General features: G+C 41.4%; 3 protein-coding genes across 7 annotated transcripts; 1 reads left to right on the top strand and 2 right to left on the bottom strand.

Annotated features, from left to right (window-relative positions):
• Positions 1-10558: 10558 nt before the first annotated feature.
• LOC119021864 (small vasohibin binding protein) lies at positions 10559-13100 on the top strand. 3 transcript variants are annotated; one of them, XM_037102412.1, is made up of 4 exons: positions 10897-10973; positions 11007-11067; positions 11441-11575; positions 11734-13100. In XM_037102412.1, the coding sequence occupies exons 3-4, from the start codon at positions 11462-11464 to the stop codon at positions 11818-11820; spliced, it is 201 nt and encodes a 66-aa protein (XP_036958307.1). In that variant the 5' UTR covers positions 10897-10973; positions 11007-11067; positions 11441-11461; the 3' UTR covers positions 11821-13100. The 3 variants fall into 3 exon arrangements, with proteins under 3 accessions (XP_036958306.1, XP_036958309.1, XP_036958307.1); XM_037102411.1 differs by lacking the exons at positions 10897-10973; positions 11007-11067 and adding an exon at positions 10559-10738; XM_037102414.1 differs by lacking the exons at positions 10897-10973; positions 11007-11067 and adding an exon at positions 10797-10845.
• A 1498-nt stretch (positions 13101-14598) lies between these two features.
• On the bottom strand, positions 14599-19810 carry fbxo2 (F-box protein 2). 3 transcript variants are annotated; one of them, XR_005075513.1, is made up of 7 exons: positions 19660-19810; positions 18340-18404; positions 17291-17417; positions 16756-16848; positions 16529-16667; positions 14975-15164; positions 14599-14943 (listed from the first exon to the last, which is right to left on the bottom strand). XR_005075513.1 is itself a non-coding variant. In XM_037101524.1 (6 exons), exons 2-6 carry the CDS (start codon positions 18374-18376, stop codon positions 15030-15032), a joined length of 531 nt encoding a protein of 176 aa, XP_036957419.1. In that variant the 5' UTR covers positions 18377-18404; positions 19660-19810; the 3' UTR covers positions 14599-15029. The 3 variants fall into 3 exon arrangements, 2 of the variants coding, with proteins under 2 accessions (XP_036957419.1, XP_036957420.1); XM_037101524.1 differs by having other exon boundaries at positions 14599-15164; XM_037101525.1 differs by having other exon boundaries at positions 14599-15164; positions 17291-17412; positions 19660-19739.
• Positions 19811-21462: 1652 nt separating this feature from the next.
• On the bottom strand, positions 21463-63488 carry LOC119021715 (integrin alpha-5-like). Its single transcript, XM_037102182.1, has 30 exons — positions 63143-63488; positions 54992-55116; positions 52622-52722; positions 52075-52198; positions 51537-51598; positions 51321-51366; positions 51007-51132; positions 49409-49453; positions 49077-49120; positions 48857-48913; positions 45583-45635; positions 44682-44890; positions 44131-44322; positions 43994-44039; positions 43793-43906; positions 42172-42227; positions 41491-41648; positions 40058-40195; positions 35276-35343; positions 30606-30756; positions 29603-29695; positions 29080-29159; positions 28783-28863; positions 28585-28690; positions 28129-28287; positions 27818-27919; positions 24681-24794; positions 23681-23782; positions 23421-23543; positions 21463-22364 (listed from the first exon to the last, which is right to left on the bottom strand). The coding sequence occupies exons 1-30, from the start codon at positions 63340-63342 to the stop codon at positions 22281-22283; spliced, it is 3159 nt and encodes a 1052-aa protein (XP_036958077.1). The 5' UTR covers positions 63343-63488; the 3' UTR covers positions 21463-22280.
• Positions 63489-72089: the final 8601 nt, after the last annotated feature.

The following is a 72089-nucleotide window of genomic DNA, read 5'->3' as shown; positions in this document are numbered from 1 at the left end:
AAAACTGCTAATACAGGGTTGATCATCACTATGTAGGCATAACAGAATCCTTGTTGGGATTCTCTTGTTGCCATAATGGGTTTATGTTAAAGTAAAATAAAAATGTAAGTGTGCATCTTTAAAGGATATATTTCAACCCAGTATGTTTCCCATGAATGTGGCCATTGTGACCGACTGACTCTATAGTTCAACAGTCTTACAGTGCTTCCAGGAAGCAGTGTGATGTATTAAAAATATACAAAGGAAAGAATGAACTACCGTATATGATTTTTTTCCCTTGATATGAGACTTTCAGGACGTAGATCTTGGTCTGCAGCAGGTGTACGTGGGAGGTACACTGTCACATTAAATTCAGAATGTTTGTCTTCAGTAACCACATACTATGTAAAACCCCTGCGCCATGCACAAAATATAACTTAATTTTTAAGTATATACATCTAATTCATCTAAAATGCCTGCTTGATGCTTTCGTTTGTCATTAAAAACAACATGTCACTAAGGTTAGGCTGATGATCTAATTTACTGACAGCTGACAGTTTGATATCTCACTGACTGGCGGTGACATATCAAAGACCCTGGCAAAGCAACACAGAACATGAAATAAGCGCAGCAGAAACGACAGGTAGTCCAGCCGCTTTGTTTAACTATATATATATATATATATATATATATATATATATATATATATATATATATATATATATATATATATATATATATATATATATCTTTCAACGTGACAGATATGGCTGAAAATGACAACAGAAATAAACAAGTTTGCCAATTTCACACATCTCTGTCATGCAAATCAACCACCAGCTGTCTTCCTGTAGGTAACTATAATGTCTCTCTGCACCTATTGTATATATGTAAAACAAAAGGTGCATAATGGACTTAAGAACATAAATTTGTCAAATCAACTTTAAGAACACAGTGACAGTACGACAAGAGGTCCGCACCTGCTTTGCGAGGTAACAAAGTACACATCCCTCAGTACATTCTACATTTGTCTAAAGGAGAGAGTAGTTTATACACATTACCAAATACATCACAGAGTGCATCTGTTTGCTATGCAAGAGACTGATGGAGGAGACAGGAGATTAAGGTCTAAAGTCCCTCAGACTCCAGGAGGATCCTGATGCTGGGGGGGTCACAGACTGCCGCTGAATACAAATGATTGGGGATTCAGAGGACCTGAGGACTCCTCGTCAGTGTATGCCAGGAGTTGTTATTGTCTCTAAGATGAAGATGGATCACTCACTGTACCACAACACAGAGGCCCACTTCTACTTCATATAAAGTACTAACATATCGACAACAACTACATTATCAGCATCTAATCTAGAGCCAGAATTCAACATTAGTCATCAGTTCTCTCTTTTTTACACATTATTGAAGAGATGAGCAGAGGAAGGTGAAGCTGATTGTACAGCAAAGTCTAAACAGAAACAAAATGGAAGTTGTTCAACATTGTTGATATGAGACTTGACTTAGACTTGAAGTCAAGCTGTGGACTCAAACAATGGATTCGAGACTTGACTTTAAGGACTTGAGACGTGACTTGGGATATACTCTGACAGACTTAAGGCTTGCTTTGGACCTTAAGGAGGTTACTTGGGGCTCACTTAAAACTTGCTCTGAAACAGTTGTGGCTTGACTTGGACTTAGTCTCAGTTGCTTTAAATCTGATCTGACAGATTCGAGACTTGACTTATATGACCTCAAGGATTCTACTTGGACGTGACCTCAAGGACTTGAGACTACACACTACACTGACACACCTCTGCATGTCGCTGTCCATCATATAACTGTTAGGATGCATCATCGCAGCCACGTTTTTAACTTCCTCTTACTTTAACTATCCAGATGCCCAATGAAATCATGAAGAAGAACAGTGCTTTCTTCCATCTCCTCAGCACACATCTCAGCAGATACTGGCGAGGTGCCAGCGAGCAAGGCACTCAGCTCTCTGGATCTTCCGCTGTGCCAAGCAGCGACCTGTAACTGTATAAATGTGAGGCAGAGTGGTGTTAAGAAGGCATAAAATCTGAAAAACATTCCTGGCTTCAAAAGAGTGACCTCAAATATAAGCCGACAGGGTTCAGAGTGTGTGCGTCTGTGATGATGTTTGTGTGTCCGTGTGTGCGAGTGCTGTATCGCTCACACTGACCCCTGCTTGTCAGGTCACATCCTGTCCATATCTCTCTGTTGCCGCTCGCTGTTTGCTTTGGCGGCGACGGGTCTATTGGGGTTCAGGTGTGAAGGGAGCAACAGAGTGCGTTCGCATGTTCGTGTCAGGGCGTGTGTACATTCGTGGCGACTTTCGTGTGTGCGTGTACAGTGAGCGCGTGTTTGTGCGTGTTTGCGTGTCCAGTTATTTTAGGCACAGCCACCATGGCCGTTTATTTTTAGTCCTGAAAGACTCGGTGTGTATGCATGTGTACATGTCTACGGGGATTTGTACACACTGTGCTGACGCGTGTGTGTGTGTGCGTGCGTGCGTGCGTGTGTGTGTGTGTTTTGGCAGTGGACTGGCGAGCAGGGTTAGGAGGTTGTGGTGAGTTTGTGTGTTCAGGGCCGCTGGTGTGAAAGAGCAGTCAGAGCTGCGCTTCCCCCTGGAGAGAGAGTTTAATTTAGAAGAACAAGGCTCCTAACACACACTTGCGCCGCTGCCGTCTCCTCGGCCCGTCGCTCCACACCTCATCCCTCCCCTTCCTCCAGACCTCTCTGCCACTCTATAAAACTTTAACCATCTCTCCATCTACTCTTCCCTTACTTCTTAACCTTTTCATCTCGTTCCCTCTTCCATCCGTCACTCTGTCCCTGTGCTCAGCGGTAGACGCCGATCCTCGAAAACAGCGGAGACTACAAGAATTTCACCGAGGGGCTAAGAGGTGGCCAGTTTCTCTCATTGATGCAGAGGAAAGAGTTCTTCGTCCACATGATAAAGCCCTAAGACAATATTCAACATTCACATGAAAGTCCGGAAGATCAAAGTACATCTTTGTTAATTAAAAAAAATAAAAATAATCTTCCCGAGGGACTAAGTTCAACAGTTCAAAACACAACATTTTGACAGGCATTCTTAAACCATTCTGGTAAATCCATCCACTCTCAGACAAGGCAAAATTTAGAATCAGGATCTTAAAAATGTGCCAGGCTGACACTTACTGCACAGAAAGACGTATGGACTCAATGCTGACTGCTAGAATAAGATAGGAGAAGCAAAATAAACACAGGAGAGTCAGGCGCCGTGAGAATTCCTCCTCTCAGAATGCAAAGACATTAGTGTCCAGTCGGTGTGAGTGGAAGCAACAGTGTCACCTGCCAATGTTGAAACTCCTCCCAAGCTAACTCAGCAGCATCTGCAGCACATCATCATCTTCTCAGCAGGTTAATTAAGGTGCCATGTGGCCACTCCTTGCACCTGCGCCGCCTTTTTGCTGTGATTGCTCTCTGAGTTCGGTTCAGTCGCTGCTGCGGGTGTTTTTTTTTGTTTTTTTTTTTGCTTTGCCCTTCCCAGAACTCGCCTGTCAGTCAAACAGCGTGGTCAGCGCTGTGACGTCTTTCGCCCTGGATTTTCTCTGAGTGGCATACTTTTCTGACAGCCATGATGACTTCCTGACGGCCGAGGACTTTTTTTCGTCTTCGCCCCTATTTTGAACTCTCTGTGTTTATGACAGCAAACGTAAATGTGATTTTATGAACTTGCTGAAGGCTAAATAACTAGTTTGCAATACTAACTCCTGACAGAGAGCAGCACAGCAGACGAGAAGATGTCTGATTATTACTTAAATTCCTGGAAAATTAAACATTTCGATGCAGAGTTTCCAATGAAAACCAACCAGGGACCACATTTAGCCCCAGCTGCCGACTGCCCCGCTTTATATAAGCGTGTTTTTTTTTCCCCCTTTATGCTGCTGTGCATATGGAGCAGCAGGTCTGGCTGTTGTCTGCAGCATTCGGCAGAAGTTGTTCTTGGCAGGATATTATTTCGAGGGAGAGCGCTCTCCTGTAGTTGGAAGGATAAATCCAGGTAAACCGTTGGTATGCCGCGCGATAAATCTCTGTGGCGTAGCACTGCCAGGGGGCACACATGCTCACATCCAGACTCAAGTTCACGACAACACCGGAGACTACCAGTGTTGTCAGGTAGTTTGGTTTGAGGGGACGATTCGCCTCGTTTCGTTGGTGAGAGCGTTTGATGATTCCGTCGCTTCGTGATGATTGTTTTTTGTTTCTGAGGTGATAAATGTGTTTCGGGACCACCCCTCAGCTGCTGTCAGGCTCACTCCTCACCCAGCTGATTTACGCACCAAAGAGGTGCCCTTAGGGGGAGTCTGTAGAGTATACGTGTGTCTGTGTGTTTGAGTGTATGGTCTGAGTAGCGTTGATCATTTAACGGTTCTAAATAAAAAAAAAAAATGTAAAAGGAGGGGAAACATTTTGATCATGTCCTACCTGACAAACAGGGGCAGGGACATCAGGCGGAACAGGACCAGTTCACTGGGAATCTCCCGTCAAACTTCTGCATGTATCATCTCAGTCAGATACACACACCAGGTCAATGTTGAGTGATGCCTCAAATACCTGTGTTGACTCACACTCCCATGAGTTTAACTGGACTATTAGACAAGAGCGCCACCGTGTGGTCAGACCTAGCTGGGGAGCAGAATTGATGGGGAAACTTCACTCTTTCCTGCCGCTGCTTTAGTTGGTAAACCTCTGCGAGTCGCCCTCCAGCGTAAACAAAGAACATTTTGCCTGTCAAGATTGAGTTGGTGTTGCATCATGAAACAAAACAAAAAAAAAGAAAGAAATATTGAGTGCATTGCTTATTATGTCCATGGACCTGACACAGAGCTGGCTACATGTCTGACAAAGGTTTGGCTCACACAACTCACAAAACACACTCTATCAATTGTGCACCCTGTATTCATATTAAGGCTAAGTTCATGCTTTGTGGTTTGAATTGATAAAGTCTTGAGTTATCCACCTCTGTGATTTTTGCCCTCTCTTAAATATGTGAGTAATGATCAGTTCACTCTTGATTTCCTGAGTTTCAAGAATGCAGTTTGACATCTTATTTTTGCTGCTCTAAATCTCCACTGTGATGTTGTTCAATCCCCCATTAAGCATCCTAAAACCAAATACATTCATATAACAAATGTTTAAAGAGAATTGTGATATGGCCCAATGAGCTTTATATACTCTGCTCAAACCTGAGGTTTAATTTATTCCACTTAGACCAGCTTTTATTTAGAATTTCAAATGTACTTTATTTGTTATGGAGGTATGGAGTAATATAGATCATACTCAAATATGAATTTAATGTAGATAATGCTCAGATATTATATATATAATATATTATATGTATATCAGTCAATGTCAGGTACGTGGGGCCTGCACATCATTCTGATTTCTGCCTTTTCACTTGGATTTGGAGCTGACTTGTTGCAAATCCAAACTCTTGAAAGACAACTCTGTTGGAGAACTGACAGATTTTTTTCTACTGCAAAGCGGATCTTTTTGAAAAAAAAAAAAAAAGGTAGGCGGAAATGGGCGCCGCCTATATGACAAGACTCAACACAATTCAGTGAAGGTGTGGATATCAGGTTTTTGAATGTGCTATAAACTATATTGAAGTTACAAACCAAAACACACTTTCCTTGATCATAGCGCCACCTAGTGGTGGAAATGTATGACAAGAATAGTTTTTTGGCAGGTGTGATGTATATTCCAAGTTTGGTGAGTTTGGGGGCATGTTCAGGCAGTGAAAAATGCGATCATTTGGGACAAAAAATCGTGATTCAAAAAGCTATAGGGCCCTCACAGGTCGAGACCTGCTCGGGCCCTAATAAATGAGTGAAATGTGACATGAACAAATAAAACTGTAAGAACAATATAAACAAGATAAAAAATAATCAATATGTAGCATTGCACATAGGAATATTGAAATTGCACAGTTGAATGATCTTCCACGAATCAACACAAAACACAAAAGTGATTTTTTTTTTTTTTTTTTTTTTTTTTGCCCGTATGCAACTCATACCATGCCACCATAAATCACAACTTCGTAGAGGCTCGCCATATCATTCAAAAAGTACTGCACAGGGAATCATTTATTGTGCTTACTTTTCTTGTTTATTTGTCCTAAACAGCCAACAACGCGTATCACTGCTTACTTAACTGTTATAATAGTAAATCATAATTTTAAGGGTCATGGACATGTAATGTCTACTCATGTTGTTATCTTTGGCCTCCCTCCAACCCTCCCAGATCCCCAATTCTTCTCACCATCTTCCTTTTCTCCCAGAGTATGAGACTGCTTTATGCATGATTAACTGATATGGATGAATATCAAAATATGAAGTCCTAACCAAGTTGTGTAAACTATCTGATCATGTTTTTACAATGCCAGTTATGCTGGTAAACAGTTCTAAAAAAGGATAAATAATTTTACAACTGACAATTAATTCATATCCATTCATTTATATAGGCAAATTTTATAGTAAAAAAAGGCCTTATAACAAAATGTACATATGTTGCCCTTTTTTATCATCAATCTGACCAGTAGACTCAACAAAATCATGAAAAATATTTCAGTTCAATTCAAATGTATTTTAAACCGATCAGATGAAACAAATACCAACCAACACCAAACAGAAAAACCACCTTGGTTTGAAATTTCATCATCATCATCATCATCATTGGTCAGAACAACTCTACAACATCCTGAATTCATATCCATTCATTATACAATCATGTGAGTACTGACCACTGAGTATGTGAGTCTGATCACTACACTTACAAACCATCATAACTAGGCAAATGAGCCAAAGGTGTGTTTTGTGAGTTTCACGACCAGCAATAAATTGCTGACAGAGATTTGGTCTATCCAGCTCATCAACCTTATCTCTGTGCACATGACACCCGACAACACTGTTCAGTCGTTCCTGAGACATGGTGGCTCTGAGCCAGGCACTACCAATAAAAGTCTGACAAGAGCCTCCACTTGTTCGAACAGTCCCCACACCTCTACAGGCAGTTCCCTGAGTACCTCTGCTGCTTCCTCACTGCAGCTGAACTCATATTTACTCTTAAATAAAGGCAACTCAACAGCAAGAGCACCTCTTTTCAGCTCAGGGTACTGGTCTACCACATCATCTAGCTGCCCAGTGAGGAGCATATTCTCTAGTTTCTGCAGATCCTTAAAACTCTCCTGATCAAAACGTTCAGCAAATTGAGCATCCAAGATTATCTAAGACCTTGAAGAACTCCACATGGTAGTAGTCAACTGCTTCACCAGGAAAGCGTCTGGCATTTGCCACCTCAGTGGGATGTATCTGTGCAGACTCAACCACTGCAGCATTTGCCTTTTAAAAAAGGGTCACACAGTGTTGGTCATATTGTTTCTCCTGGAAAGAGGAGCAGACACAGTCGACCGCTGCCAGCATGCCAGAGACAGTCTGGGTTCTCCTCTGCAGGGATTTGTTGAGGCATTCAAGCTCTCCTACCACAGCAGAAGCGAGTGTAAAACACAAGACTGTTTTGCCCTTTCTAAAATGTTCTGCTGAGCCGCTGGCACCGGCTGCAGATTTGGATGCACTACCAGCCATTTTATCCAAGCTGCAGAGAACTCTGGTTGTCTGGCTGGTTGTCTGTTGTTGCGATGTCTGCAAACATGGCCTTGAATTTCCCTGACTGACCAAAGCGCACACCGAGCTGGTGGACCCAAAAAAGTGAGCCCCGGGTCAGTGGGGAGGCAGAGCAAGCAGTCTGTGTAATAACATTGGAACAGTGCGCCCCACAGTGGACATACAGCGCTAGTGGCTGCTGTCTTCTCAGAATAGCCTCAGCACCAGAGTACTTGCCTGCCATATTGGCTGCCCCATCATAGCCTTGCCCCTGCAAACCAGCCATCGGTAGGTTGAGCCTCACCAAAACATCAGTGGCCATGTCAGCAATGGCCTGACCAGTCGTCTCAGACACCACAGAGAGTCCAACAAACTCTTCATGTGGCACTAGGTCATGGTCGACATAGTGGAGGCAGATAGACTCCTGCTTTGCACCAGATTTATCTCATGTACCATCTACAATTATAGAAAAACTGCAGAGTGGGAAGAGACCTAATGGTGTTTGCTGTGTCACGAATGACAGTGTTTGCTTTTACATTCAGTATCTCATTCTGTGCATGACAGCTGGTGTAATTAGTGGTGCGGTCAGCCACTTTTTCAGCACAGGATCGTCCTCTGACCTCAGCCCCAACAGTTGGTCAAGATTCCCACTGCCAGATTTACCTCTCAAGGCTTGACCCTGTCTTGCCAGGTACTGAACAGAGCTGATGATTCTCAGGAGGCTATGCCTGGCCCCCTCCTGTTGTTTAGCCAACGAGTTGGATAGCTGGACACTGACAGGGTTAGAGTCATGTGCACTCACTGTTACTGCGTGACAATGAGAGTAGGTTTTTGGATGAGCTACATATTTTCTAAAGCCTTCTTCAAGTTGCAGAAGCCTTCAGTTACAAAAGCAGCGTCCACTTTTTTGCCAAAAGAGGACCTGTTGTCAATAAACACTGGTGTCACAATAAAAGCACAAGACCCCTGTGACCTGCGGATTGTAATGTAGCCAGGTGTACTCTTGAAACCATTTTTCTTAAAAAGATAAAACCCCCTTTGACAACTTTTGTGTTTCTATGTGTTTTGGGTGTGGCTGATAAGGTTTCATGCTACCTTCTACCGCTGTACTGCATCTGGGCTCTGGCCCGGTTGTTCCCTGGTACTGGTCGCTCCCTGAGTCTGCAGCCTGAACCTGAACTCTGAGCCAGACACTCCACCACACCTCCGTCTGGTAACGTTATTTAAGCTGCTCACCACTTCTTCAGCTGCCTTCCTAAATTTCCTTGGCCAAAGAAAGAAATCTCTTATGACCCCTCTCCTTCTTTCTGCCATGCTTTGGGAAACAGTGACCTAGACCACACGAACAAACAGGACAGACACTGGTTAATTATGGAATGATTCAAATACTTCAACATCAACAAATTACTCACAGAAAGGCATCTGCTTCTGCAGCAAATTACCACCGTGCCAGGCTGCATCCACTTTCAAGAGAAAGATTGAGGAGGTCATTTTATTAAAGCCTGCTGATGTCATCAGCGTCTGTTTCAGAAACCACCTATTCATTTGCATTGTAGTGGAGGAGGCCAGAGATGGAATGCGGAGTCAGAAATATATTTGTCAAACATAATTTGTTCCACCATTTCAATCATTTCTTTTTAGATGTGAATGTAAAATGTGAAGAATGTGATCTGAAAGTAATTTTGTTCAATTGTGAATAATTTAGGGTATTTTTATTGGGGACCTGCACCCATGGATTTATTACAAAGAGAAGTAAAAATGTAATGACACATGCACATCTTAATATTAAAACCAGTCATTTAAAGATTGTTTATGTTACTCACTCAGTTGCATATCAATCTTTATGGGCTCTGCATCAGTTTCCCCATGAGGAGAAGATACATGGAGGACAGAGGCTTCCCAGCAGGGATTCCCATGATGACAGAGAAGATCTGGACCAGATGAGAAAGCTGGATGACTGCAGGACCAGCTGCTGGAGGTCAGCTTTATTCAGTCAGCTAAGTAACTGGTCCTCATTATACTGCAGTATGTGCATTATACTGGGTGCGACAGGAACTTTCTTGGGTGTTATTCTATTGTTTAAATCATCTATACAAATTCAAAGAAATAGCTACCAGCAATGCAAAGGTTGAAAGGGTGCAAAATGTGGCCGTGACTTTTTTTTATCTGTTTCACAGGGAGGGGTGCCTCTGTGTCTGTAGTTTTGCCAGAGCACCTGAGAGTGGATGTCAATGAACCAAACAACCCAGAAGACTCAGCAGACCACAGAACCACTCTCGGCTCACTGCTCACTTCCATGCACCTAAACACCGTCTGAAAACCCAGTGAATACAGTACAACCCTCCTTCCCCTCCACCCCAACCACCAACACCACCTTCTTAACCCACCAGCTGAGAGGATGAGGAGCGGCCCAGCACCACCAGCACAGAGGACGCTGTTTTTAGCATCTGCTCCTCCTGTGCTGAATGGTTTGTGATGCTCCTCACACACATACACACAGGAAGCTGTTTGCCTCTTTGGATACTGTATATACAGTGTGTATGCTGTTGATCATCTGAATACTACAATTCAATAAATATGACATTCAAGCTGTTAAAATGTCTGAGAGCAGTTACAAATACTAAAGCATTAAACTGCTGCATCCATATCACTATAAAAGAAAATCTTGTGAGAAAATAAATCGATTGATGCTAAAGGCTAAAATAACAGATACTGTGGTATTGTTTTACGTATGATTTTTAATAAAGCAACTTTTTTACCTTTAACAGCTTCAAAACTGTTAATAACTGGTGAAATTATAAAAACAGAACTGAAGATTTTTTTTTTTTTTTTCATTTATTGTTTCGCATTTCTTGTCCTCACTCCACAACACTGGGTGGCGATAATGTGCAGTTAAGTTCACAGTTAACCGCCATAAAAGACAGAAGAAGTCAAAGCGGAACCCAAACGCTTTGACTTGCGAAACTCGGATTTGTTTATTGGTGACACCGTGGGAACAGCTGTTTTGATCGGCTAGTTCCTAGCTACAGCAGGATTGCTGGCTTTTTACGTTGATCAAACAATATCACGTTTTCAATTTCATTTCTTTTTATACATCACTGGTAAGTGCGCCGTTATCTGCAAAAAAAATGGTTTATTGTTGTTTGGATTGTTGCTGTTTTAAAAGTCAACGACAGTTGGCAAGCTTACATTAGCCAACTGGGTAAATGTGAGTCTCCTTACAAGCTAACCTTCAATTTACTAAGGACTAAATCTAGACGTAGACAACTGACTTACATGGGTTGACTAGAACTGTGTCTTTTTTTAGCCGGTCAGCGTTGCTGACTTGAAATATACGTTATATAAATATATATAATATATATAAATATATGTTTTCAAACGACATTGCTAGCGCAAATTTTGTGCCAATAACGTAACTTCGGACTGTTCGGTAAGAATGAAATGTTAGCTTAACTGTCGAAAAAGTAGCCTGAAGTTATCCGAAAAAAATAACATTTGTCGGCTGCATGAGGCCACTAGCAAAACACGAGTTAAGACCTTTAAGGAGCTGTCAGTATCCGCTCTCCTATACAACACATATCACCACTCATCACTGACTTTAACTGAGTTTCACGACGTCGTTAAAAATACGTCATGTTGCGGCTGTTTGCTAGCAGTAACTTTATTCAAGTAACGTTAAACAAGCTGAAGGGATTGGTCGATAACTATTATGTATGCTGGACTGCATTTAAAAAAAACAACATGTCAAAGTTGTTTTGGGCTTGTTGACAGTAGTAAAGTGTCAGAATGTCTCACCCTCCTAGGCTGACCGGGAGCCTGTCACCATGGAGCCTGCCTGCCGTAAAGACAAGTCAAAGCTGAACTCTACCCCGACCAGAGGAGACAGAGCCAGACAGAAGTCTGCACAGCAAGAGCTCAAACAGCGACAGAGAGCAGAGGTGACCAGCATCACTGTTTTAAACTTTGAAGCCATGCTGCGCTCCATCCTGTTCTCCAAGAAACTTAATTCTGGTCGTACGCCAACTGTATTGTATGTAACATTACCCCTCAGTCTTGTTTTATTAATTGTGTCTCCTGTCCTTCTGTTTTTTTACAGATTTATGCGTTGAACAAGGTAATGACAGAGTTGGAGCAGCAGCAGTTTGAGACCTTCTGTAAACAGATGCAGTCACAAGGAGAATGATGTCTTTCTGCCTTCCCCTTTCACCTGGACCAGGATCCTTCCCCCCCCACAAACACCATGTGCGCACACTATTAAGGACACACAACCAAACACTCATACTTAAGGCTTTTACACACACCAGGAACGCGGCGAATGAACGAGAAGAATATGCAAAAATACTTGCCTGCTAATGTGTCACTTCAAAACTGTTGATAGGATGACGATAGCAGGATCCAATATGCGAATTGCGACTGGTAGAAGAACAGTGCGTTCTTGCAGAGCTCCGGGATCTTTGGAGTTGTACAGATATATTACAGCTTCAGTTCCCAGTCGGTAAATCCAACACACACAGCAGTCCATCGGTGCAGGGAGCGATCAATGTCACCCATCACCAGTCACCTTTGTCCTTTGTCATATTGTCTACATAATTTTGTTGTCCTTCTTCATATAATACAGTGATTGATTGATTGATTGATTGATTGATTGATGCCCTCATTTGCAGTGCAAAAGTTCAGAAAAATCAATCTCATTCAGAATTTTTTTTTTGCTTTTCACAGTGTAGTATTCGCCGTCTGTGTGCCAATACTGACAAAAACATTAGTTTGGAAAAAAGACATTGTTGACGTCCGATGTGTAAAGGCCTTGAGACCTACATTCAGCAAGACAATCTTTGTTCAGCTGACTCTGAAAAGCTGTACTGTTGAGGTCCTGCGCTTAAATCTCAACCTTTGTTACATTCATGTAAATTAATATGAGCCTCTATGCTCTTATTTTACAGTACTGTCAAAAAAGTTTTTTTTGAGAGCTGATTTAAATTGATTTGGCCGAACACAGATTATAAGCTGTATTCTGATCCTTCCTGTGCTAAGGAGGGACAGATGTTATCAGTGTTGTCAGCTTGTCGGAGACCTATAACTTAAGGCACAGCTGTATAACCACTGGGAAGTGTGTAGATATAAATTAAGCTGCATTTAGTTACTTTTGATCATTACGGACCCCATACAAAGAAACTTTTAGTATGCAATGAAGTTTAAACAATCAAGCTGAACACTACCCACCCATGTGTATTTGTTACTAACAGGCGGATGAAGCCCTCTGAAGCTTTGGCGCTTCCTTTTGGATTGTGCCAAAACATTATCCGTAGTTTTTGGGCCTTAGACTCAGTGAGCAGTTGCAGCAGCCCTTCAAGACCGGAGCCAAAGCACTGCAACACCTCACTGTATTTACAGTTTCAATCTCATGGGTGCAAGAAGTAAAATACAAGAAGTTAATGTGTTATTTATTAAACCGCAGGACGCTTGTTTAGAAGTGCTGCAGTAAATGCACATATTGTTGTGCGGTGCTTCAGTAAAATAATGAATTAATGTTTGATCCAAAAAGCCTAATCATAAAATATTTTTGTCGAGACAAATTATGAATGTACCTCATTGGTGTGGTTTAGACCCAGTGTCCACTGAAAGCCCCTGTATCGTTTAAATGAGACACAGTGTATTGATCTGACATCTGATATTGATTGAAATATCGCTCTTACTGTCTTATTATTTGGACCAGGTGGTTATGTTCCCATACTTACATCTTCATAGTTTACATCTCAGTTATTTTCCTTTCTTATTATCTCACCAAGTTGTGTATCACTTCAGCATGTCGTTCATTATCGTATATCGTTCAGCATTAAAACTAAATGAAATGTTTGTTTTTTTACCTTTGTCACTGAGGCTGCCATTTGGGATTGCATTGCTAACAGTTCCATGGTTGGATCACATCGTCGTTGACTCCTTCAATACGGGCCACGATAAAGACAAATATTAGACTTAACTGACAGTGTCAGCTACTGTTGAATGACCACAGCTCTCGGCCACAGACGTTGATGCTGAGATAGAAAGGGCAGAACAAGAGGTTGCTTTAAAGTGATCCATAGCCTTAGATTAATGTAGCTTCAAAACAGGCAGTTCTCTCAATAAACCAGTGTTAATGGTGCTCACTTTGAACACTCTCGTCAGTGACACTGTATGCCATGCTAACTGGCTTCGACGTGAACAGTACTGCATTTTATTGTCACATTCACGTGTTTTGCCATCCAATGGCAACTTCTGTTTCTGTTCACTTATGCAATTTTAATTTAATGAAAATAAAACTTTTTTTTTCTTAAAGGAGTGTCTGCTTGCATTTAATGGTATCATTTTAGGTAATGTTGTGGCTATGTTATCTGAAACTTTTTTGTCTTCTTTCTCAATGCATTAATATTATACAAACCTTAAGATGTATCTGGTGACCCCCTCAGAGAGGCCCTAGCTGGAAGCTCCACTAGCGGCACGTTGTTAGCACACTGATGCATTAGTATTAGTCTAAACATAGCTTAAATAATAATAACACTCAATAATAATACTGATAATACTAATATACTATTTTGATTGCAGGACTTTTACATTAAATACAGTATTTAGATATTAATATTACTTTTACTGGCAAATAATCTGAGTGCTTTTCCACCGCTGTTTATTGGGAAAATCAAACTATTTATCACTTGTAATGATATAGAAAAGTAGAAAACTAGCAGTACGGTACATGAATAAATGTTCTTACTAGTTGTTACTTTCCAAACTGTTGAAAAAAAAAAGCCATCTTGACCATTTTCTCTTCGAACACCTACTGTCAGTTTCTTGTAGTAGAGGACAAAGCACAAACACACACACACACACACACACACACACACTGAATGCTGTGTCTACAGTCACACTTCACTCTTGGGATGAAGGATTATCACATTCAGTTGATTAGCTATTTAAATAAAACAGGCAATGGTGTAATTATGAATTTATTTCATCCTATCATTTCCAATTTGAAAGACAAACCAGTCGACTGCTTACAACATCCCTCTCCACCAAAAACATGACGTTTAATTCCAGGGTAAGTCAGTGTGCAGAGGTCGTAGTTATTAGATCATCATTAATGACTGGGTCGCAAGCAGTAATTTTAATGGGATTAGTAAATCTGCCAGGCCACCATGATGGTGTGTCTTTGCACCTGTAGGCTTTACAGCAGCAGCTTGTTTCTACAGCATGAACAGCACTGTGTATGATATACAGAGGTGTAAGCTAAGTGCATAAGGCAAAGCTGGTCCTCTTGAAACCTTGAAACTGACACTCCACTCTGTGGAGCCTTGCTATTACTCCACCTCACTCCTTCAGTATTCCTAACTCCATGGTTTCATTCTCCTGTAATTCTTTCATTTACACGTCGACAACAACAGAGCTCCCAGTGACACGGACTCCAAACCAACCGTCCCAGAACTTGCTGTCTTGTCCCCCGTGTTCGAAGGAGATATGGCGCAATCCAGGGCCGTACTCAGTAAACTTATGGCTGACCTGGAGTTGGAACAGAGAGAGAAAACAACTGTGATGTGAACAGTTAGGTGTGGGTCCCAAAACGACTTGTGTATAAATGACGGCTCACTCGAGAGGTCATAGTAATTGGCAAAGGTGCCAAAGTCTACATGGGGAGTGGGGAGAAGCTCGAGTGGTTTCCAACCATGACCACCCGAGCTCCATGAACTCAACCTGTTGGTTTCTATTGTAACCCTGATGCGAAGGTCCCCTAACCAAAACATAATTTTAACCCAAATGTTTCTAACCTTAACCAAGGCCGCATCAGTCCAACTTTAGCCATGTGTGAAGAAAACACGGCCCTCTCATTCATTTGAATGGAACATTTGAGGGCTCTGCAAAAACAATCCTGATTCATCCAGCTAAAATGTTCACCGGTATCCTTTTGTGCCGCGAGGTGCTGTGTTTGCCAATCACATACACTCTATGTTCCTGGATGATTACTTTGTTGTGGCATCTGCTCAGGCTTTTATCACATTGTGACGGTCCAAATATCCACCTCATACTTGTGTAAACCCAAACCATGATTTTTACCAAAATCTAACTGAATCTCAACCATAGTGTTGTCACATCATGAAATGGTTTTATTGAACAAAAGTGAAGTCATGGAATTTAAATTAATAGAATGGACATATCCATAGAAAATGTGCTTTCCTATCAAACACAAGAGGAAGTAATGAATGGGGAACTCTAAACCAGCTCCATCCTTTTACCAATTATGACCTCTACCCCTCGCTTTCGATTGTCCCCTTGTCCCTAAGAACAGTTTCAATGCGTAGTTGTTGAAATCTATGAAAACTGATGTGTAGAGACCCTAACAACACATCAGTTGTCATCAACAGTGTATATGTTAACATGCACGACTGGACATATTGAATATGCTGTCTGGTGGTGCTAGAAAAGCATGGACGCTCCAAATTCATTCGCAACTCACAATTTTCACAATGATATCAATTAAGTCTCAAACTAGTACTTCTTCATTTTCTCATTTCTAGAGGTGATTTATAGGCCAACATTAGCTACCTGTGCTCCTACCCTGAAAGTCTGCACCAATATTATAGGAAAGGTAGCAGGTGCAGCAACTTGGCAGCCAGAATTTAGTGTTGAAATACATCAAAATATGAATCTATCATGCTCAAATTACCAATAACAATGTAAGGTTGGCTAGCTAGCTAGTTAGCTACCTCAGTTTGGAGGGCCATGTAGCTCTTACAATTCGCCCTACCCCTCTATCCCAAAAAGGTTTGGGACACCTTACCCTAAACGGAGAGGCCACATGGTAGGATATGGGCAGGAGGTGCACTGGGATGGCATCTAGTGTACAGTTTATTGCCCTCTCCATGTACCTGTTTCCACGAGCAGTCATCAGTGTCAGGATCCAGAGTCACTTGTTCAGGTTTGAACTCCTGTATGACCTCATGATTCTCATCCAGCAGACACACAGCCATTTGGTAGGTGCAACCGCAATCTGTCCTCCCGCAGTACCTGCAGGAGGAGTCGCTTGTTAGAGTGACAGTGGCAGTCGTCATTAGCAGAAGGCGCTTACATGCACATCAGGCCACGTCTGTCTTACCAGTCTTCCACTGCGACGACAGGCTGAGCATCCAGCTGTTCAGGGGTGTAGCCCTCCTCCACTAGGTTGATCACCTGCCTCTTCAGACACAGCCTACGATACACAGTTTGTCACTGCATGTGATTCACTTTGACATCATATGAAAGTATGACATATTTGAGAAATAATGACACACAAATATAGTGAACTGTATTTATATCTTCGATGGACAGTGCAGCCACTTCAGAAGGTGCTGCTGAGGAGCTAGAGTGAAGATTTTTTTTTTTTTATTAAAAAAAGGGGTGGGGGGGGGTCATCTTTGGATCTGGGGGATTCAGATGCCTGGATTGCACTGGATGAGCTGTATGGAGCCATTTCTTTATGTTTTTGAATTTCTTTCAGGTTATTTAGTCCCCGTCTTCAGTTGAATGCTGCAACCCTGATGTGGTGTGGAGCCCCACAAATGTTTTGTGGACTGCGATACTTCACATGAGCATCCATTGGTCTTGAGAAATGGATTAAATCAAAGACTGCACATACAGTTGTAAGCACTCACTCAAACGAGGTTACAAAGTATTTGGACACTCCGTCGATGCAGAAGTCATGGCCACAGTCTCCTGGCATGTCCTCCACCTTCCACTGACTCCCTCCGTTCTCCGTCAGGTCCCAGAATTCCAGCTGCTCTGGGGAAGAAATGCAGAGTCTCAAGCTGTCAATAGCAACATAATGCATCAATCTCAACAGGGCGGACATTTTTAGAAATGTGCAGCAGTTTCATGCTGAGACTTTCTTGCAGGTATCTCTGTTTGCTAGAGGGTACTAACAGGAGATAATGCGCTCTACAGGTGCTGGTGTAGGCAGAAAATGTTTGGACAGTCTAGTGGTTTTCTTTTGATAAATCATAAATTTCACCTTTACTTCACAATACCTTTAAATGTGGAATGAGCACACTGTTGCTCTTTGTGTCCAGCTGATCTAAAAACACCCACTATAACTGTGGACTACAACTGTCACCCTTGGACTTGATTATGCTAAAGGACCAGCCAGAAAAATGGGTCAGTATATCTAGTGTAGCTCTGAACTAGTATTATTCCTATTTATCTCACTGAAAATGTTGTATACACTAATAACATAGTATCTATGCTCTTCAAAATTGTGGAATGCCCCTGGGATCAATTCTTGGACCCATTTATTTTCATTATATATGCTTCCCTTACTCCATCTGTCATTTTGGTCATGTGGTATCACTATTAGTATCACTATTATACTGAAGATACTAAACTATGCTTATCTGTTTGGCCCAGTGTTTCCTCTGGACCAGGTCTCCACAAACATCATCCAACACCTTGGCTCATTTGCCACCTCACAAATTCATTTTCAGTCTTCTTTTTTACAAAACACTGCAGCATTTTCATATCAATTAAGATCGAGACAACAATCTTTTATCTCTAGTTGCCACTCGGGCTATAAACAGTGAGCCGCAGATGAAAGATGAAGTCTAGGCCCCAGTATCTGTTATTAGGAAATCTGCTCCGAACCATTGCTGTTGCCCCCAATTACCACTATTTACATAGTGGCCAGTCCATGAAGAAAATTACATCTTACCTTCACCATTGGGATTCTTCAGCAGGTTTCTGGTCATGATTGCAGTTTTACAGTGAAGACGCAGTCTGCACAAGAGAAACAGGAAACAACAGCATAAATCAATGAAAGTCAGCAGTTTCTATCAGACTTTCCAGTTCCCATCCACCATCACCACTTGATTCATTCCAAACTCATAAACCACACACACACACACACACACACACACACACACACACACACACACACGCATATAGGGATCATTTTACAGTTAAGACATAGGACAGATTTAGACCAACTGAACTGTTTGATACAATATAAGACTGCTACTGACAGACACAAGGTTGAATCCAGTGGAGATGAAGAGGTTAAAACTGGTCCAAACTCAAACACTAATACCCTGTCTGCTGATTCACAGCACAACAGATGAGGCAAAAGTCCCCCCTCTGTACAGAGGATCAACCTGCCATCAAACAGACATCAGTCAGCAGGAAATCAAGCTGGGATAACATGTTGTCATAGAAACCATTGATTTAGGGGCTGTTTGGGACTGTTGTGCTGAGTTAAATACCAAAATGCAACTTTGCTATCTAAACAGTGGATAAGGGTTTACAATCACGTTCTGCCTCATACAACTGTCCCAACTGTTTACATTTTGCACATGCAAATCTGAAGTATGCACAGCCTCAGATTTACACTGTTTTTATTGCTATTATTATTGTTGCTTTTTTCTTTATTTATCACATGCTGACTTGTAAATTTGCTTTATTTTGCATATTCTTGTTGTATATAATTTGTTGGCATTCTGTTGACAGCAAAGGAAGAATTTCATTGTACAGGGAAACATGTTTCCTTACTGTGCATGTGACATTAAACACGTTGAATTTAAACTTGAATTTCAAACTTGAATTTACTATAAATATTGCATACTGTAGGAAATACTGTAGATTTTTTTTAACTTAGCTAACCACTATTACCGCATGTATTGATACCAAATCAAACCCCCAAAAATATTACTCAAGTTCATGTGGTTTTTCATCAGTTTTCAGGTTTTGTAACAATAAAAAAAACAAGACAACACTAACAATAATCACTGTTTTACAAAGGAGGATTGTAGGAGGTCTGTAATATCTAAAGATTGTTGTGCATCAACGCGACTTAGTTGCATATTTGTCCTGCATTTCACAGCTCACTGAGGCTCCAAACTCAAACAGCTGAGTCATCTGAACCTGCAGTCTCAAAGTCGTAAGCACAGAAGATGCAGCACATGCACATTAATGTCATGCTCTGCTGTGAATGACTCACTCTTATCTAAATATGTAAGACAGCAAATGTGTTACTCACAGTCAGGGGGAGGCAATGGCAGCCTAGTGTTTTGTTTGTCTTCCTCTCTGACTTTCACTTGAGCTCCTCTGCAGGACAGCGCCCTCGTGACTGCGTGGCTTTTATAGCCAGGGCAACGCCGCACAAACAGTGAGAGACTGAGAGGGGAAAGGAGGGGGGGAGGGAGAGGAGGAGGAGAGACACAAAACACCTAATCTGCAGCATGAGAGGAAGCATCCATCCACATAACTCAGCAGAACCACACATGCACACACTCAGCACAAATGTCAGCTCGAGCCAGGAACACGGCAACGCCAACAGAAGACATTCAAGTGCTCTGCTCTGAAGTTGCATAATTGATTTGCTCGAATGAAAAGGCTGAACATAAATACAAAAGAGGCATGTTGGAGTTCAGCCAATCTGTGCATTTCACCAGCTCACTGGTGCACAGAAACTGTTTTCAACTGCACTCAGTGTGATCGAAATGCTCACAGTGTATAGCTCATCTGTTGGAAAGGTGAGAAGCCCTGTAACAGGAGCAGGATGAAGAAGACTAAACACAGTATACAGTAAAGACGGATCGACATTTGAGCTGGCCACTACTGCTCCATTAAAAAAAGGCCCTGATATAGAGTCATACGATTGGCTTCGGACATCTCTGTTTATTTATTTATTCATTTTTTATGAATTGTTATTTATTGTGTGTGAATTTGTATTTGGATATTGTAACTTTTGTCCAATTGCTCTATGTGATGTAACAGTAACACTTAAATTACAACAAGAAGTTTGTTTTTCTTCTAATTTGTTGTCATTCTTTACCTTTATGGGTTTTGGGTGTATGCGTTTGCACCCCTTTGACCTTGTGGAAAAAAAAAAAGTGAAATCTGATGTTATCCATCAACTTATTTATCCACAACTGATTGAGCAGAAGCCAGGTCATGGCTCCATGGTTCCCGTCTCCTTCATTCCAATTGTACTGTCTGAAAAATTAAAGGAAGAGTTTGTCATCTAAGCTGATGTCTCATGTCTGTTTGCTAAATTTAGGGCAACAACCAGCAACTGCTTAAAGAAACATTATGTAGAAATTGGCATTTTGTGTAATTTGGTGCAACACCACTACCATAAATTCAAATCCCATAATAGCAATTTGTCAGATGTAATGTGGGTGCCAACTGCAAATAAAACTCGTGAAGTCATGTCAGTGTTATGTGCTGAAAACTTGTGTCAATGACAGGGGGGCTGGCTGGCTGAGACAGAGACACTGCTCACACTATTAAAAGTCACTGTGACATCAAAACGATTCTGAAGCTGTTGTTTGAAGGTAGAATAGTTACATAATGTTGCTTTAATTTGGCTTGGCACAAAGACTGGAAAAAGGGGTCAACAGGAAGTCACTGCTTCCAGTCAAGAGACACTCCAGCACATAAAACCCTTAAATGTCGATTTGCTGCTCTTACGCTGTCTGTGCAACACTTCTGAGCTGATCTGTTCTGATCAAGCTAACTGACAACTCAGCAGGCTCCAAGGGCTCGCAAAGCAATACACGTGCACTGACTACACCATTAACCATAAATGTGCAGCAAATATTGACTTTCTAAAGTCTAAAGTGGGCCGTATTCATTTTACTGTTGGTTGTATGGTTGTAGTTGTAGTCACAAATATTACCTGCAGAGGGTGGTAATGAACCACTTACACATTTGACTGAGTTGCGCAATACATATTTTGGTTGCTGTTGTCAAATAGTGAACAAAATATCGATTTAGAAAGAGAAAAAAAAAGCTAAATTTACATGACGTGGCACCTTTAATTCCAACATACAGTGTGTCATGTCCAAAGCAATGGGCTCCATTTTATTTTGTTTACTTATGACGCGCACATGAATAAAGTTTTGGGTGGGTATACAAAATAAGGCTTTATTCTGGGCCACAACACCAAAGGGTCATAACACAATGAATACATTTCATACATTACAACGTACACAAAATACCTCCCAATATGGGAGAGGAATGATTCAAGTTCACCATTGCAGTTCGATCAGGATTGTCCTGCAGACAGTACAGTACAACTTTCAACAACCAATACGACAACATTGTGCCATAAATAAAAAGTGGTGTATAAATCATACAAAAGCAGGAATTTCAAGAAATATCAAACACTAGGATTGCAAACATGGCTTAAAACACATCTTTTAGGAATGCAGAAATACTGTAGCTTTAGTGCCTTTTGTTGGAAGTGCATATTTCCCTGTATTGATCTGGGTTGTAAAGTTTGGATCTTTTCCTGGTCGACACATTAAGTACGAGGAGTCTTTTTCCAACAAAACATTCCTCCACAGGGATAAGCTTCTGTGGAGCAAATCCTTGTTGCTGCTCTGTCAGAAGAAGCTTCATAAATCTTGCTCTGATTGTACGACTTCATGTCCAAAACAACAGTGCATATTCAACTGCGTGACCCTTATACTTTCCTGCTTTGGCATTTTAGTGCAGCACCAGATATCGTGTATTCCAGTGATACAGCACCCATAAGTGTCCCTTCGTAAATGGGTTGCCTGCTTATCGTGAGCAAGTTTCCTTATTTGTTTGGGAATGTGATAGTAATTCCAGTTCTTTGGAACAGCTGCAGTTGAGGCTCCTTTCTTGGATCTAAGCTTCAGAGGACGCCTGGGGTTTCAGCTGGGCCTTCTCCATGGTCGTACCGTATGGATCTGACCTTTTGAAGAAGCCCATCTGGAGGGGGAACATGGAGAGAGGAAGGTCACATACAGATCAATCTGACTCAGAGTCTGGACTGTAAGGTGTGAAATCTCTAGAAGTGACTGTTCCCTTTCTCTTTCATGGTTATTCTCACTAATGTTTCTGGTTAACAGAAGCCTCATAAACTCTTCCTATGTGAGCACAAAACACCCAGGCCGAAACAAAAAACCCTACAGATAACAAGGCTGTATCTATTCTATTCATTTTGCATATTTTTCTTCATGGACATTTTGCATCTTTTTTGGATGTTCTATGTTTCACTGTGGACATTTATTGTCTCTTTGTGATTTTCTCTGTGGTCCTTTTGCATTTGTGTTTTTTTGTGGCCATTTTGTGTCTCTGTAGTCATTTTGAGCCTCTTAATAGTAGTTCTGTATCTCTTTTTGGTTGTTTAGCATCACTTTCTGGTCATCATGTGTCTCTTTGTAATGTGATCTTATTTTCCATCTTTTTGTAGTTGTTTTGAGTGTCTTTTTAGTCTTTTTTGTGTCTTTGAATTCATTTCTCTACATTTATGTATCACTTCTTTTGTCCTGTTTGTTATGTTGTGTCTCTATGTGTTCGTACTGGATCCCCTTGTAGTCATTGGTATCTCATTGAAGTTGTTCTGTGTCTTTTTGTAGCAATGTCGCATCTCTTTATTTTTTCTTTGTAGTTATTAAGATTTTCTTTGTAGTTGTTTTACATCTCTTAGTAATCGTATTGTATCCCTTTGCGTCTCTTGTTGTCATTTCGTATTTTATATCCTTTCTTCATCTCTATTTTTGTATTGCGTCTTTTTGTAATGGTTTTGCAGACTTTTTTTAGTCAGGTTGCATCTGTTTGCAGTTGTACTACAGAGTCATTTTTCTCAACATACGTGTATGCAAGTGGAGATAACGATTAATGAGACCACATCGCTGTCACAAAGTTTGTCTTTTGGTCCTTGTTGTAACATTAACTAACCCCTATTTCAACTGTACCTTACCTGTCAGAAACAGGTATTTTATCTGGTAATTGTATAGGCAGAGTTATTCATCAGATTGTTACCTTGTATAGTAGATATATGAGCAGGGAGAGTAGGAGTAAGCCGGCTAGAATAGCCAGGATGATGATCCACACTGGAACATAGAAGAGACTGTCTGGCTTGTTCCACAACACAGCTGTCACCACCTGAACAGGAAATCAGATGAGCCTCAGTCGATATATACCACCCATCACTGACACTCACATGTAAATACTCTGAAGTTTACAAGCTCGTTACATTTATAAGAAACCAAAAAAAAAGAAAAAATGTCTGATGAAGGTACCTTTTTGGATCCAGATGGCTTTGATTTTGGAGGGATAGAATAAGGCATCCTGTTCACCTTGTACTGAACGGAGCACTCCAGCACATACTGCTTATAAGCCCTCTGTGGACAAGGAATAGGTCATAGGAAAAACAAACATTTTAATAAGGGCTCGACTGATAATTTGATCCTAAAATGTTCAGTGTGTAGGATTTAGGAGCAGAGACATGACATAACATTCATAATTAAGTTTTCTAGAGTGTATAATCACCTCAAACTAAGAATCAGTGTTTTCTGTACCCTAGAATGAGCATTTCATGTCTGAAGAGGGAAACATTCAAGGCAAACCAACCCTTCAAGATTCTCCCAAATCTTGAATCACATGAAGAGATAATTCAGACTTTACAACACTGCAACACTGTGCTGAAACCCAGCAAAACCAGAATGCTATGTTGTAATTATTAATCCTATGACTGCCAATGTGCTCAAATGGAATCTGATCCAATTCAGACTGACACATAAACCAGCACACAGGTAGAGTAGAATTTATCAGTTCTACAAAATATAAGCAAAGAAGCAAACATCCTGATGTTCAGTCATCCTGTCTAAGGCCCTGAGCTGTTGATTACATACTAATGATGCCAGTATGCAGTGTGGTCATACTGATAACATTACAATCAAAGGGTGTCTGTATGTATTAAACATGTAAAATGATGCTGAGGAGACGTGTCGTCTGATTCAATGATGAACTGAATGCAGAGTAATTTCTTGTATTATAACTGCAAATATATACTGGGAAAATAAGTAGGTCTATGTGATGTAGTAAATACTGTATAGTGTAAACACGTAGTATGGAGTTGTAATGTTGCTTAGTGACGTGCCCAGCAGAGGGCAGTGTGAGAACACAGATGATCTGACTTCACCTTGTTTCTCATCTGCTCTGTGTTTACCTCTTGCCTTGAGCTTCCTGTACTAAACCGATGCAAGCAACACAGCAGAGCGGTGTGTCCTGCAGTCTCACCTCGATGAAGGTTTCAGCCCAGATTCTGGAGCGTACGGTCAGGATAACGCTGGTTCCTCTCTCCAGCAGCCCGACATTACACTGCAGCTGCCAGCACTCCACTGCAGAGCACGTCTACAGAGGGACAGAGCCACAGTCAGACACACCGCACACAGATAATGGAGCATTCAGCACCATTTCTTTTCATTTATGATTGTGCTGTACTCTCACAGCCAAAACGATTTGGTGGACTTCTTCCATTATCCACATTCACTTTGAAAAGTAGTAGAAGATTCATTGCCTGCATGATATCTTTTTTCCATTTAAAAAGATAAATCCGTGCTGCACTGAAAGAGAGTACCCTGTGTAGTATTAATTCAAAAAAATGTAGATACAGGTAGACAGTAGATATATAGTAGATGTGACTGATACATTGGTCTTTGTTCGAGTACTTACTGCACTTATATTGGTAATGGTGTAAATGTCAGCCAGTAAGTGAAAAGCATATCAATACATAAATGGAAACTATGTCTAAAGTGATTTAGAAAGGGTCATCATGACCTCATATGTCCACCACAGCTGTGGTGCAGTGGTGTCTTGGCAGACGGGTCCACTCTGGCTCACTGGAACCACAGCAGGCAAGTCATTTGTTCCTTGGGTTTGTCCCTAAGACACAGCACCTCCCCGCACTTGGTGCAGTTCTACAGGGCCGCTTATGTTACCTTAGAGGAGGCACTACCTTAAAGACTGAAGTCAGGGAAAAGTATCCTGTGCACAGCAAACACATTACTCTGCATGAAACATCAGCAGATTCTCCAAACTCCTAAATATTGACATGTCAGTGCAAAAAAGCACCATAAGTCGGGCTGTGATAGAAACTGTCCTCCATTCGGAAAGTCGTTACCACAGTCAGTGCAGTCACAGCAGTAAACAGAGCAACATATACTCTATGACCGGTATCAGCAGCCTTTTTCACCTAATAAAAGCTTTGGCACACAGGAAGTGATTTTACATTTTTGTTGGTGTACACGGAGTACACACATTACATTTGCAGGAGCTGAGGCTATCTTTGGTACATTAGTAAGCACTAATTCATTTGGTGCTCTGTGCACCACACCCTCCAGTCATTTAGGGCGGCACTTTGATCTGCGGTCTATTCATAGGATTCCGTTGAACTTTCGAAGGTAGTTCCAAAAGACATAAGGGGCAGCACATCACCAGAGTAACCTTCAGTTCTGTTATTTCTGCCTGGACTGGGTCCTCGGATCACTGGGGTTCAGCTCAACTAGGCTTTATTACCATCATTAGTCTTGGTTTGGTAAAAGAGAAGGACTTCAATTCAGATGGGGTACGGTTGAAGTTTGGTAAGTTAAATATATGTGAGAGTGTCTCCTTTCTGTACACTTTGTGAGTTTTTTGCTCTTTACACGCTAAAAGCTCACTTTTTAGTCAGACTATTGCTTCTTGAAGTCGGCTACATGGCATACACAGCATGCTAACTTCAGTCGAAACAGCACGTACAGTGGACGTCTCTGACATATCATAACTGTTGTTTTTTTTAATGTTTTAAACCAAAATTGTAAACATTTCTGACATATTGCTCCTTTAATCCCGTTGGAGTTTCTGTTGGTGGAGCTCACTGGGTTGTTTCTTCAGCTATAGTGGATATCACTAACATGGTTTCTTACATGTCTTTTCAGTTCATTCATTTCATTAAAACACTGAATGCATGTCTTGAATATCACTCCTTTAACATCTGGAACAGTTTTAGTGAAATAAATCTGATAACATGTTTTAAATGTTTATTTTGCATAATAGGCTCTGGGTTCCAGGACACTGTCAGAAGTAAGTCACTTCAGATTGGTTGTAATTCTAAAGTAATTTCAATGTGTCAACATTCAACTTTCAAAACAGTGAAGCTCGGAGGTTTGGAAGCAACTTCAACATGTGGTTAGATTCTCTTGTTTAAAGATGATTCATTTAAATACCATGAAAGAGATTAGCTGGCAAACATTACAGTAAGTGACGTAGGCTGCACAAAAGCAACCCACTAAATCAACAAACTAATTAACTTCATCTCACAAATAATTACAGCCGGCAGCAGGAGAGGTTGACCAGGGCTCATTACTGCAGATCTATTTCCTCTGTTGAAAGAAATAATCTCATTATCATTTTAATCTTTTTCAAGTTCAGAGGCCAGAGCGTCCTCTCCCGCAATCTGACTGGACTTTTTTGGGTTTAGGTTTAATACATGCGTGTTGAATGCCCACTCAGAGGACTGAAACACAGGACACTTCCACACACTAATAAAAACACCCTCCTGTAAGAAATCCAGTGGGACTGAACACCCAACACAAGAGCCACTGACTATATTTAAGAGCCTCTGTTGTGGTGCTTTTGGAAGAGTGAACCACTCTACAGACTCACGTCACCTCCACATGCTGAGTCAAACAGGAAAGAGAAGGAGTAGAACAAACACCCCCTGTGGTCTTTATGGGACACATGAGTGAACTGTTCTCTCCTGATGAGGAACAAATGTTCTCAACAAGTTTAAAAGAAAAAAAAAAAGAGAAAAGAAAAGGTAAATCCATCAAAAATGGACTGCAGCTTTCAAATAGCTGGAAAGCAGATTTTTGCCTTTGCCAGGTAAGATCATACCTCAGTGAGTCTTTGTGCTAAGGGCTAAAAACAGTGGTTGCTAGACAATCGAAATCCGATCATTTAGTGCAGACTAAAGTTTAGGCATGTAGTTCAGGGTGTGGTTAGGCTCAGGGTTTATGGTCTTAATGGAAACCTTACAGATTTTTGCATCAAAGTCTGTTTACTACTTTAGCATATGTGGGGAAAAAAGTCATTTAAACCCTTTTGTGGTTCCAGAGTGAACTCTGCACAGTCTGACAAATATCCTCAAGTGATGTCACTTGAGTCAGTGGCAGCCGGGGCTGAGGACTACTACATTAGCTGCTACTAGCAAAGCAAACACAAATCTACGAATGAACTGTCTGCAGTCAAGTCGAATTGTGAGTAATGTAGGTTTTGACAAGGAAGAAGAATGCATGGATTAAAATGAAATCTGCTGCATCAATTTTAGACTATGTTTACTTTCCTACAAAACACATTCTCTTTTATTCATGACAACTATAGTGTCTCTGTCTCACCAGGTTTCCTTGATCAGCCAAAAGGTCTCTGTACAGCTCCCTCCTCTGTATGCGATGCTCAGTGTTGGATTTCAGTGATGAGGGACCCTCTGGTGCGGGAGGCTGGAGCCGCAGACATAAAGACATTAACAGAGTCATTAACAAACGCAATCAAATGTTCAAGGACAGGAATAGACTCAGGGTAATGACCTCACTATGGCAACCAAGCTGTGTGTGTGTGTGTGTGTGTGTGTGTGTGTGTGTGTGTGTGTGTGTGTGTGTGTGTGTGTGTGTGTGTGTGTGTGTGTGTGTGTGTGTGTGTGTGTCCTCACCTTGAGTTTCAGTGCATTGAAGGTGTGTTTTGAGGAGCAGCTGAGCGGGCCCTCGGTGAGCACCTCTACAGGGTAGAGCAGCGGGTGGCCGTAAGCCCTCAGAGGACACTTCACCTCTAATGTCGACTGGCTGACCACGCTGGGACCATTATTCACCAACTGGAACAGAGACAGAGTTAGAACTTAGATGATGATTCTGAAAACAGCTATTTCGGAATCAGAAAGGGCTTTTTGGAGTGAAATAAATCTTCATTACATTAGTTAAGTTAAGTTAGTAGGCCCACACACTTAACTGGGAGGCTTCAGCTTACATTTACTGTGTGGGGCACCTGACTCAATCACTTTCCATTCGGGCTTGGTTACCACTCTCTCGGACTCGGTCAGGTTTGGACAGAAAAATTATGTTCTGCATTCTACAAACTATGTCGGGAGGGTTTCTAAGAAATCTCGGTGTACCTCATAGACCTGCTGAAGCTCCGGGCCGATGTCCTGCTCCTCTCTCAGACTCTGACTAACGCTCCAGTTGGGAGGGGGGAAGATGACTTTGTCTGGGAGAGACACACTGCAACAGAAACACACAGAGGGACCACTACGATAAGCACGATTATATGATGGTTATGTGATGTGCCGGAAGACTCGGCGATGAAGCCTCACCCCTGCAGGATGACGTCAGCCATCGCAGCCACCTGCAGCTCGTACAGCACCACCTCGCTCTCTGAGTTATTTGCATTTTTGCTAGAACAGAAAGACAGAAGCAACATTTATTAACGACCTGATGAAAGTGTAGAAAGATATAATTTAGTAACTGCTAAATTGGATGGCTTCAAAACTAAATTAAACATTATAACTGCCTAACATTGTGGGAACATCGAGACACATTCCAACAAGCACTTGCAGACACCTCTCATGAACCTCACATTACAGCACTGGACCCACTAATAGGTGACCTACCTTCGTATTTGGAGCTCGAACTCGACAGTTTTGTAAGTGTCCTTCAGTCTGGGCACAGTGAAGCGGAGGCCGGCCCACAACTAGGGAATGACCCAGAGAAAATGTTTACAATTTATCCACAGAATATGACACAGTAATCACAAGAAAATGACAAAGATGTCCCACATTTGTCTTGCATTTATTTTTTCTTCCTTACCCTGAACTCAATCACATTTTTACATTCCCTCCACAGCTTTCAGGAGATCTAAAAACAGCTTCTTCCTCTCATTTACATAATAATTCCAACAGATTCTATCTGTGGTAATGAAAGCTGATTTATTCTGGTCTTAAATAATCCCCCTGTCTTTGGAAACAGCGGATGTTCTTTCTACATGAAACTTTGGTTTTGTTTTGTGTGTTTTACCAGGTCAGTGTGAAAACGTTTAAAGTTTGTGTATGAATTACGCCATACGAGAACAATTTGACTTGAGACACAAAAACTGAGGAAGGCCAAAGACAACATGTGGGCGTTGTTGGCTCTTACACTGGTAGCAGACTTCATGGGGTTTCCCAGATCGCACACGAGATAGCGGGTCTGGTTCTCTGTCTCATAGCTGCACGTCAGCTGAGTCAAGCTCTGGAGAAACACAAACACCAAATACTGTTAACTCTGATGTTAAGATTACCACATAGCTACACACATAAACTACAGTATTTCGCAACATTGCCTCATCATTTTATCATAAGACATACCAATACTTTTACAGCTTTTGTGACTATGTGTCCATGATGTGTTTTCTGCCACAAGGAGTGTTTTTTTTATGCTGATCCCATATTTGTGGGAAAGCATTGCAGCACTTTCTAAACAACTGAAGTGGATGGGGATTGCGAAGGTAGATCCAAGTCTCCAGAATTCCTGGATCCAAAAATTCTCAAAAGATGTTCTTTTTGCAATCTTTTTAAAGCCTAAATCTTCACTGTAGCTACTAGGCTAAAAGCCTGTGAACCACTTTCAGACAGGGCGGCTGTGGATCAGGCTCAGTGGCAGAGCCAGTGTCTTGTTATTAGAAGGTCACTGGTTCAATTCCCCTGTTCTGCATGCCGAAATGTCCTTAGGCAAGATACTGAGCCCCAAATTGCTCCTGATGTGCTGATCAGCACCTTGCATGACAGCCACTGTCATCAGTGTATGAATTTATGTATCAATTACTGTTACTATCTGCTAAATGCCCTAAACGTAATGTCTGAAGAGCAACTGGAGACCTGGATTACGCAGGACGAGCTGTAGAGATCCTTTTTATGTTATTTCATTTGTGTTTTTACATTTCAAAAAAGTCCCAGTCTCCATCAGTTGTTGATGCTGTTTCGCTATTTCACTGTGAAGCTCTTTTATGTACTACAAAAAGTAACCCAACTTTCCAACAGCATGGGGCTGAGCAGCTAATGACTGAATTTTCAATTAAGGCCAAAGCTTTCACAAGAAAATAAATAATAATATCTATGAAATATAATAATAGCTAAAGCTATAGTTAGAATGTCGGCCTCACCGCGTTGTTGCGGGCGATCCCGCTGTAGTCGGCCTCTGGGGGTAGCACCACATAGAGCTCGGCCTCGTACGCCCCTCCCTCTCCCTCGTTCCTGGCGTTGAAGGTCAGGCTCATGGAGTTTTCATCGCCCAGGTAAACCTCTGTTCTGTCACTGGAGGAGGAGAACCAAAACATCATCATTCAACATCTTCTGAGTGTTTAATAGTCATGAGTGAACCACTCTTGTAAGGTTGCTGACAGCCATTTAAAGGGCCTTTAAGACAGACAGACTGTTTTCTGATCACATATTCTGTAGTAAAAAAAAAAAAATGCATACAGAACTCATAAAGGAGTTGGATATAAAAAAACAAATATGAATATCCACTTGAACAAAATTTCTAATTCAGATTGTACCACTTTAGTATAAAAATGAAATTGTATTTCAGAGATCAGTGCTCCCTTCTCCTGGGGCTCCTGTATCGTTTCCCTGCTCCAAGCCCACTGGATCCAAACAAATGGGTCTTTATCAGGCTTCAGCAGAGCTCGATGATGATCTGATCATATGACTCAGATGTGATGGAGTGTGTTAAACCTGCACTCAGATTCGTTGGCCACTTACAAGGTGCAAACATAACTCCTGATTTTACCTTCACCTTAAAGTTGTGTTAGCAAACTGCTGCACATTTACAACTCCAGCATGGATCAACATTAGCATTCACTTGGATTCCTGTTTGTGAATACCAGACAATTGTGAGTTCCATATTGACTGTGTTCTCAGCCAGTGTTTGTCTGTACTAATCCTGAGGGGATTATCTGACTCCTCAGCTAATAAATGCTTCACATATGTTTTGTGTATATGTCTCCATGAAGTATGTATACTGAGTTCATATTTGACCCGTTATGGCACATATCAAACAAACTCAGAATATGCATCAGAAATGTTTTTTGCTCTGGAGAATCATGATCTAGTCATAATATTTCCATTTTATGGCCCTTTTCACACAGCTCAAAGTCTGAACATGTTTACATCCTACTCAGAAGGCAGAACTCAGTAACCAACCAAATATGTTCAAAACTGTAGACTTTTGCATCATCCTCACTTTGGCTCTATTGCTAATTGGCAACTGTTTGTATACTAACAGGCTAAAGAAAAGAAAAATATATACCTGCTAAATATCAGTAAGTTAGCATTGCATATTAGCAAGCATATTAGCATTCTGATGTTAGTGTTTAGCTTGTAGCCACACATGAGCAGCCTCACAGGTCACTTAACCTGGGTTAGTTTTTTAAATGCTGTATTTCCCATGAGTATCTATTAATCATAGTAACTTTGTGTTGGTCTTGAAAAGCCTATCAACTGCAGTCAGAATGACTGAAAACAGCAGCTTCCATTTTCAGCCTCTTGTCTGCAATACTGGCGCAGTTTTGTGCGACGTCTGCTGCTGCGTTCATTTGAAGTGACTCGGTGCAGGGCATGACCAAAATGCCCGAGAAGCAATTGTAAAAACGTAATGAAAAGCAGGGACGTGAAGTCTTTCCAGACAATGCATCTCTGTTTTCGTCAGTCCCCAAAGGCCATTTTCTCCTGCATATCTGTCTGTGACCGACCTGGGAAATGACCCAAATCTGATCACTGTGATTTGTCTCAGGAAACCGCCCCCCCCTCCTCATTCCGCGTGTTCACAGTGACGCCCCTGTGTGCAAACACGCTTTCTCTGGTGCAGTGATAAATCCTCTCAACACCCTCCAGCTCCAGCCCTCCCCCAGCAGCTACACTCTGTTAGTAAATTCATGTTTCTATTGAGCAGAAAGGGGAGAAAGGCGCCCAGTTAAGGGGTCAGAATCCGGGTTCTTCTTTCATTCCCTTCCGTCCCCCCCTCCCCCCTGTCTTCGGAGGGTCTGGACGCAGTGACCCCTTGCTAGGTAAGACAACCACCAGATGAATTTAATTAGGCCCAGGCAAGTTTAGCGAATGAAGAGGAAGCAACACTGATACCCTAACACCAACACTGAACAGACGCTGAGAACGGACACAAGTCTGCAGTGTACAATGGAGAGGTTTACCAAGTTTCATTTGCTGGGAAAATATAAAAGCTCATAAATGTATAATTGAAGCCTGAAGATACAACTCAAACATCAGTGACAGACTTCTCGATTGTGGAAGTCAGACACACCACTGTTTGCAAATTCTTGGCTGGAGAGACAAAAACGCTGTCTTATAGTAAATCAGTGAAGGGATATTCTGTTTAGTGAAAGTGCTGAATCATTCCAATTTGGTCCCATGGCAGCTACAAATGCAGATCTCTGAGTTTTCATGGGAGACTTTTTCGCACTGATTGTATTTCTGCAGCTAAGAGAAATCACATGGCCTTGTAATGAAAAACACTCCTCAAAACAGAGCTGACTGGGAGGAGAGAGTCTGAGCATGGGTTTGCTTTGTGAATGGACTGAGACTGTGCCAGATATCTGGCTGGCGTCCATTCACAAACAAGGATATATGATTAATTAACACTAATAGTCTAGTGTTCCAGGAGTCGGGGATCTTTCTTCCAGCGTAGGCCTGTTATGAGCTGTAAACAGACTCTTATCATTTGCGTCCTCAATGATCCGACCTCACGGAACCATGTTTATTCCTTTCAATATCATTCCTAAGCTTCCTCTCCCTGCAGATAAAGTCAATTCTGCGGATAACCGTGGCAACTATATTTATTTTTTTGTAAGCAACCACTGCAATGTTTACATGCAATGTTAAGATATTATGTATATCCTCGTGTTCTAAAAAAATATGCATGTTTGAATACATTTACTTCAACCTAAACCATTTGGAAAGCTGACTTTTTGCCTGCAGATATTTATCCTACAAGCCTTAATGATCAGTGAAATAGCATGAAACCATCAACCGAAATGTTTACTGATTGCTCATGAGCTAATTCGCATGCATGCACTTCCTGATGTTTATCCACATAACACATCAAACAGGGAACCGTTAATAAAATTGCTCCATAGCACTTCTATTGGCGAAAAATTTCACAGAGTACCTAACTAATTGCAAAATCTTTGAAGGTTTACATGCATCTTTCATTTATCCATGGCCATGGTATATGAGCAATATAACACAAGGTAGGTACAACATAGACACAGACACAACAGACTCCAAGAAGGAAATGCCATCACTTTTTTTTTTTTATCCTGCATCTTCTGTGATACCATTTACTAATGAGGCCTTTAAAACCTTTTTTATGGATCCCACTGCTTTTCTTGCAAGCCCTCTGATTGGTGGCCTTCATCAGCTGTGTTGGTTGGACATGGCTACAGTTAAAAGTTTGAGTCAAGTATTCTCCCTAGCCTGGAGACACAGCTGCGACCGAAGAGGTTGGTATGTTTACAGGGGAAACTAGAGCTCATAATCTGCTGTATCAGCGACACCCAGGCTGTTTCTTTTACCCACCAACCGGAGGAAAGACACAACCAAAGAATACAGATTCTGTGCTAGACTCAAACTGGTAACTCATAGTCCCTCTGAATAAACATTAAACAGTAATGTTATATTCATTGTGGTTTCATCTGCGCTGAGTTAGCAGCCAAATATCAGGGTAAGCCAATCAGATTTAAAGTAAGGCAGGACCTTTCAAAAAAAGCAGTGGGATCCATAATATTTGAAATCAAAATCATGGCTAACTGGTATGACCTGATAGCCCAGTGGTTCTTACCATACAGTATGTCCACAATACCCACAGTCTGATACTGGTCCTATGCAGTGGTACGTCTTATCCTTTACTCTTCCTGTTTCCCCTCTCTCAACACTGTCTTGAAAAGTGTTAAAGTTGTGCTTTATATAATAGCCATGGATTAAATGACTACATGTAATGTTTAACTGCAGTGATTACCCCACAAAGAATCATTGCACGACTCTGCAGCTCCCCTCAGCTCTACAGACGTTTTGGGCACCTTTCAGCATATTGTTTTGGTTTGACTGCCTGAAACTTCACGGTTTCGTTTTAGTCTCAAGGCTCTCATTAACACTATCACATGCCATGGGGCTGTTTTAAACCTGCTCAGAACAGCATATGGCCAAGGTTAGCAACTGAAAGTCCAGGTAAACAAAGTGAAAAATTTAGCAGCTAAAAAGCAAGATATTTTCCTCAGGGACTGGTAGAGACCAAAACAGAGCAAAAAGAGAGTCAGTATTGAACAAGACTTGTTGGAAGGCTAGAGACACAACTCTAATTCAATGCTAATGCTGCTCCGTGTCTGCTGATGTGTTGGCAACTGTCTACTAACAGCCATATTAACTGTATGTTAATGTATGTTCACAGCTTGTTCCATTTCCCTCAAGTGGGCAGAAGATTAGACTAACTGTTTTAAACTGTCCTGTGGCAATATCTGTGTGTGTGGTTCCTGTAAGTGGTCTCGTTTACTTTTTTTCTCTTTCACCCAAGACTGAAACAACTGCTTGTGCTAACTATGCAGTTCTCCTTTTGTTCATTCCACACTAACCAGAAACATAAAATGCATCACTTCAAGTTCCGCAGAGGAAAAAGCCACCACACACATACACTGGCTGTCTCACATGGCAAATGTAGTACGGTCAAAGGTGGACAAAACAGTGACAGATTAGCACTGTGTGAACGGAGGGTTGAAGTTTTGTTTGTTGAATCAGGTAAAGTAATAGAAATGTGACTTCCTCTCACCCATTAACAGCCAGCTTGAGGTCAGGGACACAGATGTTGTCCTCTCCGCAATCCAGTTGAATCTGGGCCTGAGAGAGGAAAAAACGATAAAGATAAATGGAGGAAGAGAGAGGAGCGAGGGATGGTTATGATGGGTGAAAGAGGGAGAGGTGTCCAGGGAACAGAGTCCAAAAGGTATGGAGAGAGAAAAGCTCTCGAGGATATGGATGTTTACAGAAGCCAGCACACTAGACTCGTGATTTAATGAAAGGATAAGAGAGGATAGAGACTATACATATCCTGCATAAATGCACAAAACTGTAACAATATTTGCAGCAACCAGATGCCAAGACGTTGTGTGAAAGCAGCATCCTTTCATGTTTGCAGGATACAAGTAATACATGTGGGAACGAAGAAAAAGGAAGAACAGAGAAAACATGGGGAACGTTTAGGAGAATGAAAGGATGATCATTTCCATCTAAACAAATTCGACCTTTTTTGTGGAAAAGCCTCGAACAAAAGGGGCGAAAACCTGAACGACTTCATGAAAACCACAGTGCAAGAGTAACGTGATTTGATGTGACGGTATTGTCCATGCAGTGCGTCCCCTGAGATTTTTCCCCCTTTTACTCTCTCTTTGCTCCCTTTCTGTTTCCACACAGTTCCATAATGTCACTGTTGCCATACCCTCATCTCTCCAACATATGGGAAGCATTAAATTCCAGAAGAATGCTACGGAGGGCTACAGAGAGCAGAGAATCAGCCTGGCAATGGTTAACAGAGTCTCAGTGGAGATTCCTCATTCAAGATCCAGCTTTTACATTCACTCCAGACAATGGAGGCTATCGGCCATTAAACACCAAACAGACAGGAGCACATATGCTCTGTAATAGACTTACTAAGATCAAGTGAGTGAGTCCTCCCTCCCTTCAAACCACTTTCATTTATTTTTCACTTTCATCTCTTTATCTTCCCATATGTTTCATCTATGTGACCCATGTTTCCCTGCAGCTCTTAAAGGGACAGATCACCCGGCTGGCCTGCTGGTCACCTTCAAGATGTGGAGGGAAAACATAGATATCACTACCAGTTTAAGAATCTGAACTGATACTTATAATAATACTTCAAGATTTGCAGTGATGATGCAAATGATTTTATCAAACGGTAAGTCATTAAATAATCCCCTGCCGAACAGCGTGCTTTGGAGGGTTTGTCAGTTGCTGTTTGTTGACACAACATTCGATGGTGCAATAGGCCGAAGCAATTCTGGAGAGAGATAAGTGATTGTTGAGTTTCATTCCCAGGCTGAGCATCGGCATATGACAAATCAACCATCTTTCTCCAGATTTGCTGATACCCACAAAATGTCCTGAACGAAGCAAAGTTAGAGGAAAAAAAGAAAATACAATCAGAGGGCAGGATCTCTGCAGGCAGCGCCACACACCTATACTGGGTTATAATTAAGAGGGATAACTTTCTAATAAATCTATAGATTAAATAATGACATCAAACTCAGCAACATTCATTATTAATGAAAAATCTCAACTTATAAATTCAATTAATTTATCAAACAAATACCAAGCAAAAGGAAAAAAACAACGTGATGAAATAGTTTTTGGAGGGATAAAGGATTGGTCATTTGGCACATTTACCAAAACAAAAGAAACAAATTCTTTTGACAGACAGGTCGCTAAAACTGTTGACAGGACATCTTAAATGTATACAAAGTAAATTATTACTCCATGATTTATGATTTTTAGTGCAGAACAAGCAACATGGACGTATGTTTTCTTGTGAATCCCTTGTACGTAAGTTGAATACTCAGTTATGATTTATGCAAAAGAAGAAGCTTGCATTTCACCTGCGTGAATTTTTTTTTTTTTTTTTTTTTTTTTTTTATGAATTGAAAGCCAAATCCAAGATATAAACTATCTGGGCAGATCAACAAGTGGCTTACTCAGACACACAGACAGATCTACACCCATCAGAGCATTTGCTCTAATCAAGAGCAGCACTTAAAAGGTGGAGAATCAAGCACAGGAAACAATTACACACTACAGCTAAATGTCTAACACCAATGCTCTTAGTCCTCTGTGATAAATTCAAATCACAGGAAAAAATTCAACCCTTCCTTATGGATGTGCAATTCACCAGGAACAATAAAACTACCATTTGGAGATTTAGTTACAGAATGTAAAGACATTACATGGCTATTAGTGAGAAACATTAATAGTGTCAATAATGGGGTTTGACATCATGAAAATCCGAAGCTGTATAATTTTAACTGTAGGTGTGGTCAGAACTGTGGCCTGGTGCAGTGTGACCACACCCAGCAATGACTTAACATTACACTACACAGCAATGCATCATCACTACCACATTATCAAACATTTAACAGTTTGACGGCAGCAAAACCATGATTTTCAGCTGCGATTAATTTCCTGAAGTACAATCCTTTCATTTACTGTACTGATGAACTCTTGGTGGACCACTCTATTGAAATGCACACATAAGATTGGTGAGACACAGAAGCAAGATGCTACTCAACATAGTGTATTCTAAACTGTCTGCATGGAGCCAAGTGTCAGTCTAAGAACTGTAAACTTAAGTGTTAGCATGAAGCTTCAGGGCCGCCAGTCTACTGGGAACATGCAGGATGTTCTCACACTGATCAGTGGATGAAAGGCTGATTAATTCCCCTCACATGAGAAGAAGAGAGAACAAAAACAGATGCAGTGTTGCTTTCAAAGTTTCTAGGCTAAAAAAAAAAAAAAAAGTTGGTGTATTCTCTTGAAAACAGCCACTTCCAAGTACATGATGTACACGCTCACACACCCACATCACACACTCACTTCACCTTATATCACTCGCACAAACATGTGCACGTTTTCAGGCTCTGGCTCTTCCCTGATGGAGGAGACCACTGGCAAAATACATAAACAAACCACAACCAGATGTGTGAGAGCCGAGCGCCGCCCCACCCAAACGGAGCTGTCAGACGTCCCTCTGTGTTTTTGCAGAGCCATGACTCGCCAGTCCTCCATAAACCCTCTAACTCTTCATATAGGTAACTGGAAAAACTACCAGTGGAGATCACGCTGCAGTAATCAGCCTTCTCTCTATCAGGGCCGACCCTCAACCTCTAAACATGTGGAGTTCGGCACTGTGGCGGGGCCTTACATTTGATGTCAATTTTAAAATTGAGGCCTGTAACCTCCACCTCTGCAAGACAAATAAGTTCTCTGCATGCCAAATGTAAACAGTGGAAGATGCTCTGTGGTTTGGAGGGTGAAGTCAAACACTTATAGTCCAGAGAATTGCTGTTTCACAGACATCTGAACATGACTTTAGATTGTTTAGAAAGGCTTCACGAAATTGTTCACCATGCCATCTGTTACGTTCTCTCTGCACTGTGGTGAGTATCTGTTTAGTTCATAAAGAACAAGGCGTGTGGCCCTATAAGTGGTGCGGCTTTAAATGTTTAGTGTGGTAATGTAATATATATAGATAGAGTTTACAACTCTACACAGATACACTTCATAGCTTTGGAAATTGAACTTCCAAGAAGAACTCAAACAGAGCAGTTATTTGTGGATTCAAAGGTTGGATATTTAGGGGAAATCCTTTTAAATGAGAAGTTATACTTTAGCTAAAGTGACTGGTTCACGGCCCTGTGAGAGCAAGTGATGGAAATATGTCACTGTAAACAGAGCGTGTTGATAAGATGTCTGTAAACAAGGCTCATTTTGGTTTTGATCAAATACATGATGAGTTAACGTCACTGTGCATATTCCCATTATCAATACTGATGTGGGCTGAATACAAAAATCACACAACTGTGTATAGTGATGGAATGTAACTCAGTGCATTTACTTAAGTTCTGTTCAGTACTTTTTCATTGGTCCTTTTTAGATAATACATTTTGGGGGTGAATATTCTATATTTTACTTCACTAAATTTATGTGATAACTTTTCTCACTAGTTATTTTGTAGATTGCATGCTGCATCCGAGCCAAAGCAGCACATTTTTATATTGATTTATTATATCAACAATAGGAAAAAAATGTATACTATATTTGATGACATGAGAACGAGACTCAAACATGGAATATCTTTCTTCTGAATTGTTCAAGGAGTTTGCCTACACCTTTCTGTTTCTCTCTCCTCTGTGTTTCTCTCTGCCGGCAATGTTATCTGCCTTCTTTATCAGCGATACGTTTTTTTATGAAGTTGCCCAGAAAACACACCTCGAGTTTAGGCTGCACATCCAGGAAGCTTGGTAAAAACTGCGTGTAGTCGATCAAAGCCGATCTGCACCGAAGTACAGGTTCATTTACAAGTGTGTACAAAACGACGGCTTTAGAAGTTCAACATAAAATAGGAGAGGCTGCGTCACAATCAGTGGGTTTTTCAGGAGGGCCGTGATACCAGAGAGCGTCTCTCAGTCTGCACAGCATTTCTGATTGACAGTAGTCAGGAGGGGATCAACTGTGGAGGGCGTCGTTCTCTCAGAAAGAAAAGGTATAAATGCTAAAATGGGTTGGCATGGGTGACTTTCATGTTTACCAAGGTAATATATTAAACACGTTATCTTTATTTTTACCCAGGTATACTCTAGTGTATGCATTTGTGGCCCTTTATATGCATATTCACACTACAGGCTAAATACATAGCGGATTCAAAAGTTTAAAAACATGATGAAAAATCAGCTTTAAAAAAGTTTGGAACCCACTGCAGTACATAATATAAGGCACTGTCTGACCCTTTATGTGGCTATATGTGGTTAACAGTTAATATACATACCTTCTGCTCTATACGCTGCTCTGTCTGATAGTTGAGGACTGGTCTGAGGCCATGCCGGTCCACTGAGGCATGAGGATCCAGACTGAAGTTTAGGCTGATGTAAATGGGAGACAGTTTGTCCCGAAACTCTTCTTCAGCCTGCAACAGAGAGAGACGCAATCATGTGAGGAATTGATGCCAGTTGTCATACCCTGAATCAAGCTGACTCTTCAATAGGAAGCAAAAGATGAATGGAAATTTGTCATCAGGGTAGACATTTCCAGCTTTTTAGAGCAGATTATTGTGAAACCATGTTCCAAGGAAATGTACCAGAAAAAAAAAAAAAAAATGACTCAATCAAAAACAGATGTTACAGCGACTATTGGCCTCCGTGGAGAAATCAGTGTGTTTGAAGTTCTCTAAACGTGACATGAATTGCGTTCGACCAGCCATAATGATGTGGCCCCCTTTAAAGAAAAGAGCAGAGAGGAAGAAAAAATGGTGTACAAACAGATACGTGTTGACTGACGGGTGAGCGGAGGGATGGCACTCAAACCGTCTCTTATCCCGTCGAAGAGCAGCGTGCTCTGATCGTTGTGTCCTAACAGTGAACGTCCACACATATGACCTAAGCGTTTCTGGCAGCCGTTCACTTTGATCAGGTCACCACTGAGTGATGAGAAGATTGGCACTGTAGTAGTTTCACCTCAAATAGCACTTCAAACAGCGACTTCAAAACCCGCCTGTTAGGAAATGACATTAACCTCTGTCCTACCGACAAGCTAATGACATTCACCTGGTGTCACAGGTGCAAAGTGGTCTCTGATTAGATGACTGGGAATGAAAACCAGCAGGGCTCCGGCTCCCGAGGCCCAGGATTAAGGACCGGAAAATGAGGGAAGATACAGAAGGCTGGAGTTGATTGGCCTGAGAAATATTTAGTGCACAGTGCTCGCCTTTGTTTTCATGTTTACATGACAGCATGAAATCTGACTGAAATTAAATGAGAAGTCTGTTTATTTATCATAGGACTGCTCATGTGCACTGGCTCTACGGTGGAACGAGAGGTCATCTGGACACAGCTGTGTGATTGAGTTCAAGCGGTCTCAAACCTTTATACAGTTCCTATAGCTGGGGTTGGGAACAAATCAAAGAGAGCAAGCTACATTTTAAAAGTAACCATCCAAAATAAAAGTACCTCTTCCCTTCAGAGACACTCCTGCAAAACATATGAAAACAGACTGACTACAGTGACACTTCCTGTAGCTCTCACTGGCCAGTCACATAAAAACATGAATAAACAGCAATGTAAGCAATGCCAATGTGAACATATCTGTATGTTGATTTTGTCAATGTATCTGATGGAACCGTGCCTTAATAACATTTGCAGAATTTCAAACGTATTAATCCGATCTGCCTGACGTTGAGGTGGAAAAACAACCGGTGTGACTGACCCGCAGGTAGATCTTGGCGTCATGGCATGAGCGTTCTCCATTGGCGAGGCTGAAGGTCTTCAGCAAACTAGGCTGCTGACTGTCCAGGAACAGAGTCCTCCTGATGGACTCCCTCTGGTTCTGCTTCACACTGTCTAACTGAACCTCCACCACAAAGCCTTAAAATCATACACAAATACAGGCACACACAAGGCAAGAAAACATAAATATACACACAGTACATCTATATGCCTGTATTAAACACAAAAGTGTATGTAAATGTATGCACAGACACACAAGCACATATTTGCACCGACATATTACATGCACGACTCACCACATGCACCCCATACGCACAGTGGTTAACATTATAATGGTGAATTGTCTTTATGTGCTATATTCTATACAGCATAGTGAAACACACAGAGGGCATTGCTGTGGCCCATGTGACGAAAACTATGCAGAGAACACAGACAATACACACCAACGCACTTGAAATAAACACACACACACACTTTTCTAAACTGCTGAAGCCCACCAAGTTACCCTGTATTTACATGATTGTTCTTTTATCTTGATCTCAACTGCCAAATTGACCACAGTGAGGTCCAGCATACTTGTGGCTACACAAAGAAAGCAAGGTAATAGGGACCATCTGCGTGTGTGTGTGTGTGTGTGTGTGTGTGTGTGTGTGTGCCTTACCTAGATGAGAGGGGAGGTGCTTCCCATTAGCCAGCAGGCAGAAAGTGATGCTGACGCTGGAGGTTGAACACGGACAAAAATATGGAGAAAGAAAACAACTGAGCACTGAGCTTACAGTGATGTGCTTACACTGATAGGGGCTCTTTTCTATATCATCTGTATTTATATCATATCATTCAAAACCCTTAACTGTGTACTAATGTTGTGTGGAAAACAACTTGCCCCTCGTGCATCATGAAATCAGATCACTGTTTAAATTAAAGCGTGAGCACCAGTTTCACGCATTAAAGTGTGTTTACAGCTCTTGGGAAGTACGGCCGCATATGTGAAAGAAGTAGCAGAGAAGCGTTTGCGGCTGCATGTTATCCGATGAATTGCCTCCAGTGATGTCACTCAGTGGCTATGTTGCATTGTGGGTAATGTGAACTCAAGGTTTTGAAAAGGTCCACTGGTCTAGCATTGTGCTCCTGTAACACTATTACACTCATTATGGAAAGTTTGAAGTCAATTGAATAAAATCGATACGTCAGAACCAGAGGTATCAGCTTTTTTATTCAAAGCGTTAGTCTTCCTGTTCAATGACTGGTACCTATATTACCCACAATGCAACCACAATGAAGAACTGACTTCAGCAGCATGAGTTTGTTTAGATGCACAGTATACAGATACACCAGCTGCACATCCGTTGCATTTCTGACAGAGCAGCCGCTCAACACATATTTGTTGTAGAGTAAACTACACTTGCTGCTACCCCAGGCATCACAAAACCATCCGGGACAGAAAGCTTAAGGATCATAGAGGACCCGCTCAATCTGTAGATAAGCCTTATTCTAAGGTAATGAAAACAGAGAACAAAAGAAAAAAAACGCACACACGCGTAAATATGTGTAAACGCCCACATGAAGGGAGGTGTAACAAGATGCTGTCAAAATACTCTCGGTGATGTCAAACAATATCTCATTCATTTCCAGAAAGTTACAACCCTTTTCCAACCTTTCCTATGTTAATAACTGCACTCATCTTTCCAAAGAACTACTCCACCTTTCTCCCACTTCCACCTCTCTGTTCCCTCGTCTTCTTTTTGTTTCCACGGCAGCAGGAACACCAATAAACAGGAAAACAAGACTTTCTTGTATTAACCTACAGGGCAGATACTTAAACACCACCCAGTTTGGCAGATGCCTCACACAGCAGTCTAAAAATGTTCCACATTTAATTCGATGGTTAAACTGAATTTATGGAAAGAGCTTTGCTGAGATTGAATGAGGGTAAAATTCCCCCTTTTTTTTCACTGGATCTAAGAATACTGAGTGTGTAGTTCAGAGCAGCTTGGACAGGAAACTGGCAAACATGAAGTCATTTGACATTCTCATGAGGTAAAGTTTGGAAAGCTGAAATTGAACTAAGATGTGTGTGTTACATAACATTTGCGAGACTTTTCCATGTTCTGTTATAGTCACAACTGCTCACTTTAACGACTCTTAAACTCTTAAGCGTTTTGTTCAACCATTAAAGATATTTCCTTGGACACTGCGTGCTGGATCTAAACCTTGTATTATCCTGCTATAAATAGAGAAGTGGAGCTGTAATGCATCAAGGAAAAAAAAGTTGATTTCCATACCAAGACACAGCAATGGTTTCATTCCCTGTGAACAGCTCACACGTCTTCTCCTCCTGGTTGAACATGGTCGGCTGCACTGTAAGAGACGCGCTGGCATTCACTATTGGCCGAGCCCTGATTGGAAGCACGGAACAAAAAAGAATTAGAATACCAAGAATTGCCTATATTTTAATTTGTGCACTCCTATGTGCTATAACATACCTGTATAAGACTGCTTTATCTGCCCCAAAAGCACCCACAATCAGATCTGAAACAAGGGAAAGTGAGTTAAATGAAGATATCAAAGAGGAGGATAAAGTGTTTATAGACACCCAGGGGTGGACTAATTCCTGCAGTACCTGGGTAGCCGTTCTGATCCAGATCTTTGTTGCCTCGCAGAGCGAAGCCAAAACTGTCCGGAAAAGAGCTGGAAGCCCATTGGCCAGAGAGAGTCTGAGTGGGCGTGTCCATCAGTCCTCCGGCATGACCGTTATAAATGAGAACCAATCCATGCTGGTCGTCTCCTCCGTACGGACAGCCGATGGCCATGTCTGATTATAAACAGCGACAACACGCATGAGATGAACCTGTCTTCCAAAAACCTGTTCACACAACCAATATATAAGATATATCACACAAGTTAGTTCTACAATTGATAGTGCATAGCGAGACCCACGTATCTATACAGTACTGTGTCAGGACAAAGGTCAGGCTTGTTTGCATTTCTTTAAGCCAGTCACAATCGTCTTGGCCGGCGTAAAGGTTGCTAGCCTGAAAATGTTAACATGCAACAATCCACTGAGTCCACTGAGTCGGACTAGTATAGTAGCTTGTCAAATGGCAACATGTGCTTTCTGCTGCTTAATATCATTGTAAATTGTTAAAATCACTGCTACTGTTGTACACGTACCATTAAAACCATCCTGGTTGAGATCACCCAGCGGAGCCAGCGAGGTGCCGAACCGGCCAAAGGCCTGTTGACCGAGGAGGTGTGACCGGCTTGGTTCCAGCAGCAGAGGGCCCCTCTGCAGGTACACGTACACCTTGCCAAGCTCCTCCAGACGCCCATCGGACCCCCGACGCATGAACATTGGAGCTCCCACCACCAGGTCATCCAAACTAGGGGGCAAGGAGAATAGGCAATATTAGGATATAGACACAAAACAAAGACAGTTATTTTAGATTTAACACTTGTTTTTTTCCCCTTTCAATATTTCTCCTTTAGCAGCTTTAAGGTTGGAAAACTCATCTTGTTTCAAAGTCTGGCACTATCATTCAGTACGTTGAGTAATTAAAGAAAAGCGAGTATTTTCTATTGAAAGATGTGAATGTTAGATTGAGGAGAGTGGCTAAAAATCATGTGTCCCTCTAACTGATACTATATCAGCAACATAAAAGGACTAAGTAACAGCTGCAGCGTAGACTGTATACCATACTACAGAATCATTCAGGGGAATGGTAAATAGTCATTTAAAGGCTATCCTGATACAAATAGTTCTAAGGGTGTGCGTCTGCCAGGGTTAAGGAAGTGAAATTGGCCAAAAGAGAACTTGAACCTATGACGAACTGTTCACATATTCAGAATATTTTCAGAAATGTCCATGACACATTAAGAGAGTGACAGGATGACTGAACCTGCGTGGGAAACTACCAAAAAGTCCTACTGTTGTCTCTGTTTCAGTGACCTCATCCTCAACTTTCAGTCATATGCCTCAGCTAATTTCTCTGTCCCTCCTCTGTCATTTCACTCGCTTTGTTTCCCTTCCCCAATTTTTTTGCCATCATGCCTCACCGTCGCTCCAGCCACTCACCCGTCGTTGTTGATGTCGGTGGCCGCCACCGCGTAGCCAAAGTAGGAGCCCATCTGGAACGCATTACAAACAAGACCCGGTTAGCCTTTAATCACACCACGATGCATAGATCCCTTTCTTTTCTTTCATTTTCTTTCTTCACGGCCATTTTCTCTTGTGTACCCTTCACCACCGCCCCCAGAAGCTTTCCTCTTCAATCTCTCAATCCCACAATCCCCTGGGGTCTCCCTTTTCATGGGGCTCAGCGTTAAGAGCTTCTGTAAGTTCGAGGAGAGGTAGGGGGTCTGGGGATCGGGACGCAAACTCCTTTTAAATTCAGAGAAAATGCTCATGGGGCTTGAGTTTTTCCGGTTTAATTTCAAACCAATGTATGATAAATCAGGGTCACGTTACATCCTTGGTTGACTCACTTCAAAGTGACTTGTAGTGTAGCTGAGCACAAGTGAGCTGGGAGACCCTTGTGAAAAACAAGACTTAATATTGGGCATGTTTTCCTGTATCACACATGCAAAACAGCTCACATCAGCATAAATCTAAACCGGTTCGGGACAAAGTTCAGATTCACCCTGATACCTTTGCCAGACATATTCACACTCCTTGAAATATGATCAACGCTGCCTGTAGAGCTGAACCACTAGGAATGTTCATTTGAGGTGAGATCAACCAGCTAAGAGAAGTTGACCACAGATCAACTTTCACAGTCATCAGTTATCATTGATCCGATTTCTTTTGATTCTCATATTTCGGATGTGACCTTAATTTATAGTAAGCTGGGATGAAGAAGTGATTAAACCTGCAATAACTGATTTTTATCCAGCCAACTGGCGGCAGCAGAAACATGCTGTGAACAAAACATTGGCATATCTCTTTTAAAGTTGGTATTTTGAACAGACAGTTGCTTATTTAAACATTCTGCAGTTGGAGTTGTGTTTTTCACCACCAACAGCAAATGTAAGTCCAATTCTCACTCTCTTTAAGCTCTTTTTCTGTTTTTGTCCCTACCACCAGGGAAATATCTGCCTTTATAGCTGCTGAACGCTCCACTATGTTCACCTGCTCATCTCCAACTGTGTGTGTCTACTGTTTGGTGCTGAGTGGGCAGCGTGCAGCAGATTTTAAGAGCTTTTTCAATGTTATCAGCAGCCGAAAACGGCGTGGTAAGGGGCCGAGTGAATCAAAACAGCTAAACAGTGAATCTCTATAAAAATTCAGGTAAAAAAAAAAAAAAAAAAAAAAATTCAAGTCAGGATTCAGCTGATAATGCTCTGTAGGTTCATCATTATGAGTCGCCCTTTTTTCTATTGATTTTGTTATTTAAAAAACATCCATTACAGTCGCTTTAAGTAATTTCATCTACAGGACTCTAGACAGAAATCTGCCACAATTGTGTTTGAAGAATATATAATTCAATACAGTACAAGCCAAACCAAAATCCAAATCTAGTTTGTTTTTATCCAAGTGTGTGACCAACTTCTCGCTTAAAATTCACACATACAAACTTCAAAAAACACACAGAAACACGGCTTTCAATGTAAATAAACACCTGTTTGCCAACATATTCCCCAAATGAGCCTTTTAAGGTGAAAATATATCAGTGTTGTGTAAGCCTATTCTGTGAACATTCCCTAACAGGAATGCTAACAGAAACCCCAAACATAATCAAAGCAGTTAATTTGTTCAAATCTGATGCACAAGTCAGGTGCAAGCCCATGTAAACTAATTAAAAGACTAATTACAAGACTGAGAATCTTCATCAACATCTAGGAGAAATACTTACCACTTCATGTTGTGAGCGTTTTGAACACAACATGAAATAGTAAGCCAACGAATCATGAGCAAACATAAAAAAAATATTGTCGAACAGCATAACAAATGACACATTTTAAGGGTTTCACTCAGGGCTTCGTTCACAAAGCCCCTCTGGTGTGTTTTTGCAGCTGACTGTGACCACACAGTCCACGCATCAACAGAGGGATCAGCATTCACCCACAGAGAGCAGAGAGTCAGTCAGCCTGAAGGTCAACTCGGATCGCTCTTGCTCTGACTTAGCAGTTTACTCAGCGCCCTCCACCCTGACACTGACACCTCTGAGCACTCACTGATGACTTCCCACACTGAAAAAACCACACGGACACATGCCTTCCCATGTGTGCATGGTCACATGCTCTGACATCTTGCAATATGTGCGCAATGAAGCAGATTACATAAGAAAGTAACAGACCGCTCTGCTTCCCCAGTGATGTCGCTGGCATGTCCTTTATCAAAGGATACGTTGTCATTCATTAAAATCGCTATATTGATCTCTTAATGTCCATTTTCAACAATTAGAACAATTCTCTCCCAACAACAAGTATACATGAGCATGTCGGTACTGTGCTGCTAACAGCATTAGCATTCTTCCCGTCTAAATCGGGGTCACAAACCCAACCACGTGTCCAGGGTCTAAACAACGTCTTTTCAGATCAGTTTGGGATCTCCAGATCCGATCTACTTCATCTGTTTAGAAGAATGCTGTGAAGAATGTGTGGACTACGAAACCTCACCCAACTTACCATCCACATGGGGATATCATGAGGAGAAGATAATGATTTAACTTGACTTTTTAGCTGACCTGTTCCTTTAAAGCCACGTCATAACGACATCATTACAACAGCAGTGCTCGCACGAGTCAAATTCCACAAAATTCCACATAATGGATTTTAGAATGGATTTCTACATAATGTTGATTTAAGGTGAAAATCTCATATTCCCATTATCCCAGTGACACTTGCACCTCACGCATGTTTTGGTTTCATAATGCTTCAACAAGTGTGGTGGTAGACATTTCACACCTTAAGAGTGCACAGCAGATGAGTCATTTGTTTGCTTATAAGAATATTCCCCAAAAAAAACCAGGCTTCTAAACTGATTTCTTCAGTTATGTATTTAGTATTCTGTGGGTAATATCTAAAGCCGCATGACTAAGAGCTCAGCTGGCCGGCACTTCAGCTACTTCCCATTTCAAAAGCACACGCTGAATCAATACAGTGACAACAGAAACTCTCCTGGTCTGCTGTTTCTGGGTTTGATTTACAGCTTTTAGAGACCTTGAGCTGTGCGTACTGTAAGCTAGACCTCTGACCCCGGTATAGGCCTCCTCTCCGTGGGGCAAATTCCTTCATCTTCAACCCCCCCCCCCCCCCCCCCCCCCATCACACATGCCCCCATGTGTACCCACATATGAAAACAGGGGGCCAGGCTTGTCCAGAAAATCTACAGCCAGATGTGCACATACCTGCTCCCCTGTCAAGTTGAGCAGAGACTTTAGATCCCTTCCATTCAATATGGAAACCTAGAAGAGGCAAACAAAAGTCAGAAGTGATTCTAAATCTGTGGTTCATAATCTGAAAATACATGATAGATTTTTACCATTAGTAGTGCGTGCATGATTATACTGTAATTTGTACTATTTGTACTGTGAATTGTTGTAAAATGAAAATGTGGGGACTCCTTACTACACCATACAGCATGAGTCCTTTTGGAACTCCTGTGATGAAATCTGTAACAGGTAAAGCAGAGGACAAAAGGTCACAAGGGGCCATCTCAAAACAAACCTGATAACATAAAGCTGAAACACTGGATGAAGCAAGAGACCAATCAACAATAACACTGTTTGTGACATCCATCTTTTGGATTCTTTGGGTCTCAAAATGTCCCTTTATTTACAATACAGCTAAGTGTGTGGAGACTGAGCAGTTAAACATTAGACAATGCTTGGGATTGGGGCCAGTAAACTCTGCACTCAGCCATGCATTTTGGCTCTCTGTAATGTAAATATAACCCTCACCTTCCTCATCATCCCCACTGAACTCGCCACCAGCCACCGAGTAACCTGCAGAAGAAATGAGAGTAAAGTTGAGGTCGAGAGTGGATACGACAGGTTCTAATGAAGGCTTTTCTGATACACCAATGCACATGATGTATAACTGAACCTAGTTTTTTACTAACATTCCCATGGACAGAAAAAAATCCAATCAGCGTTTTTATGTCTGAAGGGAACTAGTTGCCTCAAGTGTAGTCACCTAAAATGATTAAATTAAGGGGGAAGCAGGGGTGGGCAATAGCACAACATTTTCAAAAGTTTCGGTACAATAGGAAGTAATAAAAGGCAAATGTCACCGATATCAACACAGCTTTTTATTTTAAAAAACAGGACAGCTTTTTAAGGAAAATAACAAAAGTGGGCACCAGCTTGATGAAATACCAAAATAATTCATGATAAACTGCATGTGGTCATATAGGAATCCCTCTTCTTCCTCCTCCTCCTCATCCTCCTCCATTCTTTGCAGCAGCTCCGAGTTGTCTTATTGTTTGTGGTGTTGCCACTCTTGTGAACAGCCTAATACACACGTCATTGTCCAAAACTTGGAAAATGTATAACTGTAAAATGGCTCCAAATGACACTCCTCCTTCATTCAGCCATCACCGCTGGATGTCCGTTCAAACTAGTGGTCAGGGTGCGGACCGGGACAGGCTGCACACAACCAGTTGAGGTAACTACAATTTGATTAGCTGGCTTGAGTCGAGCTGACAAGGGCCAGTTCATACCAGCGTGTTGTGATTCTTTTGTCTGAACTGGCCTTAAAAATTGATTGATTCAGCCTCACAGAATGAACGTTTGGAAAATGTTACTTTACATATTGTTGATTGTGAAGAGGGTTAAAAATGTAACAATGCAAAATGTTTGTCCCGAGGCTAGCACTAGAGTACAGGCCATCACGGTTTCAATCATATGTTTGTATCCCATTAGGAGCATGATTGCGCTCAGAATATCAACTGTCAGCCTGCCTATTACAGTGCGACAAATCTTGAGTCATACCATGATTCATGTGCACACTGATATTTTGGCCTGACAGTGGAATGAGACGAAAGGTCAAAAGGCTGCACTTATTTTTCAGTTTACTGTGTACAAAGATGATCTGTTATGAGGGCCGTGTTAGTGGAAAGCTCATGATGTGACTCTTTCTCAAAGAAACATGACTATTATGACAGAATTCCAGGAAATCTTCCAGTAAGATTTTTTTTTTTTTTTTTTTTTTTTTTTTTCAGTCAGGACCATATATAACCATATCGGATTGAATGAAAATCAAATAATTAGTTTCAAAGGTGTATAATTTATTTCACCAAAGCCTTGGTTTGGAGGTCCCTAACTCCTAATATATTATCCTCAGGGAACAATGAATATCCATGTCACATTTCATGGCATCTACTGCTTGTTGCTCCAGACCACATTGTCAGGAAATCTTGGATCATGAGGTCCAGCTGCTTGCAGACGTATAAACAATCAAAACAGTTGTCAGTGGAACAGTTAACCATGGAAGTATAACTAGCATTTGTCCTATTGGTAGCAGTAATATTAGCATTTGTACAAGTGTAGTTCCTCACCCAGGTAACTGTCATCATAGCTGCCCTGCACCTGTCGCGTCTGAATCTGCCCGGCAACTGACAGCAGAAAGTACGAGGGGTAGTAGGCCTTAACAATCTCCTCTGTAGTGGCGGAGATCAGCTGACCTGTGAGAAGAAACAAAGAGCCAGAGGTCAGAGGTTAAAGAAAGACACGTGACTTTTGAACTCCGCTGCTCGACGGTAGTTTGTTCACTGACAGAGATGATGGATTTATTTCCTGACTCGATTGAAGGAAAAATCTATTGGAAGATAAAAAAAAAAATCCCCGCCGCTCCACATTCCTGCGAGCTCACCTTGCCAGTAAAAGCTGCCTGGTCCTCCAAGCACAACCTTCCCATCCTGTAACATACAACAGTAGCCAGAGCTGAGGAGTCTGTGAGTCACCAGCTTCATCAGGAGTTTCAAACAAACTCTGCAGATCTCATGTACACAGCGAAATCCCCACTGAGAAACTGTGACTATGTGATTATGTAGGAACCAGGAGACGCTCCAACAAATATTTCTCTTACCTTGGTGAAGTCTGCACTAAATCCCCCCTGACAATAGCCCTGCCCAGCAGGTCCATGTCTTTCTGCAACGAACAGCACAAAACATGGGAAACACTAATAAATGATCTGTTTCAGAGAAAATGGAAAAAAACAAAACATTCTGTTCTGTTGAGGGAAGCGTTCTGCAGGGTGATTTCTGTCACATGTCAGGTGTTCACTCACCCAAAACTAAATTCCAGACCAACACTTTGATGAGAACTTAAGAAACACTAAAAACACAAAGTCTCAGTTGAGTAACAGATGTGCTGTCATTTACTCACTGAGCTATTTAAATACACAGCTTTGGCTTTAGGTTAACTTAATAGTTTCTTTTTGCTAATCTATCCATAGCACTGTCACACTATAAAGGATTACTACAGTTACGGATGACAAAAAGGAGAGGTGTTATCATGTAACTATGGACAATCACATGAATACTGATGTTACTCCATGTCTGTTGGGTTAAGGTGTCTGCTAACATGTTAGCTGTGGAGGTTGGCTGTCATTACAGTTAATTCACCTGTCCGGCAGGGGGCGAACTCCACAAACGTTTTGAGGCTGTCCACAGAGAGGTAGCAGGTTCCTGTGACATCGGAGAAGGGCATGTCATGTTCGGTCCTCCAGTAATACCTGGGAGCACAAGCCTGGGAGGCACAGTGGGACAGCTCAGTGACAGCAGAACAGTACCACCTGATTGTATTGCACAGTCATTAGCCTTGCAGCCGACAACTAGCCAGAAAGTGAGTCAAGCCTTTAAACGCGGTGGTCAAAGGCGTAGGAATGATACTCCCATGCGGAGGAATGAGAGTTTTCAGATTGTCTTACTTGAGTTCACTTCTGTTCCGCATATTCAAAGCACAGACAGAGTCAGATTAAAGCAATTTTCTGCAACTACGTCTGTGCAGCACATCAAGCGACCCCACGTACTGAAATACTCTGATGGCAATGTGGACTACAGATGTCACTACATCTGTCAACAGTACCTAAAACAAATGCAACCGTGTAATCACACAGCGTGATGTAGGTAAATTATCCAAACAGACCAACCAACCGTGAGCCATTCTTACCAGGATGCTGTTGCCATGAGAACGCACAGTAGCTCCAAACCACTGATGGGACTTGAACTCGACCTGAGTGTTCACGTCATTTATATAAAAATATCGGTCACCTAGAAGAGCACAGAGGAGAAAAAAAAAACTAATTTAAGAACATATTTAGACAAAAGTGAACACAGGTCTCCTGTGACTGAATAACTGAACTGGGACACGGAACAAACGTTGGTGATGTCAGGAGTTGTTATTTCGACTGAGACAAAGATCCCCATGTCATTGGTGTTTGATATTTGTGCTGTTAGGGCTTCATTTAAGAGTATTCCCCACATGTTCTTGGCTTTTTACATGGATTTTTTATGGCCTTCTTCCCGGGGTCTGCAGTCTTAATCCATCCTCCATGCTATGGCAGACATCAAACAGCTCAAAGGGACTTGGACCTTGTTGTTACTGTAACCCAAACGGCTGTACTTCATTGTCAGGCTCTGTTTTAAGAAGAGGCCCTGGCAGTACGAAGGCAAGGAACAGCGATGGGGGAGGGGGTGGTGGAGTGATGGAGGTGTGTGTCTGCGAGTGTTTGAGTGTAGACACGCATTTCTTCTGTTTTTGGGGACATAACTCTGTTAGCTCACATTGTGGGGACCTGCCTTCCTTATGGGGACAAAACAGAGGTCCCCATTATGTAAATTATTAAAATTTAGGTTGAAGTCTGGTTTGAAGTAAGTCTCCAGGAGTGTGTGTGGCTGGCAAAGGCTTTACTTTTACAACTCCAGCAGCATTACACCTCCATGATTTCTGCTTTCAACAATACGCTGCTATAATAATTAATCTGGAAATATCCAACAGTAATATTTCTACTTGGATCGCTATCCCCGCTCCATAAAACTCTTATTTCTGTGCCAGGTGGGTGAGCCAGGTTACCTTTATGGAAGACTGTGAAAAGAATTTGTGACTTGGAAAAACAGCTCACATCCTTATCCAGGTATTTTTGTTCAAAGTTTTTGTTGGGATTTGCTGTCAGTTTATAATTTCTTCTACATGCAGCATTTTTGTCACAGCAACTGTAAAAAAAAAAGTAATCAAACATTTCTGCAAGTCAGCAACCTTGAAAAGCCATTCAGCAAATCCTGATGCCTTCGACATGGCTGAATGAGAAAGCTTGCCTTTAAGCACTAAAAGTTTAAATCATGCTTAAATGTGCCTGTAACTGTGTAAGCTTTACTGTGGTATATTTCTGATATATGTGCCGGCAGTCTGCAGCAGAGTGGTGACATTAAACTCTCCTGGCTGCGGCTCAGCGTGCCTGTTAGGTTAATGGAGTCTGGGCTGTGTCCTCAAACACACCATGAATTTTGAGGCCTGTAATGGGAAATGCAAGACTACTGAGTGTAAAAGTACGAGCGCTTTCGTGTACATCCGTGAGCGTGTGTGAATGCAAGTGTGGTTTCTCTGCAAAGTATCGTGTTCCAGAGGCCGTCTGCAGAGACGGTTTGTAAACAATTTGTAGGTGTGTATTTATGTACGCAAAGTTTACATAGCCACAGCTCTCCGTCTGTGTAAACGATATCAGCATGTGGGAGCGTACGATAAGTTAGACCCTGTGATCCTCAAACGGTGGTCCTTATCGCTTCCTGCATGTCCGATGGAGATGATTATTTTTCTGGCAGAGCTGGGGGCAGCCCGGGTCCTCTGGGGTCCTTGTCCCCGTAATGACTCTGCCCCTAATTAAAGAGTGCTTAACAACAGTGGGCCTGAGTCCAGCAAGAAATCAAAGCTCTGTGAAAACACTGTAAACACAGCCCATGTCCAAAAATGGAGACCTTAGCGTCCTCAACCGCCATTAAAACACAGGAGAGACAATAAAGGCTGCTTTCAATCGAAACGGAGAACTGCTAAATCTGGAGCTGTAAGATGGTATGGAGCTGCACATCCTATTTTTTTTTTTTGGGAGATCATTTTTTTGGGACATTTCTTGCTTTATTGGATGCGATAGTGAGGAGGCAGACGAGAAATTGAGGTATAACTTGCGACAAAGGTCAGCGGTTGCGACAATATGGCCAGTAGGCTAAGAAGGATCTCCAGGGAGCTGCACTTCTGACCTCAGGGTCAAACACAGTGGTGCTTCACTCGAGATGCTACCTATATCTTCTCTCTGCCACTTTTATGGCTAGACACAGCTGAGAGTTTACTACGCAGTCCCGTCTCGACTGTTTAACAGCTCTGCGAGGGAAAGTGACATTTTTATATCCTGGAACAATGAGTGACCAGCTACTGCTGTGATTATGATGTAGAGAAAATTCTCCCCCTTGGATTTTGAATATTGAGCTTGATTTTTATCTGCGTGGACACGAGACAGGCCGTCAATTTGGAATTAACGAGACAGCCTACCGTGCTTGTCAAAGTTGATAATGCTGCAGTTAGCTTGGCTCCAGGGGCACAAGTACACAGCTCCTCCTTCGGTGATGCCGGGTTGGCTGGTGTTGGCTTTCGGAGCGCCGACCAAAATACTGATGCTAGAAAGCAGAAAAGGAAAACAAAATCTTATATTGTGGTGAAGAACTGAGTCCAGGAAAAGTCTGACATTATACGAAGAAACAACTGTTTTGATGTGAAATCAATGTGCATTTAACTTGTCTTATTAACATGTCATATACACAGCCGATGAAATAAGTAGAAATCTGGGCAAAGACTTTGTATTAAGGGGTTGATGCTTGATTCCTTCAAGTTTCCCCTAATTATGCCTCAAAAGATTGTCAAAATAAATACATGTCTTTGTCTCTTGCCAGCGCTCACTGTCTCCTGGCTGTAGCTTCATATCTACCATACGGACATGGGACTATAACTATTGTCATCTAACCTTGAGCAAGGAAGCTCTCTGGCACCGGCTGTCCGATGTCTGATTTAGGCTCTGGGGGCAACAGCCAATGTTTTGGAGGTTACAGTGGAGCCAGAGGATATTTGGATAACAATTAATGGAGACCTGGGCCAAGACCTCCTGCTCCCTGTGCCTGTTAGTTACAGCTCATTTGACAAGTTAAAGGTGCAATATGTATATATGTGCATACAAAAATGTACTAAAATTATAAATAGAATGCAAAGAAATAAGTTTTGAAATCATGACATCTGTGTATTGTGTATTGTGAGAGATATCTCCTCCAGCCCATAGCATACTGGTTCATAGGTCCTGAGTGGCGTACACACCAACACATCCCCAGTAATCTGAGTTTCTAATCCGGATTGCTAGATGTAGCTAACTGAGCTAACTAGCTAATACTAATTACAATTAGCAGCAGTTAGTAGTTATTCTGGTGACATGCTGCCCTCTGAATTCAACTGGATGCCAGTTCTTAAAAAAGCACGGAAACATTTCACACACCAATTCAGCTAATATACTTTCATTTGTATCTGCATTTATTGTTGGTATATTTAAAAGAACAGTTTAAAAAGCTCTTGGATATACCATGGATGTGCTAATGCATGACTGTACTGTACAGTGCTGAAACACATCTCCTCCAACCGCGCAAAGGCCAAGATCGTACCTTACATGAGCACAGTACAGAGCGCTCATACTAGTCAAACAAACTGGACTTTGGGGATCAAATGTGCGAGGGCACAGTATGGATTGCCTAGTGTGAGTACACACTTTGAGATCAGTTTGCAGCTCTTACCTCAGTGACAGCTAAACAACTTTTAAACACTGGCATATTATCACCTCATAAAAATGATACAGTCTTCTGAGTTATCTAAATATTTGTCTCTTTAGCTGTTAAATGCTCCACTAAAGTACGCTCACCAGCTAGGTAATGTTTCTGTCTGTCTGCTGTTAAGAGCCGAGCAGGTTTACAGAGTGTTACTCAGAGCTTGTCTGATGAAAACAACTGCTTGTTAATCAAACTGGTGAGAGCTGTGAGAGTGAACCGAAAATAAAGCTGTGGGTTGTAAAACAAAAACAATGACCTGAAAGTTGCTAAAATAAAAATAAAAACTGAGGGGAGAGCTGATGATACTGTGGGTGATATTACTGTAGGTTTGTCACTTTAGGCCAATTCTTATGATATAGATTTTGGAAAGTAAGTGCAATACAAAGTTGCTACATTGCAACAACTACACCAGATGAGAAGAATGATTACATGTCCTATTGGGTCCTTGCAAAACTGCAGTGATCATAATGGAAGTGCAATTATCGTAGCTCTTTTTAGCATAATGAATACCATCTCGTATTGGACCTGGTTGTTCGGTTGCAGTTTTAGCTTAGTTTACATGCTCATCTAGGCAATGATGTGATGATCTGCATTGTTCCCCTAGCTATAAAGGGAGGCTATTTAAAGTAAAACACAGTTCTGCAACTGCGCAACATCTGTCAGGACTTCCAAAAATATCAATGTCATAACTGTTATTGCAACTCCAGCTACTGTAACTATCTGCGAGTGAACTAGCAATGTGGTTTTAAGTGTTTTATCTCGAAAGGTTTCAAAAGAAAATGTGCAGGGAAACAAATGGACTAAACAAGAAGTATCAGGAGACACTTCTGCTTCTTCTCACTGGATGACAGTCTGAAATAAATGAATAAATGGCGAAATCATTCAAGAGAGATGGACAAAAACATTATCTCTGCATTTGTTTCCAAGGATGCATGTGTGAATATCATGAGCACACTCCCATGCACACATATGTGAGTGTGTATTACAAATCAGCTGTGCTTTTCAAGGTTTTCAGACAGCCCTGCTAAAAAGGCCTGGCCCTGAGGAAATGGCACAACTTAAGACATTGGTGACTGATGACATTAGCAGAGATCAGACAGACTCAGTACTCCCCCCCCATCCCCCAAATTGTCTGGAGAGCACAGGGGGAATATTTACATGGCTGGATGAGCTTTCCTTATAAACCACTCACTCTCCAGCCACTCAGCTGATCAGGGTGCAGACTTTCAATGGCCTTCTCCTTCAAAGGTGCAGCACTTTTAACCCAATAGATAGATAGATAGATAGATAGATAGATAGATAGATCGATAGATCAATAGATAGGAAATTCAAGACCATCCCCTGTGTTCTCTGCACTGGTGCATTTGTAAAATACAGCTGTGAGTCAATTAAAAGCACTCCTAATGAAAACTACACAAGCAACAATAGCCTCCACGACAATATGATGTGTATCAGTGGGATGATGGACGCGTCTGTTGAGACCTGAAACAAGAATTCCTTTCCTTTAACTCATGTTCGACAGTAACATCTGCAGACAAGGAAATGGCTTAGAGGCACAGCAAGGTCAACGATGCAACATGTAATTATTACTTAAGGATTTATGAGCTTCAGTCAATGCAATTACATGGCCACATTATTATGAAACAAGTCATATCCTAATTATAGGTCTTACTCAATGTAACTGTTCATAAATATTACATCTACACTGTTTTTTCCTTTCTCTAGTAAGTCTTCATTGTCTTTAACATGTTGAATACTTTAACCCTTTCAGGCATCTAAAAATATATATAAATTCTACTATTTAAAACTATTTGAAGAGCTGATGGCTTTGGTTTAATATCTCACTGTCTTATAAATAAACGTGTCATGGGGTCACATGTAGACACTGCTTTATTGTAAGGGGCACAAGCAAAAAAGCCTGTTCAGGTTTCTCAAGATTTTATCTGTTGTTATAATAAACAGTCTTATATGAGTCAGATCCTCAACCTGAATATCTGCTTTGCTTGGTTAACACATTAACACACTCTTACGCTCTTAAGCTCTTACATATGTGGGTGGTCACAAACAATCTGACATAATACTCAATTAGTGTGTTTTCTTTCCTGTTGTCCCAATCATGAGAACGTGACTGCACCTGTAGAAGTAATAGAGAGTAATAGACATGAACAGGACTGTACATTTGCTTGGTTGTCCAGATAAAGTTTGTATTTTAAATGACGACTGAATGAAATAAAGAGTAAATCCCAGTACAGCACTGGCCACGACTGGCTTTGCAGTGAAATTGTACTAGCAAAATTTGCCCTTGTCTGTAGAGCTCACAGACAAGTTGTTAACAAAAAGAATTTCAGTGACTCAACTATGTTAAAAACACTCAAACAAGACTTGTTGTTCACCTTATAAGGTTAGTGTGCTAACATGCTAACATTTACTAAATAGCACTTAACACAATTTCATGTGGAGAGCTGTGGTTCAGCGGGTAGAGCAGGTCAGCTAGTGATTAGAAGGTCAAATCCCAGCTCCCAGCTCAAATCTCAGCTGAGCTGAGCTGCATGTCGAAGTGTCCTTGAGCAAGATACTGAACCCAAAACTGCTCCTGATGTGTGGCAGACACCATGCATGGCGGCCTCCACTATCAGTGAGGGCTCTCTTTGAGCTGGTGACTTGTTCAAGGAGTACCCTGCCCTCGCCCAGAGACAGCTGGGATTGGCTCCAGCAAAAACCCCCGCGACCCCATAAATGGTGCTAGATAAACAGTCAGAGGCTCAAAGTATATCAAATGTATCCATGAGTGTGGGTAAAATGAATGCCGATCCATCTAATTTTTCAACATTCAATAAACAAAAATGTCAACAATGTCAACACAAGTCCATAAATACAGTGAAAAACCTTGCAGTTAATGGTAAATCAGGCCGAGGAACATCTTGGACAACAGGAAATAGATGATAATCGTTAGTTTTCTGTTTGTGAAGATTAACTGACAGTGAGAATCTGAAGCTGCAGTCTGATTGATGTTGGCACAATTTTGTGAAAGAAAGTCAAAGAAAGGATGTAACACTGACGAGTATATTAAAATTTAAAAAACAGAACAAAAAAAGTCCTGGCACACAGACCTTCATCCGTCACAAAGCTGCCCGTCCCCATCAGAAAAACAACCATGATGGTCGACTGTGAAAGCAGCATATTACGACCTACATTTACATTGTTGTTAGGTGACAACCTCTAGTGGCCATAGTCCCTATTATGGCAGTAAAGGAGGGCGTCAGGCTAAGTAGTATACAGAGTGAGAAAGTCCACATAGGGAGGAGATTGCTTATAGATAATTGGGTCAAACAAGCAAGACTTTCAACCAGGAAAAAATGCATTTTTTGCTGGAAAAAAAAGAAAGAACAGAGTGCCTAAATAAGCCCTTACGGTTAGTGCGCTGAAACATTCCGAACCTCATTCATTTCTTGCTTTGATTATCTCAAAATTGGTTAACGTGAACCAGCTCTACAAACACACTTGATTCCTGCCTCCTGAACTAGACTTCCTGACTAAAACTGGACGTGTGTTCTAAGACAATGAAAACAGAGATGGCATGGGGAGAAAGAGGAGCACCTATTAGCAAGCATCCCTGCAGCCAAACAGTCTAGTAATTGTCAGAATGCATGACAACCGCAGAAACAATCCCATCAGCAGAAAGAAAACATCTCCCTCATTCAGGAAAGCATCCTCTTCCTGCTGCGTTGTTTACCCACCACAAAACAAGAATCGGTGGTTTCACATGAAGACATTCTACTGTAATTTTGAGCTTTCTACGACATGAACTGTCCTAAAACAAAACGTGACGTTGTTCAGTGTGAGGAAAAGCTATTGCATTTAAAAGGGGGTTTAGCAGGGGCCTTTTACAAGTTGGTCTAAATCAACATCTCAGTAATTACTCGACAACACGGCCTCTAGCTGCCAGAAGCTTAGTTAAGCAAACAGGGAGAATCTTAACCAATTTCCTCACAGGGACATTTCTACATTCATAAACCAACATTGCTTTTACTCTGTGAGCCCTCAAAGGTGTTAGTGAGGGAAAACTGAGACACAGAGCTGATAAGGTGTAAGTGGGATTTATGCGGCAAAGATCTGAGCAGTTTAACATGTTACAGGAGCAGCTGTGTCCCAAATATTTGCTGCGTACCTGCTCTGCAGCAGGTTATCATGCAGCAGATAAAGAAGGGAAACACCTGATATGCACCAGATTTGTGTTATAAACTATATGCGATTTTCAGGTGATGTAACACTTCCTGCAGACTCTATCCCTCAGCTCCTAGAGGGTGTTTGAGCAACAATAAACTAAATCTATTTGATTGTCTCAGAAACAGTGAAAATAAGATAAATGTAATCAATCAGATAAGGGCTGCAACTAAGGACTATTTTAATTATCGATTCATCTGCCAATTTTTTTTTTTTTTTTATGATTCATGATTTTGTCGATAAAGTGTATACATCACAACTACCAGGAGCCCAGAGTGACGTATTCTAATATTGTCTGTCCAACCAAAGTCCAAAACCCAAAGACTCTTTAGTTACCGTCATACCAAAGAAAAGCAGCCAATTTCTAAGATTGTTCAGTGTTTCAATCAGTGTTTTTGGCAGGTTAACTGTTATCATGCAAGATAGCCACTAATGTCTTGAAGTGGTAAATAGAAGATTTTTCATGTGTCAATTTGTAATCAATAGGCTAGTATACATTAACTTCTACATTGTAAGAACTGATTAGCACAGCTGCTCTGTTGTTTTTAGCGGAGCTTGGTCAGGCATGTGTGAGCTGAGCCTGGGTATTTGGGAGGGAGGCTTTAAAGGGACAGAGCGTTTTGGGCAGATGGAGAACACAATGATGAAACTGATGTGTTTTTTGAGCATTAAAGCATGTAAACTTATTCTACTGGTGACGCAAAATAAAATTAGGAACCTGAAAATGAGCATAATACGTATTCTTTAACAACTGCCACTGTGGCAAAATGTGACAATTAAGGGATGATGCTAAAAAGTAAACCATAGTGTAATATTAGCACTAAGCATAAAAAATAAACAAACAGTGCCAGCGATGTCAGTTACACACCAATACCTCAAATGTAAGGTGTGCTAACATTAGCCACCAATGGCTCTTACCAGACCAACACATTTTGACACCTTAGGAATTTGTTGTTATAGTCTCACTTTAACTGAAAAGTTCTTTCAAAGCCTCATTTCAGACTGAATTCGGACTTTGTCTGTGTGTAGCACCACATTGTGCCTACCATATAGTGTATTACCATTACATTCAAGGCACAAAGTTAAACATCTGATTTTTCCAAAGAATACATGCCTGGGGATCTTTGAAAAACCCAGAAGGTCTTGCAACAAAACGTGCTGCTATTATAAAGGTATTCCCACAACCCTCAAAGATTCTTCTTGACATCTGGATGTCCTTTCTTCAAATGCAAACACATTTCATATTTTGGTACATGTCAGACAAATTGAGCAAGTAGATTAATTGTTTCTGGCTAAGTTTGTTTGGATGAGGAAAAATCATGCAGGGGACTACATTTTCTTCTTTTTTTTATCCAGATGTTTAGAGAAGCCTTTTAGGATTGTGTACCTTCAGCTGTAGACCTGATGTTGAAGAACCTTGTTGCTTTTTCAAAGATCAGGTATATAGTTTTGGGAAATCCCATGTATAGCTCTGTGACTCAAATGTCAGACGTGAGGGACAAAAACTGTCTGATGTCCGGCTAATGAATAGAGTCCCATCTGACCGTCAGCCTCAGTTGGTACACTTCACACCTCATACGTGGCCAAGATAGTTTAGGTGTTATGACTGTGTGTGTGTGTTCACTGGCGCCCAGAGGAGAGTTATCTCGGTGAGCAGAAACAGGTGATGGAACGTGCCGCGTCCGAGGAGAAAGAAGGACACGTTTGATCCCTGACTTCATCTCACTCAGCAGCTCCTCGCCTGTCGCCAGAAAAACCCAGCAGGAAACTCCTACTGTCCCCTAAGTGTGTGTTCAGAAGAAGATTATCATATTTCTTAATTCGCTGTTGGTTAACCCCCTCCTCTCTGAATCACACACACACACAGACTCGTGTGTCTGTTTCCAATCATAGTCGGGCTGGAATCCAGTGTGAGTGTGTGTGTGTGTGTGTGTGTGTGTGTGAGAGAGAGAGAGAGAGAGAGAGAGAGAGAGAGAGAGAGAGAGAGAGAGAGAGAGAACAAGAGGGAGAGGGGGAGATGCATGCTATATGAGAGACATTTTAGCTTTATACCCTAAAATGTACACCATTGCACCATTAGGAAACATATTTAAAGGACTAATGCTGAACTTTAAAATCTTGTTTCGAATGTTTTCATGACATTCTCAAACAGAGTCTAAAAATATATATAGTGGACTTAAGCTTATCGATCGATTGACTTTATTTAAACAGAATGCTGACTACTTTTGAGGAATATTATCATGGGAATTGTCAAAGCTACATTGTAAGGAAAGTACTGCATACAAAATTATGAAATATGGCTGCAGGGGCACACACACAACTAAAATGCTGGAGTATAAACATATAAGGATGCCACAGGGGAGAATAAATGTAATGGCCCATGTGTAGGACAGTCATAACGACTGAATCAAGACTATAAACAATGTTGATTTCATAAGGGACAGAACTAAAGTACACATCAGTGCCATTACCAGTGAAGAGCTCAGTTCCTCTTTAATTCACACACTCCTCATAGTAATAGGAGGTGATTCTGAACTGTAAATGATGCTGTAAACTTTCTCCCAATAACCTCCCAAAAGTAAATACTGGAGAGCTTTTCGAGTTTTTCATTTACCTGGTTGAGTTGGCGAGGAACTCCACTGAGTAGCCGAAGTAGCTGCCCCGTGGTCCGGTGAAAACGACGCGCTCCTGCGTGTCCAAGTTAAAGGCGGCGCAGAGCTGCAGCAGGAGCGCCGCTACAGGTACAGCCCGCACGGACCACTGACAACGTCTTCCCCCTGACCGGGTCGGTGAAGGTCCAGGAGCGGTGCCCATCTCTTCTTCTTCTGCGCGGCTCTCTTTTCATTGAGCGGCCGAACGCGCATCATCCGTGCCGGTCCTTGCGTCTAAAGGGGTCGTGGTCATAAATGTGGTGTCCTGAGTAATCCCTTCTGCTCCAACAGGTCCGGCGGACTGATCCAGGGTGAGCGGTGAAGTGTGAGGAGAGGCAGAACAGAGTCAGACAGAGGGGGGGGAGGCATTGCAACCTCATTTAGGGTGGAGCTTTGAATATTACCAGTCGGGCTGGTCCCAGAGAAGAAGAGGCTGTGATGTTGTACAACACGCCAAGTCAAGAAACTTATTTCAGAAAACTTATTTCAAAATAGAAATGACAATAGAACATGATACAGTCGATGTTCATGAGGAGATGATAGAAAACACACTGAGAGAACCATGTATGCAGCTCTTTGTAACTGTATTCATTACAGCCAAGTGTGAATGTGCTGTGCATTTAACTTGTCAGAGTAAGAAACGCACAGGTGTGATAAATAATTCGCCATTTACGTTATTAGCTACATATGTTACACTTTCTTACAATAAAACAAACTGTGTTCAGGAAAAAAAAGTTTCATTCCACTGGCTTCATAATGTTACGAAATCTGACTCTTACGCACAGTGATAGATTTTTTGGCCACCTGGGGGCGGTGGAAACAAACTGAACACAGCACTGAGACATAACCTTTAAAAGTACATCATTTCTGCCACTAGGGGTCTCAACAAGTCAATTACATGGGGACATGGTCATCTTCAGCATGTAACAGCTATTGCTGATGGAAAACTATTTGGGCTACATAACTCACATAGTAACGTTCACAGATGAGATGATGTATTAAAGTTTTGTTCACGTTACGTTTAGTCAGCTGCTCTGTCCACTCTGACGCTTTCCCTGAAGTCATAGCAACAGGTGACCAATGAAACACTGTTATCTTTAGTAAAATAACAACTCAACATCATATACACCAAACGACAGTTCAGTTTTAGACATTTTAGTGTAGAAATGTTACAGATGATGTCTTTAAGGCAATTTAGTGAACCTGATGCTATGGTTGCACATATCCAGCAGCAACATTTGGAGTTATGCTTCTGTCCAACTCTTCAGCTAACTTTTAGCTCTGACTTTGGTCTCTACCAACTCCCAAGGGGAGAATCTGACTCTTCAGCTGCAAAACTATGTCCATCAGCTGGTCTCTCACTGTGTCTGTCTGCTGTTTGCTGCTGAGCAGGCAGTCTACGGGGAAATTTCTACGATTTTTTGCCAAAAACAACACTATGAGAGCAACGAGAGTGACCAAAAGCAGCACAATTGAAATCAGACAGCAAAACAATGAGCTGAAACTCACTATATTACTCTGTAAATCCAAGCTCCATAGGGATAATTCTCTGTAGATTTCATTCTGACTTCTTAAACATTAATAATATTTATTACATTAATTGTTAATATTAAAATATTGACAAGAGCAGCTTTTAAGATAGCTTTATTGAAACAACTATGATGGCTGGCTAAACTAGGAGCAACAGCTATGTGATAATTTTTCACATTGTCATTCGATACATTATTGTCACAGTTGATCATATGATTGATTGTGATTACAACCACTTAAAAAAAAACAATCTGTGAGTTTATATAAATAATCAAAATGATCGACTTGAGTCTGATGACTTGACAAAATCAGTGTCATGTTGTGAAAAAAGTGTGGAGCAACTTTAAACTCTTTTACTATATTTATACAGGACCAGATGGTGCATCACGTGTAGTCCATGAGGCAGATAAAAAGTGATGCCTTGGATTAAAACAAGTCAAATGAAAAACATGAGTAACTGTGTCATCTTCAAATGTTTCAACATCATACATGGTTTAAACACACATGCTGATGTTCTTCATGACAACTGACATGATACTTAACTCAGGACGTCACAGCCGAGACTTCAGACATATTTGTGACTTTGTCTCTCTTTTACATTTGACACTTGACATTAAAAAGTAAGTAAGTGTGAAGCACGGTGTCAGTCTGATGTAAACTGGATGAGGAGTGAGTTAAACAGAGGTAGGCATCTCCCCGCTGAAAGACTGCAGTGATGAATATCATGATATGGACAAAACCTCAGAACACGAGAAATCTTCTTAAGGTGCTCACTGTCAGAAAATTCTGGTGTTGTTCTCACATATTCTACATGTCAAGACAGCAGCCAGTGTGACTAAACCTGGAAAACCCACAGACATCCATCTTCAGCTGCCTCTCATCACTTTGTTGGAACTCAACTTGCTCTCATGGCAGACTGACAGGCAGGCAAGCAGAGCATACAGTACGTGATTATTTGGAGGTCTCCTCATGGTTATGCGTGTGTGTGTGTGTGTGTAGTCTATAGGAAAAGAGGGCCCCACATTTGAAGAAGTCTGAGTCAAGAAGTGTTACCTGCCAAAGGCAATAGAGCTGGGACAAAGAGAGTTTTCTCTCCGTAAAAACACATTTTCACATGGCATAGAGGCAGCACACTGCACTGGAGCTACTGATAATACAACAATTAGTTCTCCTCAAACACTAACAAATACCGGCTGATGTGGTAATACACTGGATGTTACTTTATACAGCAGTTTATTTCATTGAGAGGTTTAAAAAGCAACATTTATAACATCAAAAAAATATATTTTAAACGACCATTTTCTCACATTTAGCAGTTGTACAAAGCACAGAAGTCATTCTAAAATTATTTGTGCGCCCACCAGATTATTGTAAAATCAGGCTGTACAGTGAAAATGGTTAGAAATGATCAAGATTAGAGTGAGTGCCATGGTTGTGAGACAAAGACTCTGGGAGATAAGTTCAAATATGCTGTATAAGAGATCAAGTAAGCTGTGACCTTTACTGACCTCTATTGGCATGAAGTCTGAACTGCAATATGTTATGCCACAAAATTAAACAGCAGTTCTGTAGTACAGCCCCAGTTTTGAAATGGTCAGCAGCCTGTCCCAGACAAACAATAAAGTGTAATGAACCTTTAAGATAGCTTATCAGAGCAAATACAGAAGCTGAAATCTAGTCATAAGGAAACACTGTACTCTAGATCCGACTTGAGAGCCACCTGGTAACTACACTAAGGGACAGGAATTGACATCTAGTGTCTCACTAAAGCAAGCGTTGAATCTGTTGTCCCTAAACTACAAACCATGTAGGCCCTCGGTTAGCATTACTGTAAACAGCACCAAATCATACCAAATTGTTTTTTGGCATAGCTGAAGACTGCTTTGAAACAGCTTTTGTGTCGCTGCATTCAAGTGCTTGTGGGAAAACTTAGAGTCATCCTAAATGGAAACTGCAAATTGAATATATTAGCTCAGTGGTTCTTGTGTTTTTGTGCCCAAAGAACAGCAAAGGGCAAGCCAAAATCTCATGGCGAATATCTGTGATCTGTGTGTGTGTGTGTGTGTGTGTGTGTGTGTGTGTGTGTGTGTGTGTGTGTGTGTGTGTGTGTGTGTGTGTGTGTGTGTGTGTGTGTGTGTGTGTCTGTAGGTAGGGTATACTGACTGAACACAAGAACACACACAAAAAACAGAAAACTCATCATTGCTACTGAACGTAGAAACAGTCAGCATCCCCAGACTCCAAGTAGTGTTATTGTTGCTGCTGCTGTCACGATGACAGCTGGATCATTTTCTCTTTTCCTCAGCAACACAGGGGGGAAAAAAAGCATGTCTTTATACATTCATGCAGTCTATAATGCCAGGCAGCTAGCCTGACCTGATCCCAAGCAGATTTCATGGTCGACAGCTGACAAAATTGCATCATGAAAGCCAAGTCTAATCGCTGATTGTGTAATTATTCTATAGCATTATTGTGTGCATTCAGCATTTACTTCATAATGATGCATTAATTAATGTTAAAAAGTGGCACATTGCTAGTTTAAAGTAAAAGCAATATAAAACTTCACTGATCAGTGTTTTTTTAAATTGACAGTGGTTCATGTTGTGAAAAATGAATACTGGACTTTCATCCATCAGGTGGCCTGAAATGAGGCTTGAAATGAGTGCAAAGACTGTGCTGTGCCTGCTGGATGTGTATGTAGGCTTGCTGACATGTGCATCAGAGCAACTTTTGATTGCACTTGGAACTGTTTCTTCTGCCCTATATGTCAACATCCTGAAATATGTCAAATTGCAGTACCCATACATTTAGGGGCTGTTTCCTTATAACATCAAAACTCTGGCTGTGTATACAAATTTACTTATCTGATACAAATGATGTCTTTGGTCCAAATCTCACAGAGAGTCAAGCACTCAAGGTAAACTTGAAGTTTGAGCATTGTTGGCTGTTTGATGTATGGCCTCTCTACGTCAGCTCGGACAGTGTGTTGTTTTACCAACTTTTCGCGGAGAGAAGAGAGGAAAGAGTGAACACAGGTGACCTTTTCTGATTTGGCTCTTAACCGTGGAAAAAAAGACCCTGTTCCATGCAACAAGGAGCACGCTGAAACTGCAAAAGCTCAAGGGGCCTGCTGTGCTATAGTTACATCTGCAGGCTAATTGGAAAAGCCTGAGAAGAGACGCAAACTAGAACACCTATTTCAGCGTTTCTGCAATTATTTTGCTATGTGGATGCTTGTAAAGTTTAAAGCGTTTCTTTTTCCACTGGTCAACTTGCCAGCCATGTGGGGGATTTTATTTATGTCTTCCCAGAGCCAAAATTACCTCCCAACCCCCACACGCACTCTCAGACACACACACACACACACACACACACACACACACACACACACACACACACACACACACACACACACACACACACACACACACACAGGACTGTCTGCATTATGTCAGAGCTAAGGTGATAAGAGACATAACACACTCCTACTAGGAGTGTCTGAATGTTGTCTCAAGCACTGAGAGATGGAGGAAGGAGCACTCTTCCCTCCACACACATAAATGCACAAGGCCACCTACACACACAGGAAGCCACATGATTACCACAATTAAAACAAGGCTGCTAATGTGTGGCTCCAGAGGTTCAGACGCATGACTTTATCAGGACTTCATGCAACTCTGTTTGCTAAAGCAAGCTAGGGATCAATGTCAAGGGATTCATTCTACAGAGCTACACTAAAATAATTACCTGTCATGCAACTTTATATTTTCTTATATTTATATTAGATTCACTTATCATTAACCTACACTTATCAAATTCATTAAAGCTTTTCCATTTGATGTTCCAAACGCTGGTGTATGTGTGGCACAGAGGGACTTTCCAGGTGAGTGGTGGCTCTTGTGTTTCAGCATGTGTTGGCTTGAGGAGTGATAGTGATCATGGGGGAAGAAACAAGTGCAAAGAATGGTCTTTAAAGGTTCCCTGTGGAGATTTCTTGTAAACAAACAGAAGTTAAGTTTACATTCAGTCTCATTACACTCAGCAAAAACACACTCACTCTATGCATCCTTGAGACCTAGCAAATGTATAGATTCCCTCCTCATAAAACCTTTGCGTAGCTCATTATTAAAGGTCCCATATTACGCTTACTTTCAGCTACAAACTGTTATTTTGGGCCTGTATGAGAAAATGTTTACATCCTCGAGTGTTTATACTTTCCATTGTTGCAGCACCTTTATTCGAAACCTCTGTCAGAATGCTGTTTTGGTACCTGTCTCTTTAAAGGGATAGTTTGTGTTTTTTGAAGTGGGGGCCATATAAAGTACATATCTATAGTTGATTCATTCCCTACCGTAATCACCGATCAGCGCAGCCTCAGTTTGGAGAAGCAGAGAGTCGCTCCAGCCCAGACGCTCAGCTTTGTACTGCAGTGAATGGGGTCCAGATGCAAAGCGATTTTAAACCACCTAAAACAAGGCTCACCTAAAAAAAGTGTACGTTGTATAGAGAAAATTCACACCACTTTACATCACCGTCAGACCGCCCTTTCTTTTGGCACTACATTTTCTCAACCGTAGAACCTCCGTATCCCTTCGCTGGAAACTCTGACCTAAACAGGTGATCTGCGAATGACCTCAGTGGTGGAATGAACTCTGATGTCAGGACAGCAGATTCACTCACCATCAGGAATACCCGCACATATGTGTACTCTGCATGTGTACAAAATAATGAAAACAGGGACCCTCAAAACAGCTCTATGATGCTACGAGAAGCCCAAAACCTAACAAGTAACCTTTAAACCAACAATAATAAGGTCTTTTTTGTGTTAACAATGGACAAAATGTCTATAATTAATCAGAAAGATGTCACTCATAGTGTCAAATCCAAGACGAATCACTCTACAATCTCCTAATAGAGTGTTTAGCATCTCTTAGCTCATTGGTGTCGTTTTACAATTTAAATGTTCCAAAATAGGTAGAAAATACAGATGAGCTTTGTGTGAGCCAACATCATTTTTCTTATTGACCTCTTGTGTGTTCAAACTCCAGTGACAGCAAGCATCCATCCTGCTGAAGTGTCGGTGAGTCAAGGGATGTTTTTGTGTTGCTAAGCGTGACCTCTGACCTTACCCGGGCCTTTAAACTCAGCATTGGGGAAGAGGAAAAAGGATATCATTACAGGAAGAAATAAAGATGAATGATTTAACCTCCTCTATTCCACAGAGATTAACTCATACTTGGTTTTCGCGATTAAATGTCCCTACGATCTTTTTCCTATCACAGTATAAGTGTATGATCTACGCAGACTGCCAAAATGTGAGTGACTTTGTTGAAAATATTCATAAACACACTGTGGTATGAAGCTGAACTGTTGAACTAGACATGAGTGTGACCGAACCAGCGGTTGAAAATTCATAGCTCTCCCTGAGACCTTGTACAAGTTTATCTTTCATCCACCTTGTCAACATAAGACTGCTTGTTAATGGAGCTGAGCTAATACAGCAGTTAGCCCTGTGTGACCTACACGCCTATTCCCCCCCAGCAGCCACGAGGAAAACTCACACCACAAACAAGCAGAGCGGCACGGGGCCGGAGGAGAAGAAACGGCTCTCTGAGATGTTCTCGCCCAGATAAAGGCCCCTCATTGAGAAGAAGACAAGAAACAATGCATTGTATTCATATTGGAGGAGAGCCCGGAGACTTCCACTGTGAAGATCACCTTCAATATTAACCTCTCAGTGATGGAGCAACTCTATAAATAACAGAATCTTAGTTACTGTTGGATCTCTATCAGAAGGGGAGGCTTGTGTGTGGTTGTTCCTTCAGTGTGTATTTGAGTGAAATTATTAGTATTATATATACACTACCAGTCAAAAGTTTGAACACACTTTCTCATTTAATGTATTTTCTTTATTTTCATGACTATTTACATTGTAGATTTTCACTGAAGGCATCAAAACTATGAATGAACAATGTGAACTATGAATTATGTAGTTAACAAAAAAGTGTGAAATAACTCAAAACATGTTTTATATTTTAAATTCTTTAAAGTCGTCACACTTTGCTTTGATTACTGCTTTGCACACTCTTGGCATTCTCTCGTGGCCGTGCCTAGATCTACCTGAAATGGCTGTAAGTAAGAAGAGCCATGTATGTATGTATGAGAAAATGTTGCAGAGGAAAGTTTTCTCCACCTAACTCGTCAAACCAACAGCTGTGAATCAGAGGCCATGAAGTTGTAAACCACTTGTTATATCCAGTCTAATGCTCTTCTTCCAGGAATCAGGGCTGATGGGAGTCTTATCCAGTATTACACCAAGTCCTTGTGTCACTGTAGTGACTTCATTTCACAGGAATGGTGCGGAACGAAGTTTATGCCAATAAAAGAGACTTTCACAATTATGTAGCAGTATTTTCTCATCTGGAACAGAAGAGACACCAGACATGCACTTTCACTCCACCCTTTATTCCTGCCTCTAAGACATCAACGCCAGCTATTGCATCTTAGTATCTGTTCGTTTAGTTGTTTTTCTGAAGCTTTCAGTTATATCAGATGATCTTATCATCAGATGTTCCCTTGTTTTAATCAGTTAGTCTTGAGCTCCTCTCACATTATATGACTGTGATGTGGTGGGTAAAGGTATCACTATAGGAATCTTTGGAAGCCAGTTGTTAGTTTATGTTAATGCACTTTGATGGTCTTAACGGACATTGACTGACATGAAACTTGGTACAGCAGCATGCACCTTTAACAGTCAGTTGTAGTCCCCCGGTAAAACCACAGAAGATGAGTCAATACTAAAAGGTGCAAGATTTTATTCAAAAGCATTTTTAAAAATTAACTAAATTTATCTTCAGAATGAAGAAAAAACAGTCTGGATGTTATAACATCTTTGTATTGAGTTGCAGAGACAGGAGCATGTTAGCACGGTAAGCAGCTAGCAACATCACTTTCGGGTCCAACATTGCTGTGGTGTTAGTGTAAACACCAACACCCCTGGCACTCTGAGCTCCCAGTCTGGCCCACTTGATGCTCCAGTAAATTAGCAAACTGGCTAATGGCTGCCACCATTAGCAAAAGTTAGCAGTTACTCTGGTGTTAAGCTGCCCCCCGTTTGTTTTAAGTGCGAATTAGACAAGTGGCCAATTCTTACATGTCGCACCCTTAAATAATTAGCTTTCTAGCAGCTTTAGCTGTGCTTGTGGCCAACTGGCAATTGTTAGCATGCTAACTTGCTAAACTATAATGGCGACCATGGTACCTTTAACATATAAGCACTGTCATTTTAAGCATGTTAGCATGCTGGCATTTGCATATAGCATGAAGCATCACACCAAACCCAAGCCTAAACCCAACAGCAAAGCGCAGCCAGCCGTCTGA

The sequence above is a fragment of the Acanthopagrus latus genome, chromosome 6 (assembly GCF_904848185.1).
Source record: "Acanthopagrus latus isolate v.2019 chromosome 6, fAcaLat1.1, whole genome shotgun sequence".
Taxonomy (NCBI): Eukaryota; Metazoa; Chordata; class Actinopteri; order Spariformes; family Sparidae; genus Acanthopagrus; species Acanthopagrus latus.
Note: the sequence above shows the minus strand (reverse complement) of the source record. Positions and strands in the feature narration are given on the sequence as shown.

Excerpts from the sequence above, each read along its gene's own strand:
- LOC119021715 (XM_037102182.1), bottom strand. The coding sequence starts at position 63,342 with ATGGGCACCGCTCCTGGACCTTCACCGACCCGGTCAGGGGGAAGACGT. Across the intron at positions 51,599-52,074 it reads GTTCGCCCCCTGCCGGACAG|AAAGACATGGACCTGCTGGG; the intron begins GTGAATTAACTG and ends TGTTCGTTGCAG. Across the intron at positions 29,160-29,602 it reads CCATGAAGTCTGCTACCAGT|TTGTGGGCCGGCCTCCGCTT; the intron begins GTAAGAGCCAAC and ends GTCATTCCCTAG.
- fbxo2 (XM_037101524.1), bottom strand. The coding sequence starts at position 18,376 with ATGACCAGAAACCTGCTGAAGAATCCCAATGGTGAAG. Across the intron at positions 16,849-17,290 it reads TACTTTGTAACCTCGTTTGA|GCTGTGTCTGAAGAGGCAGG; the intron begins GTGAGTGCTTAC and ends TGTGTATCGTAG. Across the intron at positions 16,668-16,755 it reads GTCGTCGCAGTGGAAGACTG|GTACTGCGGGAGGACAGATT; the intron begins GTAAGACAGACG and ends CTCCTCCTGCAG.
- LOC119021864 (XM_037102411.1), top strand. The coding sequence starts at position 11,462 with ATGGAGCCTGCCTGCCGTAAAGACAAGTCAAAGCTGAACTCTACCCCG. Across the intron at positions 11,576-11,733 it reads AACAGCGACAGAGAGCAGAG|ATTTATGCGTTGAACAAGGT; the intron begins GTGACCAGCATC and ends GTTTTTTTACAG.